The 72,089-nt window shown below is 33.6% G+C and overlaps 3 protein-coding genes across 3 annotated transcripts; all 3 read right to left on the bottom strand.

The window, feature by feature from the left end:
• Positions 1-5,855: 5,855 nt before the first annotated feature.
• Positions 5,856-6,413, bottom strand: LOC131031455 (dirigent protein 23-like). Its single transcript, XM_057962572.2, has one exon. It carries the CDS (start codon positions 6,411-6,413, stop codon positions 5,856-5,858), a length of 558 nt encoding a protein of 185 aa, XP_057818555.2.
• A 20,789-nt stretch (positions 6,414-27,202) lies between these two features.
• Positions 27,203-34,110, bottom strand: LOC131859596 (dirigent protein 23-like). The gene is made up of 2 exons (XM_059213538.1): positions 34,083-34,110; positions 27,203-27,651 (listed from the first exon to the last, which is right to left on the bottom strand). The coding sequence occupies exons 1-2, from the start codon at positions 34,108-34,110 to the stop codon at positions 27,203-27,205; spliced, it is 477 nt and encodes a 158-aa protein (XP_059069521.1).
• A 4,809-nt stretch (positions 34,111-38,919) lies between these two features.
• On the bottom strand, positions 38,920-45,468 carry LOC131858854 (dirigent protein 23-like; the record flags this gene model as incomplete). Its single annotated transcript, XM_059212320.1, has 2 exons — positions 44,917-45,468; positions 38,920-38,931 (listed from the first exon to the last, which is right to left on the bottom strand). Coding segments are annotated over exons 1-2 (564 nt in total), but the record flags the coding sequence as incomplete, so codon positions are not given.
• Positions 45,469-72,089: the final 26,621 nt, after the last annotated feature.

Raw genomic sequence — 72,089 nt, forward strand, 5'->3', positions numbered from 1 at the left:
CTCTGAACCAATATAACCAAGATCCTCGGATATCAACAAAAGCACATCCTCTTAGTTTCTCCCTCTCTCATGGAAGCATCCCCTGCTCACATGGTCCCAATTATGGAAGATATCTTTCTTTATGAGACTCTTATCATCTGGTATGACACTCATATGGCTAGAAGTGATAGATCCAAAAACACCATGGATCTACTGTCATAAGATCAAGCCCTAGGCAGGAATATGATCATCTTGACATTTAGAACAAAATCCCCTTTCAGCGCACTCCCTCTCACTGAGAGAGTTCTCTTGTCTCGATCTTGACTTTTGAACCCTACATGCTATCATTACCAGCACAAATGCCTCTATGGATTTCACAAGTGAACAATTGCACCTCTATAGGTAGATATTTGTTTTATAAAAATGGAAATGCAAAATCTCAGAATCTCCACTAAAGTCTTCTACATATTCCTCCTAAATTTTAATCTCTTCATTACAAACAGAACTTCAAAACTCTATAGCCTGAAAAGAAACATATTGTGATTCTAAAGATATCCTAAATGTAAGGGACAAATTTCTCATAGTAAATTGAAGAAATTTAAACCACAAGATATCCAAATGCAGATGTCGTAAGCAAAAATATACTGACAAAGTTGTTTCACAAATAACACGCATAATGTAATTGCATGAATTAACAAAAAAACTACATATTAAATTCATGAACATTATTCAACCAAAAAGAAAACTTATCTCTTTCCAATCATAATATGAATCCATCTGAATCCCTTTGTGGAAGAGTCTCACCAACATCCCTAATGGAAGCTTGAGGCATACTCCTGGTTGGACATTTCATTGCGTAGTGACCATATTTGTCACATATAAATGATTGGATTTATGAGATGTCCTTCCTTCTTTTGTGTGTAGGAGAACCATTTGATTCTTCATCTTTCTTTCTTTTGGAGTGTCCTTTCTTACCCTTGTTTGAGGAGTATGCAGCAAGAACATGAATATCTTCATTTGTGGAGCTTTGACCAATACCTCTTGTAGCCAATCTTGACTCTTCTTGAATGCAGTTTGTCTTCAATCGATCAAACTTAGGAATTTTAGATCGTGCACTTGTCCCTTGAATGAATGAATCCCAAGAAGAAGGGACACCATTGAGGGCCAACATGGTTAACTCTTTATTTTCAATCGAGTGACCAATGGTGGAGAGTTGGTCTCTCAGTTTTGTTATCCTCATGAAGTATGAGGTGATAGATTCTCCCTTGATCATTTTTACATGATGGAGTTGTTGCTTTAATGCAAGAGCTCTAATAGTGTTATTTATCTCATACATACTTTCTAATGATTTGAACATGTCATAGGTCATTTCCAATTTTTAGATAATTGGTACAATATGATGTTTCACAGAGTCAACCAACATTTTCATTGCTTTGTTGTTCTTTCTCTTCCATTGAAGCTTCTCATCCTCTTCTTTTGGTTTTGGTACAACATCTTTCATGAATTTGTCTAATTCATTTTCCCCCAAGGTAAGCATAACTCTAAACTTCCAAGATACGAAGTTTAATGCTCCTTTAAGTCGATCCTCTAATCTAACACCATTCACCATTTTGATGAGTAGAAGGGAGTTGAAGAATTTGAGGATAAATAGAGGATGGATTTTCCTATATCAATCTGATCTAATCTTTTCTTATGTTGGCTTTGATACCATGTTAAGGTTCAGTGACCAAATTTAGGTAAATCTAATTTCACAATTCTTGAATTATATTGATCACAGTAAATGTGTCAGTCCTTTATGATTTTGATAATTGATAAATTTAATAGGTTGTCAAAGAATCATATGAATGTATTTCTAGATATGATGATATTGTACCCCTGTTGTAAATTTGTCGAATATAATTGATGATGAACCAAGACTCAAATTTACACTGAACTATGATGAAGGAATGTATTTTTTTCTTGTGTATATCGAATGCCTTACAAATGCCATTGTAAGGCATATGTATATCGAGATCAAAGGTTGCATTCATGAGGAACACGTCCCTTGACAATCGTGTCCCTTTATCATTCAATATATACAGATTTGTTATCATAATCCAATACACATCGATAGGTTTAATCAAATCGTAATTGCAATCTATCATTTGTTAGTTATTATTATTTACGATTTGTAGTTTAATTTTCCTTCCAATCTATCATTTGTTAGTTATTATTATTTACGATTTGTAGTTTAATTTTCCTCAATCGATATGCAATGAGCATAGGACAGATATCGAAATGCTTACAAGGTGACACAAAGATTTATAGTTGATCGATTTACAATAACAACTAGATCTAAAATGTATATTACTGATATATAGTTATTACTAACAAATTTCCTACCGAAGATATATATATTTAACAATTATCCCTTTGGATCTTGCATTCATGGGTTTTAAGACTACCTTCTCAAACACATCAATTTTGACATGGATTGAGTACATCATTTTGGTTATCACATTATAAGTGGCATCTGTCATATGTACCTCATATTCTTGCATTCTTCCATTGGCATCAAATTCTTCCTTGATCATTATAGCTACATGTAGAAAAAAATTCATATAAACTTTTTATTAGGAAAGCTAAATATTTTATCAGCGTCATCAACTTTTTTTCAAATGTCTTACGACGTTTTACCAAATTTTCAACCAATTGATTAAAAGAGATGGTCATAAATTGATCTTTCATGTAGATACTCCAAATAATTATAATTAGTTGGAAGAAGTGCTTTGATAAAAGGTATAATATATATCTACTTGTCAACTAATAGCACCAACAATTTATTTTTGACTCAAATTTTAATGACCAAACTTATGATATCACCATTCTATATTCAAGATCAAATAATTTCAACTGCAACCAAATGAACTACAAGTCTAATTGAGAACCATATATGTTTTGTAAATTTTTTAAAAGTATCCCAAACTAACTTTCACCCTTGTATGTGTTTAAACACACCTTCGTAAATGTAAGCCTTTATATCAAAGCTAAGATTTTTGAATTATTATTCTCATACCTATCTTCATCACAAATATTACACCACAAATCATTGAGCGAGAACGTTTAAAAGTATTATATCATTCATATAATTTACCTATTCTTATTAGAATTTCTCCAACCATTATTATAATAAAGAGGCCAAAAACTCTGGTCGATGTAGTGGATGCCGTGGGTAATGTTACTCTTTCATCAAATAAATGTGGCCAAAAGATACTCACTGCACCAACAATAACTTTAATACTTGGCTTTGTTCAAAAGGCATCTAACTTTACTATTAGATGTATTATTGGTTTTTTGTTTTCTTGTTGTTGTTCACGCTATACTTTTCCGCACTACTGTAGCTTGCATGCTTCCCATACGGAGGAGTTTTGTTTTGCTTCGTAGCTGCACTCTTTAACTTACAATATCCTCTTCAATGATCATATAAGAAAAAGAGGGGTAATATCTATCATAACATTTCATAATAATTTTTCCAACTCATCAATAAAAGGTGCTTTCTTTTTATTATAAAACTTTTTATTATGTATTTATTGCTATTATTAATATTATCGATTTCGTTTTTGACTTCTACATGTTTTTTGGGTGGTTATGTCTACTATTATTTGGAAATCTCTCAGCTTTGTATATGTTGTTTTGTAATTCTCCCTTTTAATATATTTTTAGCTTTTTGCCCCCAAAAAAATTAAAAATAATATCAAAGACTCTCTCACAAAGAAACAATGAATAACCATTTAATATTTTTTCAATCTCTAGGGTTACATGTCATCTAAAACTTCTTAGTGTCATCAAACATCATATATTTGAATCATATCAAGTCTTAGCATTAAGTTTTCTCCCACTTGATACTTAATTTAAATTTATTTTATTAATACAATCATTGCCTTAAATGTATCTTTCCACCTTCAATAAATCTATAGTGTAACAAAAACTTCTATAAAATTGCTTCTTCTTTTACTTTTATATCAAAAGAGACTGGGTAGACAAAATATGTAAGCGGTTCAATGGTGCATCTAAATAAGGAGGAACCTTATTTAAGCATTGAATATTTAACATCCTCAATTTTATAACAAAGCCAAATTTCAAGTCTCTAAGGGTTCTCAAAAGAACAAATATCTTAAAAAAATATTTATAGAAATCAACAACTCAGTAGGCTTCTCTTTATCATTGAATAAGTCCACCAATATTCTTAAACCTTCTTCAATATTTGTACAATAGTTTCTTCATTTCAAAATATCATCTCATACCTCCCCTTTAATAAAAAAATTACTTTCAATATATTCTAATAGGTTCGAAAGGAAAATGGGTTCATATTACAAGAGATATAAGAATTTTTTTAAATATGTTCATGTCTCTTTGTTCATAGTATAAATTTGATTACTTTTAGTTCCCCTCAAAGATAACCTTACAAAATCAAGTAATTTCAAAGCATGCAAGATAGCACAACTTACAAATGTTTCTTATTTTTTTCAACTAAACAACTAAAAATTTGAAAAATGCATTCAATCAAGGGTTAATAACTCTTGCTACAACATCATGGGATGCATTATATTCAATAAAATAGACATTCCAATTCAATTTTTTTAACAACACCTACACACAATACTAGAAAAACCACTCTTCAACTTACAATTTCAACATTAATTTCACTAGGTCTTGAATGAGCTTTCTTTTAACTTTCCACTATTAATATCAATTCTTCCATTCCTAGGAAGTGTACTCCCAAGATTCTCATATAGTGTACCAAAAATAGGCCTTCCATGTCTTTTGGAACCTTTTTAAATAATTTGAGTTTGTAAATTTCCACTCCCAAAAATAGGTCAAATTTGAGGAGACATGTCTTTGTATTTGGGCACTTAATTGAGCCCCCCTTTTTTAAACTAAAGAGATAAAAAAATTATGTAATACAATTGTTCTAGGTTGAGAATCAACCATTTTTTACCACCCAGATTGATCATTTAAGGGTCCAAATTTCAATTTGAATTTATTTTATAAAAAGTTTGAGTCTTAAAGTTTTGATATCTCACAATTTGCAAATGATCTTTGGTTAACATTTTAATCATATACTAATTTTAGCATTTTGAACCTCTAGATAATTTTCGAGGTCTATAAATGGTTAAATACAAGCTTACAAAAATTATAAAACCTGTTATTTTCAAACCTCATTGAAAGTTTATTTGCCAAACCATACAAAAGTTAAAATAGATTTATTTTTGATAATGCAAGATAAAAGAAATTAATCAATAACAATTACAAAATAAAACAAACATACTATAAAAACATATTAATTACTAGCCATTACAAAATAGATATATTAATGTTGAGCTTTGCTCTATTATTCTCAAAACAAAATAGACAATCTATTACAAATGTTGATACTACTTTATTTTATATATCTTCCAATTCATTCTTTATTTCTATATTCTAATATATATAAATTGTTATGGACATAAACATTATGTTTTCTTTTAAATAAAAGTTTATGTGGATTTGAGAGCGAGTTATAGTTATGAACCATGCTACTTCTATAAAATGGTCAGTCTTAAACCACACACATTAAATAATATATTAAGCCTAAAGAATGTCAGTCAATTTTGAATATTTAAGACTTTTAAGTATAAAAATGAAAAATTCGAAATCAAAACTTTATGTGAGATTTAAGCTATCTACTAAATCTGTCTTGTATTCCAATAGAAATAAAAGAAACAAAACTCACCCATCTCATAAAAAGAGATCAAAATCAGAGAATTTCCTGCAACATTTAAACACTTACTTTAAAGAGAGCAAATACTTAAATTATTCATGCTCCCCAACAGAATATTGGGCATCAATCAGGATATCTAATACTGGTAATGAAGCACAGTGACATTATAATGGACGATGGCATTCCTAGCCTGGAGGTCGAAGGAATATGTGTGGGCGAGGGCATACCCTCGAGGCAGCCTGAATTTCCCGCTTCCTCCAACAATTGGCATTTCCCTAACATCGTTAAACACAGCGTTGTGCCCCACCACGGCCACTGTGCTTCCATTAAACTCTCCACTCTGAAAGACGAAAGTGACCGCCATGAGCAGTTGAACATCCTCTTGACTGGTCATTGCATACAAACCCTGAGCTCTACCCAACAATTTGGAGGTGGGCTCAGGCCCTTCCGTCAACAGATCGTCGATCACAATTAGGGTTCCGAAGAAAGTGGAGGAAGTATAGTTCGATGGAGCCTGCGCTACCTCAACAGCCGTCACGTTCTGTCCCGAAACTGTATCATGGAAATAGAAATGCAAGTTGCTTACTTTCTCCTTTCCTACTTTCAACTTCGCAGCCGTCTCCGTCGGTTGTGAGGCAAAGATGATAATTGTGAGCACCACTGCGAACACCCCAGAATGTGGATGTACCTCCATCATCCCCAAATGCTGTGGGACTGAAAGATCAGCCACTCTTTCAACAAGTAAATACGCCAACAGCTAGTAACCTCGACATAGAGCATCTTACTTTAGTAGCCGTTGTATTATTCCGTTTTTGTTTTTATTGTTTCTTTTTAATGCTTGTTCACACTATACATGCCCTTGAAGACCATGATTACTAGACAAGCGTTCAATAGTTTTAGAGGTGACAAAATATGACATTCAATAAGATATTTTTTGTACAACTTATATGTTATTAAAGATTTAGAATAGATTAAAAAAATTGAAAGATTGATGATCATTTTTTTTTTTCATGTAAAATAAAGTGTAATAAGTAGAGTTAGAAAACTAAAGATGTTAAACATGTAAAGAATAACCAAACCAAATTCATATGAAGTCACTTAATGAAGAGAAGATGAAGGAGTATAATATGTGGATAAATGTTGTTTTTCTTTCTTTTATCTAAAAATACAATTTTATTCATTTGAATATAATATCACTTCAATTATATCCATGACCATTATGTTCATTCTCTCGACAAAAATGTTTTGTTGGGGTGTACGTAGAATACTGATATAAAGTTGAATCCTATTTTAAGAGAGATATTTCTAAAATAAATTTAATGTAACTCTCCACCATTGTCTATTTAAACAGAACTAATTTGTAATTGAGCTTCATTTTGAATCATGATGCAAAACTTCTATAAATCTACAAAAGTTGTAAATGTCTTTTGCAAGAAGTAATTCCAAGTTATTTGACTATAATAATTAAGGAACATAGAATATTTACATCCTCCAATATAATTTATTGGTGAGCGCCCACACAAATGAAAATGAATGAATTACAATTTTGTTTGTGTTTACTATGTTGAACAAGGGAAAGGATCTATATGTTGTGTCAAAATATTAATGTCATATTTTCAACTATCTCAAGTGAAGTTTGCAAACATACAACACCATTCTCTTGCATGATTTGAATGTTATCATAATTAACATGTCCAAATCTTGAATGTCATAAAGGGCTGGAATAAATATATTTTTAAATAAAATATGAAAAACTACTAGAAATCGTTGAACTACCTTTGAATTTAATAACTTGTCATCTTCACAAAAGATAAACATGACTTCATTATTTGACTACCACTTGTCCATCTTCCTTTAAAATAGAATGAACTTATTATCAAATTAAAACGAGTGACAAAAGTTACATCATAATTGAGAAAGATACAATATATTATTAAGTAAAACATCTTGAAAATTAGGAAAATTTGAGAAAAATAATTCATTGTCAAATAAGCTTGAGACTTGTTTAATATACTTACTAAAGAAGATCATAAGTATCTTCATGAAACTCTTCAAAACAATCACTCTAAAATGTCACATGGTGGGTGTCCTCATATCTAACAACCAACATTATGTCTTGATGCATTAATTGAAGTACAATAAGTAGATTTAATAAGAAAGCATAAATTCATCATAATCTTTGTCAAATGATAATCCAGTTGCTCTAAATGTTGTATCATTATAATGTATTATACGTTTTCAACCATTCGTTTGAAATACAAATGACATATATTATTTTGATTGTCACGATAAAATTTTCATATGTCAATTGTACCTCCTCTACCTATCATATTGTATATAAAAATTATATATTTCTTCTTGTTACTTCTTATGTCATGTGTAGCTCCTCCTCTATCCTTGTATTATATTGTAAACTATAAAATTAATATCTCTATTTATTATTACTTGCTTTTATTTTTTATTGAAAAAGAAAAGGACGTAAAAATAATTAATAATACCCAAATGGCTACAGTTTGTGCACTAGAAAATAAATAAATAAATAAAAATTAAAGTAAAAGTGTGAAAAAAATATTTCTGACGTGCTTTGCTTGGAAATTCTGGTCCTTTCATAAATTTCAAACACAACAATTGCGTCAATCACCACCATTATTTCTCCGAAGAAAGGGACCAAAATTTTGGTTGATCTAGCGGACGCCATTTCCACCTCATCACCTTTTGTCCTGAAACTCTGACAGTTGTGAACACCACTGCAAATGCAACCTACTCACATCACTAACCTTTAACTCTGATATCTGGATTTGTTCTAACCTCGACGTACTACAAAGCATTTAACTTTACTGTTGGTCGTATTCTTAGTTTTTTTTTTTAATAATTGTTGTCTTTTTGATGGTTGTTCACACCAAACTTGCCGACACAGATTACTGTAAGCATTCAAACTTTTTTTAATTTTTAATTTTTGAATTTATTAAAGGGGTAATTTTTTATTTTTTATTTTTGAATTTTAGATCATCTATTGATCATATAGATTGTAAAAGGAATTGCCCAAAAAAAGATGTTGCTGACCCAAGACACTTCTAGACCACTCACTAGCTCTTTGTAGTTGAAAGGGTCCAAGTACTCGATATCATCATTCTTCTACTAGCATAATAGTCTAAAATGATACAAATTTCATGTCAAAAACTATTTTAGGTAAAAACATCAATCCACTCCAAGGTCTAAGGATTGAACTCAAACCTCTCTAGAATGAATTTCCACCTACCACATTTTAAAACTTATGCTACTTTAGGTAATTTTTTCCCCTACTTCCAAAATCATTTATTTGATAGTACTGCAAATCTTACTTAAAAGTTGTTTTAGATCTATAACAAATCTATTATTGTGATCTATAGGTCATCACTAGAAGATTGAAAATGCATACAAAGAGAAATCATTACACTTCTAAGTGTCACATGAGGGCAACAAATTTCTTAGAGAGAGAAACTTATACCATTCAAAAGTACACTTTTAACCATCTCTCATAAACTCTTATTTTCTCTCAGCAATTCCATTCAAGTGGGGGATGTAAGGAACTAATTGTTGATATTGAATACCATATTCTCAATAAAAAACAATTCATAAATAGTTCACTCCAATCTAATCAAAGAATTAGCATGACAAATGGTAGATGATGCTAATGAATATTCTAAACCATAAAATGTGTGTACGAATGAGAACCATAATCTATATTCCTTAAAGCAATTGTCCTCTCTAGATTATAAGAAGGTTGAAAGACCATAAAATTATTTTATGATTACAACAATCAATAAAAAACATATATACAAGGAGGAGTAATTATTACGTACTTTTAGAATGGTCACAAACAAAACAAAACACCAAAACAACAAATAATGTATAATTATGCTAGCATTCCCCTTTTAATACATCATTTTTAAAATCATCAAATTCATCTTATTGCTATTTTGATAAATATCACTTGAACATCATAGGAGGTCACCGAGACCACAAAGACCCTATTGTTGTCTCTCTCTAGCTGATATGTAATCTTTTTTCTGAATTAATATAATGGTAATTACCGCTAATTAACAATTTGCTTAAAACATAAAATAAAATATCACTTAAACATTCAATCTAATAACATTTAAATAAAAGAAATCATATTAATCATTCCTAATAAAAGAATCCTATAGTTTATCTACATACAATTTTTACTTTTCCGAGAGGTGATTAATATGCCCATAACATCTAGAATCATAATGTTGAAGTCCTTGAGATTTTTCTGTCGTAATAACGAAACAAGAACTTATTGGGTATTACTCATAAGCATCTAACTGAATTAAGATTTTGTAGTGATGTATGTATTAATACATTGTTTTTTCTTTTACATCCTCACGAGTCACAACACTTACTTTTCCAATTATTAATTTCACAACACTTACTTTTCCAACTATCAAGTCTGCTGAATCACAATCACAATCACAAAAGGAAACACTAACAATTCCTTCATTCTTTTAAACAATTACTCCAGATATCATTCGATCTGAACAATGAACATGGAAATAAAGAAAACACTATCAATTCCTTCATTCCTTCAAAACAATGAATAGGGAAAGAATTGATACCACAACACGTAATTGACATGCGTTTATTGCCTCTCCTTCCAATTCATCCTGTCATCCGCTATCGAAGAGTTTGTAGAGAAAGGAACAAATAACTACACACTTGGGAATTCCTGAGACCATTTATTGTTGAAGAAAACAATGTTGAATTGATGAATTATTGCTTGTTGAATAAAATTATGCCATTGTCGTAAGGTGTGGAAAGCTTGGAAGATGAAAATGGGTGTGCAGTGCATGCTGTGTTTGTATGGAAGTCATGTTGGGAATGTGAAGTTCAACGATCACAAAATCATTTGCATTCTTTCAACTCTTGGTTTCATTGTAGAATATAATTATATAAAAGACTGTGTACAGTCTATGTATGTTGTAGTAGTATTGATAACGATTAATAGAAGTTTTCCCTGCTTAAGAGTGGACATAGCCTTTATGATGAACCACTACAATTTTTGTGTATGGTGTCTTTCCTGTCTATTTTTTCTTTCTGCAGTTTTGTGTTGTTTATATATTTTCTCTGCCCAATTTATGTTAACAATTAGCATCAAAGCTTAGGTAAAGGTATTGAGTATAAATGGAAGAAGAAGATGAAATTGATTCCATCATGGAAGAATTTCTTGACAATTTAGAATCAGCTGAAGAAGAGGACGCTGAGGCGAGTGAAGATGAATTTGAAGAAGATGAGACATATGATTTTGAAAGTTACCAAGAAGACAAAATTGTGAGGCTAAAGGAGGAGAATTTCTTACTCACAAATCTATTGTATTTTATGGAAGATTCCTGGGCAAGATTTTGGAAGTTGAGACTACGTCAAATTTATGGGAAAAAGAATTTATGGAAAGCTTAAATGAACCAAAAGTAAATATTGGTATTTTTGAAGATATATCGATTGATAGGCATCTTGAGCTTGAAAATCTTGTAATAGTGCTTGAAAATAATCATAATAGTTCAAAGGCCAAATTATTGGCTCTTCAAGAAGATTTACAGAACACTCTCTTGAGAGAATCTAAGCTTCAGGTCAAGTTGAAGAATGTGGGGAAACAATTGAAGGATAAAAAGATTTTCTCAAAGAAATTATCCACACCTATATAGAAGTGGAGCAGAGATTACGTGAGATTTGGATTGTTCATTCTGAGAGGTCCAAGGAAGAAGGCAACAGAAAGTCCATGGGACAAGACCAACATGTTTTGGATAGTGATGTGTCGAGATCTGTGTCACCCCTTGGAGAATGGCGACAAGGGTTTCTGTATGGCCTGTGGACGAGCGCTATGGAAATAAATGCACTACAACAAGCCAGAGAGGTTGCCAAGGGGAACACATTTTATGTGAATTGGGAGCCTGGTGGTTGCCACGGTGATGTTGGCAAGGTTTCCCAAAATAGAGCAACCCTTTTGCATAATTCTCCAAAGAACTTGAAGTTTGAGAATACTGTGTCTGAGGTGCGTGTAAGGGGAGAGTAGAACAAAATGGGTGGAGAGCATAGGAATTCAGTGATTGATGCAAAAATGGACAAAGGAGATGAAGAGCCACAATTAAGAAAGGTCAGAAGTCAAGTTTCTTCATCTTCCTTCTGTGTCTCTCCATCCAATAATGACTCACCCAGTTTGCGCAAATCGAGTTCTTCAAATAGTTGGAGCAACAGATGGCTTAATGTGGGTATTTGTTGGAAGTGGGTAGACTCTGAGAGGGGGGGGGTGAATCAGAGTCTATAAAATTTTGACTTACTATATGATAAGTTATACTTTATGACCAAAACACAAAAATTTCTTCAGAGATATGAATTATACACAAAACCTTTATGCAAGCATTCATTTCAGACTATTCAATATTAACAGATTGAGTAATCCTTTTGTGCTAAACTTCTTGACTTAACATGCAATAATGATCTAACTGAAAAATAAATAAAGTTTCCGACTTGATTTTAAGAACACAATAAAATGTGCAGCAGATAAACACATAATAAACAAGATAACTAAAAGTATCAGAGCTGATCAACTAATGGAACATTTAAAACACATTTGACACATGACACAAGGATTTCTTGAGTGGAAAACCCTCTTGGGGTAGAAAAACCACTCGCCAAATGATTCCTTTTATTATTTCAAAGAGCACCAACCCTGTACATTGTTCAAGGAGCACCAACCCCTGTTCCTCTATAATCTCAAGTTTCAATCAATGGTAGCCTTGAAATTACAGAATATTGTAATCACAAGGTTATCAAAGGTTGGAACGAGAAAAAAAATTGAGCACTATAAAATATTGTTCCAACTATAAAGATATTTTTCAACTTCAAATAGAGAGAGTAAATTTAATCTCAATCTCTGAATATGAAACACATTGTTTTCTATGTGTATATCAATGCATACAAGAATATTTCTTAATAATACTGAAAAATGCTCCTCCTTTTTTTTTTACTATCTACCTTTAAAGAAAATCACACAGATTTCACATCTCCAAGTCTCCATGAGAAACCCTTTTAAGTAGTGTTTTCAAATCTACGTTAGGGTTAAAAACTGAATACAACTTAAAACATATCACATAGTTATACCAACTGTTTTGTTGTTTAGATAAAACAAATGTAAATGCTCTGTATACATTTGAAAGAGGATATTGCAAATAATAAAGATCACTTTTAACAAACACTTCCATTCTGATTTCCAAAATGCGGAAAGAAACGGAATAATCGATCATAACAGAAATGAAAGCAAGCGTGGATAACTGATTCGGAAAACCATCAAAGAATAATTGTAAACTTTCCTCATTTTGTTCTTTGCACTGCCTTTGTGAAATAAATGAAATAGACAATGAAATGTGGAAGATATTACCTGTCATTATTCACCAAGAATCACCTGAAAAAGAACTATAGCAAATCCTTCTGCAAATCCCATAGATCTGCCCATTATCCAGAGAAAATGGCTGAAAAGAAACACCAAATGAAAGTTTGAGTAGAGCTGTTTAACATAGTTAAAACCCACAAGCTAAAACCGAAAACAACCTCCTTAATCATCGGTACAGAAATGCTCATGGTGGCGGCTTAGAAGCTAGGGTTTGTGGCTTCGAAAGGAAAGAAAGAAGTTTAATTACTTTTCTTGGTCTCTATGCAAAGTATTACCAAAACTTTAGCATCCGTAACCATAATGAATTTAATTTCAAGTCCATGACATATCACTTCCCACGTGGATCATAATAATCCAGTGTTTACATTGCAAGTGTTGAGTCAAACAAGTTGTCTATTCACCTTTTATGCCATGCAATCACTTATGATGTCGGGTAAGGTAAAACTAACCATGATCAAAGATGACCGCAAGTTAACCAACATGTTCCCAGTGCCAAGATACCTTAACTCATTTTTGGCATCAAGACAAATTTAAGTCAACAAACTCCCCCTTTGTCCTTGATGGCAAAAACCATACCATCATTGACATGAAAAGAAATAGGCAATATGAAAACTGTAATCATCAAATATGTATCATAGAAAGATCAAGTGCCAAACAACAGATGACACCATATGCTGGCCACAAAACCTATTAATAAGAGTATGCCATAGTAATAGATCACTTTATAACCACTACCCACAATAAAGACTGTCAGATATGCAGTATCAAGAAAGACCATTGTATCAAATACCAATACTGAGTTAAGAAAAACAATGCCAAGATACCAACACCAAAATATCTAATTGTCAAGAACCAAAGCAACCTGTGCAGAATAGCAATATCAATCTACCAAGATAATAAACTACTGCCAATGATACAAGACTGCAATATCAAATGCCAAGATGATACATATACCAATCACAGATCACTGTTCAAGATGCAAATACCTGTATGCAAATACTTGTCCTGTTACTATCAACAAATAATGCAAATACTTGTCCTGTTACTGTCATCAAATACCTGTCATGTTAACAATCACAGATCAATGTCAAGAAGCAAATATTGTCAAGATGCAAATACCTGTATGCAAATACCTATCCTGTCATTGTCAATGACAACAAATATCTAGTCGATGACAACAAATATCTATCACAACAAATATCTAAGATCACTTTTCTCCCCCTTTTTGTCTCAAGGACAAAGGGATAAAGCAGCAAAGTGCTGCTTGTGGAGAGCTATGCTCCCCCTTAATATGTGTAGGAACTGAGAAGAGAAGATTGTGAGAGAACTCCCAACCTATCTCAAAGCCTTTCAAATGTGTCTTTAGATAGAGCCTTTGTAAATATTACAACAACTTGGGCTTGTGAAGGTACAAATATTAACTGAAACTCATTAGCCAACACCTGGTCTCGTAGAAAATGGAGTTTGATGGCAACATGTTTAGTGCGAGAGTGCATAACGGGATTTTTAGAAAGATTAATCGCACTTGTATTGTCGTAATAAATTGAAATAGGTTTAGCTACAGAAATGCCCATATCACTAATTTGATGAGTCATCCATATCAATTGTGTACAACATGTAGTGGCTGCAATGTATTCAGACTCTGCGGTGGACAGAGTGACACAATCTTGCTTTTTACTGTGCCAGGCAACAAGACAATCACCAAGAAAGAAAGCAGCTCCACTAGTGCTTTTACGATCATCTAGATAGCCAGCCCAATCAAAATTAGTGAAACCAACAAGAGTGAAATCATTATTGCAAGGATACCAAAGACCATAATCTAGTGTGCCTTGAATATATCTAAAGATCCATTTTATAGCATTCAAATGAGATTGTTTAGGTGCAGATTGAAAGCGTGAGACTACACATGTTGCAAACATTAAATCTGGTCGAGATGCAGTCAAATATAATAGACTTCCAATCATTGACCTATACTCTGATTGGTTTACTTCAGGTGAGTCATCAAATTTGGTCAACTTACAACCTGTCTCCATTGGAGTGCTGATTGGTTTGCAGTCTGCCATAGTAAATCTTCTAATCATCTCTTTTGCATACTCGGTTTGTGACAAGAAAATACCTTGCTGAAGTTGTATCACTTGAAGACCAAGAAAGAATGTTGGTTCTCCCAACATAGACATTTCAAATTCAGATTCCATGATTTTAGAGAACTTTTTGGATAAGGAAGCATTATTACTGCCTAAAATAATATCATCTACATATATCTCAACCATTAAGATATCATTACCTTCGACTTTAACATATAAGTTACTATCTACAACACCTTTAGTGAATCCATTTTCTATAAGATGATTATCTAGTCTAGAGTACCAAGCTCTTGGAGCCTGTTTAAGGCCATAGAGTGCTTTCTTTAACCTGTATACATAATCAGGTTTATCTGTAACTTCAAAACCTTCTAGCTATTCCATATAAACTTCTTCATCAAGATAACCATTTAGAAAGGCAGTTTTGACATCCATTTGGTAAACTTTAAAGTTTTTATAGCAAGAGTATGCAAGAAAGATTGTGATTGATTCTAATCTAGCTATAGGTGCGAATGTTTCACCAAAGTCTATTCCTTCCTATTGAGCATGACCCTTACAAACAAAATGAGCTTTGTTTCTAACAACCCTTCCAGATTCATCAAGCTTATTTCTAAAGATCCATTTGCCTCCTATCACATTTTTATCATCTGGCCTAGGCACTAACTCCCAAGTTTGATTTTTCTCTATTTGACTGATTTCATCTTTCATTGCATTCAACCAACATTCATCAGAAAAAGCATCAGAAACATGTTTGGGTTCGTAATCAATTACCAAACAATAATGCTCAGCCATTTGAGCCTGTTCAGTTGTTTTTGCCCTTCTTCTAGTCAATATACCTGCATCTATATTGCCAATAACCTGACTTTGAGGATGTCTTTTTGTTATGATTTTTGAAGGTGAGTAATGGGAAATACCTGTCTCTGTATTTGAACTCTCTGTATTTTCTTCATCAGAACTTGATGAATATAATTCAATTTTCTTTTCTATTTCTGCAGGTTTAGGAGCTTGATCAAGCTTTGTTAAAGTATCTTTTTATATAACATTTGGCACCAAAAATATTGAAATATTTAATAGAAGTAGCTTTTCCATACCAGAATTCATAAGGAGTAAAGGTAGATTTTACCCTAATTTGCACATGATTCAAAATGTAAACAGCTGTGTGTACAACTTCTTTCCAATACCTATTGGGCAAATTTGCCTCATTGAACATTGTGCGAGCCATCTCTTTGACCATTCTATTTTTTCTCTCAACCACTCCATTCTATTGAGGTGTACAAGTAGCAGCATATTGTCTTTTAATGCCATGTTTTTCATAGTAATCAATGAAATCCTGTGAAGTAAACTCACCACCCTTATCCGATCTTAAGCATTTTAATTTTAGATCAGATTCTCGTTCAACCATTTTTCTGAAAATCTTAAATCTATCAAATGCTTCAGATTTGTGTTTGAGAAAAGTGACCCATACCATTCTGGTATAGTCATCAACAAAAAGCATAAACTATTTTTCACCATTTATTGATTGTGTCCTTGTAGGACCACATAAGTCTGTGTGTATAAGTTGTAATGGTCTTGTAGAAGAATGTTCTTTAGATTTGAAAAATACTTTTGTTTGCTTACCCTTTAAACACTCTTTACAAACTGAGTTGAATGGTTTTCTCAAAATAGGTAAACCTCTAACATGATGATTTTTACTGATTCTAACCAGATTGTCAAAATTTATATGTCCTAGGCGTTTATGCCATAACCAATTTTATTCTATTTGACCCATAAGACAAATGCCTTCATTATTCTCATAATCAGTAGAATCAAGCAAATTGTAAACATTGCCAATTGTTCTCAGACCAGCAGCAATAATTTTACTAGATTTATTTTTTATAGTACAGTCTTGAGAGCTAAAAGATACACTATAGCCACTATCACAAATTTGACTCACACTCAATAGATTGTGCTTTAATCCTTCAACAAAATACACATCATGAATAGGAGTATCATCATTTAGCAGTAATGTACCTTTACCTCGTACATAAGCTCTGAGTTATCTCCAAATCGTACAAAGCCACCATTAAAATCTTCAAGATGCAGAAATTTATTTCTATCCCCTGTCATATGGTGTGAACATCCACTGTCCAACACCCATAATGATTTCTTATTTGAGAGAAGTGTAGTTTGCAATATCATTGACTGCTCAATACTAGATACAAGCTTAGGTTTCCATACTTTATTTGCACTTGCCTTTGATTTGCACTGCGTAGTAGTATGTCCAAAGATGTTACACTTATTGCACTTCACTGAGTTTGGAAAGCCATAGGCTTGATTGTGTCCAAACATAGGACTTCTTTGTTGCAAAAATTTGCAAGTGTTAAACTTATGACCAAACATATTGCAATAGAAACAATATCCATGAAAGAAACCAAACCTAAAAGATGTTGTTCTATTGTAAGTCTGAAATGATTTCCTGGTTGCAGGCTTGTTGTTCATCTTTGATGATTTAGCTTTATCAAAACGTATACCAGCCAAATCTTTATGCAACATTTGCTTGCTCAAGATGTCATTTAGATGCATTGTACTTTCATGTTGTTCAATCTGTTTTTGAATTTTTATGGACTGTTGTTCTAATGTTTCAATTTTCTTTTCTCTTTCTTCAAGAAGAGACTTCAAGTTTGAGATCACTAAGTTTGCATCATTCAACTCGACTTGTAGAATCTGATTTGAACTTTCATGTGAAGCGACAAGCTTCTTTAACCTTTTAATTTCTTTTAGACCACAAAGCAACTCTCCTTCAAGATCAATTTCTCCTTGATCCAAATCATCAAATTTAATTTTTGTTTTACTAGTTACATCTTCTAACTCTGCCATAAACAGAGTTTCATTACCTTCACAAGGTGAATCATCTGATTCATCTCCAGAGTCTTCTTTAGTAAAGAGACTCTTCTTTTTCTTGAAGGTATTGAATTTCTTTTTAGGATTCCACATTTTCTTTTTGTAAAACTTTTCTGGTTTTTCCTCTTCACTATTTTGATCACTTAGAGGACATTGAGCAGCAAAGTGTCCAGCTTTGCCACAATTAAAACACTTAAAAGGTAATTTACCCTTATATTTCTTTTTCAATTTTCTAACAAGAAGGGCTTCTATAGCATCTGAAAGTTTAGACTCATTGTCAGGTTCTTCTTTCTTCTCTACTTTAAAAGTTGTTTCTTTTGAAGAAGAAGGATTATTACCTATCCTCATCTCATAGGCAGTAAGAATGCTTTGTAGGTTATCTAGTGTCATAATAGAAAAGCTTTTCTTTTCTTCTAAGGTTGAAACCTTAGTTTCAAACTTGGGCAACAAGGTTCTAATCACCTTATTAACAACTTCCTTTTCCTCAACATTTTCACCAAGACCCTTTCTAGAATTTACTATTTCATCAACTCTAAGAAAATAGCTTGCTACTGTTTCATCTTCTTTCATTCTCAAGGATTCAAATTGATTTTTGAGAGTAAGAATTTTAGACTCCTTAACCTTAGCATCCCCTTGATAAATAGTTTCAAGATTTTTCCATATATCATAAGCAGAAGAGCAATGCATGACTTTAACAAAGACATCTTTTGTAAGACCACATAAGAGAGCATGCTTAGCTCTGGCATTTAACTCATATTTGGTTTTATCATCAGGGTCAATAGGAATAGCAGTAGGAACTATATATTTTGTGGTCACAATGTTCCACACATTGAGATCAACTGAAATGAGATAAGTTTCCATCCTAATCTTCCAGAACACATAATCAGCTCCATCAAAAAGAGGAGCTCTTGAAAGTGAAGCACCTTCTTGGGTTTGAGCCATAAAAAGACTTCCAAAAGACCAAGAACAATCCCTAGGACAGACCTATATGGAGGGACCCTATGCTCTGATACCACTTGTTCGAAGTGGGTAGACTTTGAGAGGGGTTGGGGTCAATCAGAGTCCATAAAATTCTGACTTACTATATGATAAGTTATACTTTATGACCAAAACACAAAAATTTCTTCAGAGATATGAATTATACACAAAACCTTTATGCAAGCATTCATTTCAGACTATTCAATATTAACAAATTCAGTAATCCTTTTGTGCTAAACTTCTTGACTTAACATGCAATAATGATCTAACTAAAAAATAAATAAAGTTTCTGACTTGATTTTAAGAACACAATAAAATGTGCAGCAGATAAACACATAATAAACAAGATAACTGAAAGTATTAGAGATGATCAACTAATGGAACATATAAAACACATTTGACACATGACACAAGGATTTCTTGAGTGGAAAACCCTCTTGGGGTAGAAAAACCACTCGCCAAATGATTCCTTTTATTATTTCAAAGAGCACCAACCCTGTACATTGTTCAAGGAGCACCAACCCCTCTTCCTTTATAATCTCAAGTTTCAATCAATGGTGGCCTTGAAATTACAAAATATTGTAATCACAAGGTTATCAATGGTTGGAACGAGAAAAAAATTGAGCAATATAAAATATTGTTCCAACTATAAAGATAATTTTCAACTTCAAACAGAGAGAGTAAATTTAATCTCAATCTCTGAATCTGAAACACATTATTTTCTGTGTGTATATCAATGCATACAAGAATATTTCTGAATAGTACTAAAAAATGCTCCTCCTTTTTTTTAACTATCTACCTTTCAAGAAAATCACACAGATTTCACATCTCCAAGTCTCCATGAGAAACCCTTTTAAGTAGTGTTTTCAAATCTACGTTAGGGTTAAAAACCGAATACAACTTAAAACAGATCACACAGTTATACCAACTGTTTTGTTGTTTCGATAAAACAAATGTAAATGCTTTGTATACATTTGAAAGAGGATATTGCAAATAATAAAGATCACTTTTAACAAACACTTCCATTCTGATTTCCAAAATGCGGAAAGAAACGGAATAACCGATCATAACAGAAATGAAAGCAAGTGTGCATAACTGATTCGGAAAACCATCAAAGAATAACTGTAAACTTTCCTCATTTTGTTCTTTACACTGCCTTTGTGAAATAGACAATGAAATGTGGAAGATATTACTTGTCATTATTCACCAAGAATCACCTGAAAAAGAACTGTAGCAAATCCTTCTGCAAATCCCATAGATCTACCTGTTATCCAGAGAAAACGGCCGAAAAGAAACACCAAATGAAAGTTTGAGTAGAGCTGTTTAACATAGTTAAAACCCACAAGATAAAACCAAAAACAACCTCCTTAATCACCGGTATAGAAATGCTCATGGCGGCAGCTTAGAAGCTAGGGTTTGTGGCTTCGAAAGGAAAGAAAGAAGTTTAATTACTTTTCTTGGTCTCTCTGCAAAGTATTCCCTAAACTTTAGCATCTGTAACCATAATGAATTTAATTTCAAGTCCATGAAATATCACTTCCCACATGGATCATAATAATCCAGCATTTACATTGCAAGTGTTGAGTCAAACAAGCTGTCTATTCATCTTTTATGCCATGCAATCACTTATGATGTCGGGTAAGATAAAACTAACCATGATCAAAGATGACCACAGGTTAACCAACATGTTCCCAATGCCAAGATATCTTAACTCATTTTTGGCATCAAGACAAATTTAAGTCAAGAGTATTGAGAGTTCTTCTTGAAATGGTCAAAGTGATAGTTGTAGTGTCAATTTTGAGAACGTTGGGTGCTCACCGTCGGTCAAACGACGGGCGAGTCCGTGGGTACGGGCTTCAATGGGGCTGTGGCCACCTTTTGCTCGTAATAGTGAGTAGCCCATTTTGGCTGACCAACTAGGCATAAAAAAGAAAGTCCCGAATCAAGCCTAAGCATAATTAGAGCATCGGGTTCTTAGCGCAAAAGTCATGATTTCCAATTCCTTTGTTGTTGTTTTGTTTTATGCCGATTGGGAATGAGCATGGGCAGATTGTTTTGCTATTCTCAGAGTCATTGGTTGAGTTTGATCGTTACATGTTCTCACATGAGGAAAACAATAATATGAATAATTCCAATAGTAAAATTGGTGAAGTTGTGGGACAAAGACATGATTTTGATCCTAATTGTGAATTTATAAGTGAGTTTGACCTTGAGAAAGTCATAGGAGATTTTGTCTTTCACTCTGAGTTGATTTGGAGAAGGTGTACCCGCAATGTATGTGAATAAGGGTTCGCGAAATTAAAATCTTGTAGGTTGGATGCAAAGTGAGTTTTGGAATGGAAGCAGGGATGTCGTTGTGCATGGCTATACTAATTGACTTTCACGGGGGAGATTGTTGGGAATGTAAAGCCCAACGGTCATATGACCATTCGTATCCTCCCAACTCTTGGTTTCATAGCTAAACATGATTGTGTAAATGACTATATGCAGTCCATGTACTAAAATGTATTGATGTATTGATTAATAGATGATTCTTCGTGTTTTCAGTGGATGTAGCTAGTTATGGCAAACCATGTAAATCATTGCATTATGTATTGTTAGATATTTATCTTAATTTCGTTTTATTATGTTTTCTATACTCTTTTATAATTAACAAGTCCTCATATATGTTGGCGGTACATGTACCTGTAAAGTGTAGATGTGGAACATTTTCTCGAGAGATTCGCATATGGCAATTTGTGATAGATGATTTGTGACCATGTTGGAATACGATTCGAGAGGAGGCATCGGTTCCTGTTTCCTGGGGCAAAGTGAGTGCTATGAATTCTTGATCTGCAACGGAGTGGAGTACCCACTTGGTGAAGAAAGTATATTTGCCAACCGATTCATTTGAAAGGAAGCTTAAATGGTTATCCATTTATTCTTTACGATCAAAAATTTATACTAATGAAGAATAAGACAAAATTTGTATATAACATAAAATCACTTTTTTATCACTTCACAAATAGGTTTGCCATTATTAAGTAGAGCTTCATATATAGTACTGACTGGTATAAAAGAAATATTGGCTTATACATAATATATAATTAATCATTCCTCACGGTTGTTCATTGTAATGTAGAAACTTTTTAATATTCAAGCCTATTGATAAATAGTTCACGTCTCTAGTGTGCGCTGGGTCACAAAACTTGGATTCCCATAGAGATGTAAAAGTGAATGCAAGAAACAAAAGGCATCCATCACGTTCTGTCCTGAAACTGTGTCATGGAAATAGAAATGTAAATTGCTTATTTTTTCCTTTTCCTACTTTCAACTTCGAGGCAGCCGTCTCAGTTGGTTGTGAGGCAAAGAAGATAATCATGGCCACCCCTGCAAATGCCCCAGAATGTCTATATGGCTCCGTCATCTCCCAAGGTCTGAAAGATTGGCTACTCTTTCAACAAGTAAATAGGCTAACAGCTACTAACCTCGACATAGAGCATCTAACTTTAATATCCATTGTGTTATTCCCTTTTTGTTTTTATTGTTGCTTTTTAATACTTGTTCACCTATACTTGCCGTTGAAGACCATGATTACTAGATAAGTGTTCAATATTTTTTATGGTTTCATAAAATATTACATCACACGAAATAAGAGATTTCTTATTAGTCTTAATATACAATCTATGAGCTTTCGCAGATTTAAAATAGATTATTTTTTATGATCTTCTGCCCTCGTTCTTTCCTAACTCCTTCTCTAGATTGCTCACCTTCTCCCCCTTAACGGGGAGTCCGTCATGGAGGTTTTCCTGTACGTTAGTCGGGTGCCTCCTCCCTGCTCCTAAAGGTTTCACAATTAAATATGATGTTTTTTGGATTGTTGTGTTTTGGAAGAAGAAAAGTCAGTCCCTTATAGTCCCTAACTTGCAGATTGTTTCATTGGGACAGAAGCTGAGCTCCAACTCAGATTTTCAGGATTTTCAGTAATTGTCCATTTTATTGTTTTGTTTCATTAGATAGGTTTGATTTTTTGTTTAACTTTTTTATTTTTGGTTGCTCTGTATTTGTTAGTTATCTATTTGGTAATCTTCCTTTTTTGTAATGGGTTTTTGGATCTTAGAAAAAATCTGTTTATCTTAATAAAAAAATAAGTGGAGTTAGAAATATACAGATTAATGATATTAGATCTTTATAATCCAGAATTTTTATCAATGTTGTTTCAGGGTTAGATTGTGTACCATTTTTTTGTATCAACATGTTAAACCACATTCTATGATCCATCATCCAAATAAATAAAATATATGAAGGATAACCAAACCAAAACTCATATGGAGTCACCTAGTGAAGGGAAGATGAAGTAGATATATTGTATAAATAAATGCTTGTTTTTGTTGCTTTTATCCAAAAATAAAAATGTATTCCTTTGAAATATAACATCGCTCAAACCATATTCTTGACTATTTTGTTCATTCTCTCAACAAAAGTAAAAGTTGGGGATACCTCAAATAGTGATATGAAGTTTAATCCTATTTTAATGAAGGTAACCCTAGGAAAAATCTAACATAAACTCTTCACCATTGTCTATTTAAAGATAATTAATTTGAAATTGAGATTCATTTTGAATCATAATTCAAAACAGTACACTAATACATTTGGCCTAAAATTCTGATGAAGGTTTCCGACGGAGAAGGTATATTGTGATCAAATTTGATTTTTTTTTGAAAAAATGTTCGATTTCGTTAGAATTCTAATGATAATGCAACATCTGGTTTTGACGGAGAAGGAATTGGCAATGACATTTGGGTTTTTTTAGAAAAAGTGCTTGCATTCGTCGATATTCCGATGACCGTGTGCATTACTTTAAAAAAAAAAAAGACCAAGTCGTTTCATAAATCCCGCCTTTTTGTCTCGTCGACCTTTGCCATTACAAAATCCCACCTCTTCGTCCCGTCGACCTTCAAAATCCTACCTCTTCGTCTTGCCTCTACCATTACAAAATCCTGCCTATGCAGGGAACCTATGGGTTTAATCGTCAGCTATCCTAGCTATCTACTACTAGTGCTCCAGCCGTGGAATGAAGTGATTCCTCCCATGCCGATTCCTATGAAAGAATCTAGATCGATTACATGCTCAAGAAGTCGTGGGTGGGGGTCTAGTAAGTCGAGAAGTTATTGTTGGGCCCCAAATCCCTACTGTTGAGGCTGTGGTGGGGAAGAGAATTGGTGTGAAACCAGCCGGTTCTACAGCTCAAGCTGGAAGTGGAGGGAGTTCGATTCGGTTCTGTGCTTTCCCAATGAATGGGAATTATTGACCTAAAGAAGAAATCAGAGCCACACTGCAAACAATCTGAATTCCTGGACACTCACTATCGAATCTCCATCCATCTTCACTAGCTTCAACCACAACTATTTGCGTAAGTGTCCCTTCCTGGTCGAGCAAATGAGTGCCTACCTAAAGGCCCTCCCAAGGTATCTTAGTTCATTGTCTCGGGGCATATTAGGGGATCACAATGGGGATCACAATAGGGAACATGCAGGTAGGGGCCATCTTCCGATGAACATGAAGAGGGAGGCAGACATAGGTTCCTTGTGGGTTTAATCACTATAGGATGTAGGAATGGTTTAATCACTACAGGAAAAAAGTAGGGTATAATCAACAAATTCATTGTTATACATATTCAAATATTTAGATTCAAAGTTTATTATAGAATTATCAGATTAATTGCCAATAGCAGAGATGGTGAGAGGTTTTTGTAATATGATATGATCGATTTAAAAGAAGAATTTCTTACAAGACCTAAACCATTGAACAATCCTACAATCATGTATTAATTAAACACTGCATTTTAAATAATGAATAATATAGTTAGCCTGAAACATATTAACACTACTTTCCATATTTAAAATATATCCTAATTAAGGAGAGGGATGACCTAAACTTGCGTGATCGAGTGACATTATGTAAAATATATCCTAATTATGGATGCTAGTATATATGGCTGTGACAAAAAATCCCTGTTGCAGAACCGTGAGAGCATTGTGTAGTGATCGAGTGCAATTTTTTGTCGGTGTTTTGGAAGGGAGCATAAGTGTACCATTAGGAAGGTGGTATAAAATGGAAGCTAAGAGGTATAAGGTTATGAGGTGTGGGTTAGGATAAAATAGGGAGGTAAGTGATGAAGGATGTAATGGTGAAAGAGTAAGTTAGGATATGTTAGGGGTTTGGAAGGTAGGAAAGTGAATGGGGGGAGATTAAAGGATGTGAAGAATGGAATGGGGTTAGGTAGGTGAAGTAAAAGTAAGTGTGTATGAGGTTAAGGTTTAGGATAGGATGTAGAAAAGTTGAACCCTATTTTAATACATATAATTCTAAAATAAATTTAATGTAACTTTCCCGCATTGTTTATTTAAAGGAACTAATTTGAGATTGAGATTCATTTTGAATCTTAATCTAAAAATTTTAACTTTCAAAATCTTTAAATGTCTTTTGTAAGAAGTAAATCCAAATTATTTGATTACGATAATCAATGGACAATATAAAATACCTACATCCCCCAATAAAATTTATTGGTAAGGGTCCACACAAATCAAAATGAATGAGTTCAATTTTCTTTGTATTCACCAAGTTAAACAAGCGAAAGGATCTCTATGTTGTGTCAAAATATAAGTTTTATATTTTCAACTACCTTTAATAAAATTTACAAACCTACAACAATATTCTCTTGCATAATTTTAATTACCAATATCAATAACAATAGACAACTCATTAGTTACCAAACTCACCAATCTTACTAAACCTTCTTGAACCTTTGCACTACCATTTCTACTCCCTTTTAGGAATTTTTTTAACTATAAATACATTCTAATATGTAAAAAAAAAGGCCAAGAAATAAGTTCAACTTAAGAGGTGAAATAGAGCTAGATAAATGTATGTGCATCTCTTTCTTCTTACCATAAACTCTTGTTTAATCATAATTTATGTATATGATTCTAATATGTCAAAAAAGACTAGGAAAATAGGTTCAATTTACAATAGGTAAAATAAAACTAGCTAAAGATATGCATGTCTCTTTGTTCTTACCATAAACTCTTATTCAATCACAATCTATGTATATCATGTCCTATTATTCAATAATATTAAACTTTATAAACTATGAGATTCTTGTTTTATTAATTTCTTTTAAGAAGGAACCATTATTTCTATGAATACGGTCAATAATTTAAATTGTAAATTTCATTTACAAAATTTTCTTCCTACTATAATATATGTTAGGAATTATTTTACTTTTTTTTCTAGCCTATCAATTATTGGGTTAAAATTTTAAATATTCCATAAGAATATATTATAATAGCCAAATTCTAAGATTTTATTGAACTTGAGTAAGCACAATAAGTGGATTTTGACATTTTTCTTTTTAAATGATATTTATTAAAGTTAAGCTAAGTTAATGATTAATGTGATTACATTAAAGTTAAGCTAAGTTAATGATTGCAGGTTCAAGCCCCACAAAGTCCTTGTTAAACCCACCTCTGATTTTGCCTTGGTGTCCTCTGGCTCTAGGATTAGCTATTGCAAAAAGGTGTCTTTTTTGGATAAAGTGTTAATTTTATGTCAGGATTGGTAGGATAAAAATTCCCTTATGTAATTGGCCATCTCTTTGTGTCTTTACTAGGTGGTTGCTCTTTTTTGTGGTTTTCGATTTCTTTCTATTTTTGTTGGTTTTCTAGTTATACTGCTGGCTTTTGGATCGCTCTGTTGGGATTTTGTTTTGTTGTAGTGGAAAATTTCTTTTTTGCTGGTTGCACATCCCTCATGTGCTCTTGATGTCGCTTTGCAGATATGTAATAGTATGAACCTATCCCACTTTAATTAATCAAAACATAAAGAATTACTTCAATAATTTGATTCAAGTTTATTAGATATTACACTCACTTGCATGTATCTATGATTGTATATTTTCATATAATTCTATTGTATAACCACTAATATGTTGGATGTAGAAAAACTTGAGTGCAAAAGAACTTCCATCCAAACAGGAACTCAAATCCATTATTCTAAAGAGCAAATACTTACTTTATTCATGCTCCCCAATGGAGAGTAGAGCATGAATAACTAATACTAGTAATGAAGCACAGTGGCATTATAATGGACGATTGCATTGCCAGTGGTGAGGTCGAACGAGTATGTGTGAGCGAGGGCATACCCTCGAGCCAGCCTAAATTTCCCACTTCCTCCCACAATTGGCATCTCCCTGACCTTATTAAACACAGCGTTGTGACCCACCACGGCGAGTGTGCTTCCGTTAAACTCCCCACTCTGAAAAACATAAGTGACCGCCATTAGCAGTTGAATATCCTCTTGACTGGTCATTGCATATAATCCCTGAGCTCTGCCCAACAATTTGGAGGTGAGGTCAGGGCCTTCCGTCAACAGATCGTCAATCACCATTACAGTTCCGAAGAAAGTGGAGGAAGCATTGGTCGATGGAGCGGACGCCACCTGCACAGCCGTCACGTTTTGTCCCGAAACTGTGTCATGGAAATAGAAATTCAAATTGCTTACTTTTTCTTTACCTGCTTTCAACTTCGCTGCCGTCTGAGTTGGTTGCAAGGCAAAGATGATAATGATGAGCACCACTGCAAATCTCGCAGCAGAATGTCGATGCAGCTCCATCATCTCCAAACGCTGTTGGTCTCAAAGATTGGCTACTCCTACAACAAATAAATAGGCTAAAATCTACTAAACTCGAAATATAAATCTCACCTACTGCAGAACATCTAACTTTAATATCTGTCAGTATTATTTGGCTTTCGTTTTTTTATTGTTGTTTTCTACATGGTTGTTTACACTATACTTGCCCTTGAAAACCACTGATTACCGTAAGCTTTCGAGCATTTTAAAATGTTTTGAGAAGTTTCTATAAATTTAGAGTTTTAATGGCCGACAAGCGTAGCGTTGGTGCTTCCGGGGTGGACGAGTTATATTTTGCTCTGTCCTCTTCCTTCTAAATAGCATTTATTTCCTATTATGTTGCTCCTCACTATGTGGCTTTTTCATTATTAGCTTATTTTTGGGGTTTCATTGTCATTCATGGTGGTAGAATTTCATGTGTAATCATACTTGAGTAACAACACAATATCTTAATTGTTCTTGTTTCTATATTGGAGGGAAATAATAGTTTCAAATATTTTTTCTTTCATCAAGATCCACTTTTTCTTTATTGAGTTGTATCTTTTCTAACGGTTTTCCTTCCTTGCATTGAAGTGTTTGTCCTTCATGACGATCTTATCCTTTCTTGGAGGTGTGTATCCTTGATTAGGACCTCTTCTTTTCTTGAAAGTGTATACCTTTTAAATTATCTCTCATTGGTGTTGAAAGTGTGCAATCCTTCATCAAGAATCCCCTCTCCTAACAATTTGGAAGGTTTGTATTCTTGATCTCTTTCCTCTTTTAGTGTTGAAGATGTTATCTTTTCTTGAAGATCTCCTTTCTTTATAAAGGTAGATATCTTTAGATAAAGATCTCTTCCTCCCCCTTTGATAGTCATATATCCTTGATAAGGGTCTCTTTAAACTTTATGCAAGATGTCTCGTTTACAAATATCGCTTCCTTACTAAAAGATTTGTATCCTTTATGAGGATCTCCTTTCTAGCTTGAAATGCATGTACTTTTTTAAAGATATCTTCCTTGTGTTGACACTTTTTTGTCCTTGATGTGGATATCTATCCTCCTTAAGATATCAACATGACAATATGTTGATATCTTAAGGGGAGCACATAAGTCCTCATTTCTTGTATTTATTCATTATTATAGCATTTAGTCTTTTTTCATTTTATCATATATCTTAGTGGAGCTTATTAGTTTGATCTCGGATTCCCTTGACAAGCATATTTTAGGCTTTTTAAGGTGTTGGTCAACTACCTTAGCATGGATTACTAGTTTGATCATTGTTAGCATTTTCAAAAGCCTTGAGAATTTGGTTGTCTAAGATAACACAACTTCTTAGTATGATCATCATTATGGGTTGCCTAGAATAATAGAGTTTTCTAGTGTGATCATTTATTGCACTACATAGATCACACAACATAATACATCTTGATGTCTCGTAGAATTTGTGCCTTTTCATGGATTGCCTTGCACAACATAACTTGCTAGCCTATAGAATCCATGACACATCATGAATCACCTAGCATAACACACCTTGTTGGCCTATTGAGTCAATGGTTTTTCCCAAGGACCTCTAGCATAACATATTTTCCTAGTTCTTGGACCATCACTTCTTATTTCATCAATTAGTGTATGCTTTTGTCTCTTTCTAGAACTCCACCTTTCCTCTTACAATTACATTTTGAGAATGACACTAGCAATTGAGATATTTTTGACATTGTTGTATCCTCAACTAGTTGACTTGGAACCTTTTATTTTCTTTAGTACTAAAATTATTTTCTTTGTGTATATTTGAAGGTTTTTATATGCATTGATAGGATCCTATTCTTGGAGGCTTGATCATCCCTCAAACCTAGTGTCATCCTATCACTATCTTGTCTTTCTCTTAGTTGTTTTATTGGTTCATCTCTACTTTACCATGACTGTGAGCATAAGTTCACACTCTTGCTAAATTTGGGGGTAAAAGTAGCATCATAAACTATAACCCCTTAAAATTACATAGTCCTTTTTGGGCCCTTTCTTTAGTGTTCTTTTTTCTCGATCATTCTAAGCCTATTTTGGCCTTATCTCATCCAAACTATCATAATATGCTCATGAGGTGATCCAATCCTTTGTCTTGAGCCTATGCCCTATGCAACCACCTTTCTTTTGTCCCTTTCTAGATAGACTATGATGCCTAGCACCGTAGTCCTAATGAACTATGGTGCCTAGAACCTTAGTCCCTCCTAAAGGGACCCAGATTTGAACCATTGCAAGTGTCGATTCCCACCATTTGTGTTCAAATCCTGATATTTTGATATGACCATTGGAAGTCAACCTAAATGTGAAGATACCTTGAGAAACCTATATAAGGTGATAATAATATATCATTTATAAATCCAATCTAGTAATTTTATCATTCTAATTCAAGAGTCCTAATTCCTTCATTCAAGAGAAATTTTGAGTACAATGAGCATCAAGCTATGGCAACTTATCTTCAAGTATGATTTCATGATGGATTTTTTTATGTTTTGTCATGTTATATCATCAACTCTTGGAGTACTTGTATAGATAGCATTGCATTACCACCATAATCAATCCTAAGGTATAATATTGTCAATTCAATATTTCATTTGTTATTTACACTCTACCCTACCAAGGCTCTTTCTCAACATCATATTTTTTGTGGAGTTGCAAGAACCAACATGAGTTTTGACTTACACAAACCTCTATATAACACAATATTTTATCTCCATTTGTGTGTAGGCTATAGAATCAATTTCCAAAAGTGATAGAATTGTGCACAACCAAATGAGGCATGCAGTTCTAGATTTTGAACAAAAAAATCCTATGACTAATCTAGTGAGTTGCATAGTTTGATTTTTTTTGGCTTAATTTAATAGGAAGTGATCCACAAAACCTCTTGATCCGAGATCCAAAGTCTCAGTTGACAAAGACACATCTAGGATTAGGGCGCCTATCTCAATAGTCCAACATTTCTAGGCTCCTTTAGCTACATGTTCCTTTTCCATCTCATTTCTATATATATACTTTTGAGTTGGCTTATAGTTCTATATTTGTCTATTTATATTGATTATTATCCATTTTGTAGCATTTTGCCTAGTTATTACGTATTCATGTCATCAAATCAAATAAAACATGAAAAGAGGAAATAATCATACACAGCATCCGCCTCTCCTCTGGGACCGGAGTTGGAACTTATTGGATGATTCCTCCAACAAATGATATTCATTCGGGGTCTTAGTTTATTTCTCTAGGCTAAGAACCCTTTTAAATATATTTCACTTCCATACACAAAAGTTCAACAATTTAAAAGGAAGCTTAATTTTTTTAGTAAATTGTTTAATCATAGTTTATTGCATATCCACATATAAATTTCCTCTCCAAAATTCTTGTATGGTCTACTTCATCTTTTTTTCCTCACTAGTTAGAAGTTTCCTTTCCATTGGGAACTAGGAATTGGAGCTTCCATTAACAGCTTTTAACTCCTTAGAAACTCTACATTTCCTTCTTTTTTGGTAGTTTTGAATTCCTTAGAAACATTGCATTTCCTTATTTGTCATGGATCCCTATCTCCTTAGAAATATCAATTTTTTGTTCAAGTTAAAGCTTCTCTTAAGGGTTCCAATCTCATCAAGAATCAAAATACTTTATCAAAATTCATACACACATATATGAACTCTTAAAACTGAATAATAAATCTTTTGAAGCACTAAGTCTTGGAATGTGTCAATGAGGCTATTAGGAATTGGAATTGTAGGGGCTCCCAAGGATATTGGAGCTCCTTTGTGAGCTCTAACTCGTAAAGATAACAAATATGATAATTCTTTACTGATGATTTCACCCATAATTGCAATTTTCAATGGTTCTTGTAATTATTGAAACTACCTTGAGTTCTAATTAGTTCCTAGCTAGGGCCAAAGTTCCAACTACTTATAAATTTGCCAATTTTTTCCCATTTTCCACCAAACTCTATACAAACATACCATTTTGGTTCTTCTTTAAGGTGAAATATAACTTTGCATATAACTAAGTGATGAATAATTTTTGTTGATTGCTACAAGAACTAGAATTGTTGAGATTTCCAAGAACATCATGAACATTTGATTAGTTCTTAATTGTTCTTGAACCCCCAATCATCCATAACATTTCAATTTGAACCCCAAATACACACCAAATTTTAGTTGTATGTACCCATTAAAATCCTTAAAAATATTAAATGCTTGCCCAAATTTTAATCAAAATCGCCATCTTGCAATATTTTACTATAATCAACAACAATATAATAAATGTAAGGAAAACTTGAAATGAAAAAAAGGAAATTTTTTTGGGTGACACAAGATTTCTCATGAACCTGAATGCTCCTATATCACTCAATGATATGTATAAGGGCCAAGTGTATATTGGATATAATTGTTGATTGTTGTTATATATTATAATTTATCTAATGTAGTAACCTATTTAGGATACCTCAACAAATACCTCTAAAGTTTAGTTTACACTAAATTTTAATAAGGTCTTATTTAGCTTAGAAATTGGTAAAAAAAATTCCTACCTATTCATTTGGTTGAGGCTTTTCCCTAAGTTTGAAACCCCTAATTCTCAAGAAATTTTCTCTTCTATATATTTAAGGAACTACAATTTTGAGAACCAACAACTTTGATATTTTTACCCAAGAATCATGGCATGATGCATTCATTGAAATATATTATACAAAATTTGATGTGGAAAGCATAGATTTAACTTTATCATTTTCACATAAAAATCGATCTATTCCTAACACTTTATCATTATAATGGGTCATATATTTTTGTTTATTAAAATAATTTTCTATATTATTCCATGGGATCTTTCACTCATGGATTGTATAACTACCTTTTCAACCACATTTGTTTCTATATAAATAGAGCATATCATTTTGGATGTCATATCGGAAGTTTCATCTTCCATATATATCTCATATTCTTATATTCTTCCATTGGTGTTGACCTCTTTCTTGATCACTATGACCACCTATAGAAGAAAATTTCATATTAAGAGGTTGGTCCTTTTATTAAGAAAGATATATTTTTACCAATTTTATCAATTGTTTTGTTAATGGTTTCTTAACACTTAACCAAATTTTTGACAAATTAATTAAAAGTAATAGTATGCAATTGATTACTTGCATGTAGAGATTCCAAATAAATTCAATCAATTGAAAGAAGTTCCTCTATAAAGATCATAAGATAGATATTAACTTTTTCACTAACAACACCGATGCCTTATTTCATTTTTTTTCAAAAGTTGAACTCATAATATAATCATTCTTCTATTCAAAGTTTAATAACCTCAACTACAATTAAATGAACTACAAATGTAAAAGAGAATAATATAGATCTTGTAATGTTTTAATTATGTCCCAAGTTACTTTACACCTTTCTATGTCTTGAAATATCTTTTAACATAAGTTATTGTCAACATTAAGAATTTAGAATTCTTATACTGCTATACTTCACTTTCTTTAATAATAGTTGGTATTGTAGACTAGGTATCTCCATCACAAATATTTTACCACAAATCATTCAATATAAGAATGTTCTGAGAAAACTTAAACCATTCTATCAATTAATCTTTTCTTATTTGACTTTTCTAACCATTATTATAATAACTTACATCTAAATTATAAAACATAGACAACTGTTTTTATTTAATTTCTGTTGCTTTAGATTTTATTGACAAAGAAAGGGAGGTAAAACCCAAAAACAAGAGTTAAAATCTCTGTGACTACGTTTCGTGCAACAGCAAACTCCATTAATTATCCTTCAACAGGTCGTCAATCACCATCATCACTCACTGCTCCGAATAAAATGGATGCAGGCCTATCATCTCCAACAGCTGTGGGTAATGTTAGTCTTTCATCAAGTACATATGGCCAAAACCTTCTCATTTCACCAACAATAACTACAACATTTAGCTTTGTTGCAAAAGCATCTAACTTTACTATTACATGTATTATTAGTTTTTTTGTTTTTTTATTGTTGTTCATACTGGACTTTGCCGACAACCGATAACAAAAAGTTTTTCAATTATTTTGTGAATTTACTGCGGCAGCTTGTATAAATATCAAATTATAATAGCCGCACTGACCAGTTTTGTTTTTGCCTCGTAGCTGCACTCTTTAACTCACAATCTCATCGTCAATGATCATACGTTATAAACTGGTAGCAGAATTGGAAAGTATTATCAAAAGTGTGCAGAGAGAAATATTTAATTTTATAATTTAATTTTATAATGTCGAGAGGCGTAACATTACAATGGCACCCACCCAATTTTTTTTATGGGTGCCAACCTCTTAATTGCCTCCATGACCCCGCCATGTCGACTGGGCTCAGTGCCTCCGTCACCCGAGCTCCAATTGCTCCATCTGACTCTCTCTCCACACTACTTCTTCGCCACGATCTTCGCTACACCAACTGCCGGACAACCCCAGCCTCGCTTCTGCCACCACCTGCCTTTGTCAAGTTCTGCGCCCCTTCTCCTCCTCCACTTGAGAATCCTTCAAGCCTCGCTTTATATTGTACTCTTGCATTTTGTTGCTATGGGTTCTCCTGAATTTGCACTTTTAACTACATATAATTATGCATCATGGAAAATTAAAGTATAGAGTAAACTAATAGAAAACGAACTCATTCATTACATAAATGGAACAATAACAGCACCAGTAGATCCTAAAGCCGGTTCTAAAGCTCAATTGGAATGGCTCACTAAAAATTCTATGGCTCTTGAAATTTTCAGAAAGTATGTATCAGATGACCTCATTTTTCACATTGAGAAGTGCATTACAGTTAAAGAGGCTTGGGTTATCTATGTCAAATTGTACGATCAAGTTGATGAGATTAGGGGCTGTAATCTTGATAGTGAACTCACAACATTATATCCCAAGGATTTTGATACAATCCAAAATTATGTCACAAAAGAAATTAAGCTAAGAGAAAAGCTTAAGGATTGTGGCATTGACAAGAAAGATGCTCAATTGGGTTACAATTTGTTGGACAAGCTTCCATTAAAGTGTGCAGCCTGTGTTTCTAGCTTTCACACCCATCGGTTGATTTCTGGTGCCTCATTCACTCCAACATCATTTGATGCATTCACAGAGATGTTGATACTTGATCAATCAAAGTTGATTAAGATGGGGATTCTCAAGTCTTCAAAGTCCATAGTTTTGGTGGCTAAATAAGGGAATCAAAACAATCAAGGAAAAGGCAAGAACCAAAAGTAGTCTAAGCCAAAGCCACAAAAAGATAGAGCACAATCATCCTCTACACAACATGGAAATTCTACATCTTCACCTAAGGGGAAATCATATAAGGAGAATCCTTTTTTGTGCATATTGCAAGAAGTCAAGACATGATGAACTCCATTGTTACAAGAAGGATATTGATGAACTGAAACATCTTCTTGATAAGAATAGAATCAGTTTTCCTTCTAGATTGTCTATTTCATCTTCTTCTTCCAAAGAATAGGAATTTGATTAAGGATCACACTTTTGGGACAAGCAAAGGACAAGCTCTTTGTGCTACTACCAGTCATGAGTTGGAGAGTTGACTTCTAAATTCAGAAGCTTCTCATCATATGGCATCTTCGCAATCTATGTTCTTTTCATTTGAGCCTTGCAACATGCCACCGATTTTGATGGGCAATCATACATATATGAATGTGGTTGGGAAAGGATTTGTTGTCATTGGGGATAACTCCTTCAATGGTGTGTTGTGTGTACCTCATTTGCCAAAGAATTTTCTTTCCATCTATCAGATCACTCATGCAGTAACAAGGAAGACTATGGAGTTCACACCTGATTCAGTTATCATTAGAGACTTAGAGAGTAGAGCTATCATTGCAACTGGGGTGATGGATCATGCATCTCGGTTGTACTCCTTTTAAGATTTTGGTCCTTTTAATGAGGTTGATTTTTCACATGATGATCACACTTATTGTGTGGATTCTGATATCAATGAGAACTTTAGTTACTTTAACTTGGGTGTTTGCTCCAGTTCTTGAGCCTTGCATTTCATCTCTTCCTATTGATATCACATCTACTATTGCACCTAATGATGCAGATGTTGCTACAATTTTGGCTTCATGTGATTTAGTGCAATAGGATATACCTTGTCTACCAGATATAGTTTCTTTGGGATGATTACTTAATAGACATTATAGGTTTGTTTGTGGAGTCTTACATTTCAGATTTGGGAGACATCATTGATGATATTCATCTTCTCTTTGATGGAGTTGATCCTCCTTCAATTGTTGCAAGGGAACACTCCAACCCTCTTGTTCATTCTCTACATGATCATTCTTTTGAGGTTGACATGATTGTGGATACTTATGTACAACAATTGGAGGATGTCTCTTTATCCTTAAAGGAGACACTTGAGTCTTTGGATCATGTTCTCCATTCATCTTCACTAGATCTTGGATTCTCCTTTTCAGCAATGTGGGCTAGTACACCTGATTTGGGAAGGGCAACTTTCAGCAGCAACATGGGGACACTTGAGCAGTTTTTAGAGACTCTATACATCTTGAGTTTTTTTTTCTACATTTTTCCTTCATGATTGGGGAGTCTTCATGGATACATCTTTAGCTTTGTTTCTTCCTAAGGGGAGGAACAAACAAAATGCATATATATCTGTGACTCAAAAATGTCCTTATAAACAAAGAGATTATTATTAGGAATTAGCATTTGTATAAGGAATGATCAAAAAATTGAATTGTTGCATTATTTTTTTCATTAACAAAGTTTTCTTCCAACCATGAGAGTATTTAGGAATCATTTTAATTGTTTTTCTAACCTATCAATTGTCAGGTTAAAACATCAAATAATCCATAAGACTAAAATTTATAGTATACTAAATAAACAGATTATATTGTAAGAAACAAACACGATAGGAATAGATGGTTTATATTAATTTATCAACATAATTGCTATAAACATTTGGCTTCTGGTTTATGTCATGGTTTTTGTAAGTTCGCTTCTTCTTGGTCCCAATATCTTACTATATTTCTAAATGATTCTAGTGTTTGTGTTTCAAAGGATTCTGAGTCACCATCTGATGCAAGACAAAAGCTCTCTCCTGCACTCAAACTCTCAAGCACAAAACACAAAACACTTGCAGAGACTCTCTGCATTCAAATCAACACATTGCAACAAGGAACTAAAACTACATTTTCAACGAATTTGAAAACATACCATTCACAATCTTGGCCCTCTCATTTGGCCTTTCTTGCAATTATGTGGCTCTCCCCTCTTCACACAGAGGCTTATTCCAGTTCTTCTAGCATCTCCACGCTACCTCTTCTATTCTCCTCTGCACATACTACTTCATTCTCCCAATGCAACTGCGCACACACACCTTCTAGGTTGCTACCACACCTTATACAGCCACTCACCCACTGCAATCTTAGATGAATCACAACCTTCCCTTGGTTGATTCCTTCTCTATGTAGGCCACTTCTCACTCTTGGCCCAATTCCCACACACACTTGACTTCTCAACTCTCCTCTTAAGAAGCCATACCCTAGTCTCTCTTTATATTTTATTGATTTGGTTTGATGTTCACTTCTTCCGCGCAACCATCCTTGCACAAATCTTTGCTTCTGTACTCTTTGACCACACACTACAAACTACAATACCTTTCTTGGTCGCAGCCCCTTCCATACTTCGTTTCTCTCCCCCTATATATTACATTCATGATCTGCAATTATAGTATTTCATGGCTTTGACAATTCCCCCTTCGTTCTACATTCCTCTCGAGGCCTTTCACATTCATCGATACTGTCTTTTCAAATTACTTGGAGAGTGAATCTGTATCTTTAACCTCCTCGAATACCTGTCTTTTCATTTCAGTTTCTATTGTTCTTTGTGTTGGGCCTTTTGACTTGGCGTTTCGACTTTGATGCCTTCCCATCACACTTGTTGTCATTCTCCTCCTGTTTCGAAGCTCCCATTTCGCAGGAATTTGGAGGATGTTAACAAAGGTTGGGAAACTTGGTTTTACGTCTGCCGATTGCTTGAAAGTGTTTGAAGCCTAATCAACAAATCTACTTGTGTATTCCACCTAAGCACATCTTTTTATGAGCCATTTTGTATATTGACCAAAGCATTATAATATCTGACAAAAAAATCCCCTCTCTGTTCTACGTTAGAATATGTCCAAATTCTATTTCAAAGTTCCTATTTTTGGCACGGGCTGGGAGGGTGTTTGGGGGGTTGAGGAATTTGGTTATACACCTGCCAATCCTATTTGCTAGAAAGCTTTAAAGCCTTATCAACAAATTTAATTTGTGCATATCGTGCAATTCCCTTAAGGCATTCCGTCAAACAGTTTTCGTGCCTGTCTATGCTTCCACCTTTTGCAAACATGTCTTCCAGGGCAGTCGCTGTTGGAAGTTACTATTGGAAGTGAAGTCCAATGGACTCTTTCCCTTTACCATCAAAAACTCTTGGCTCTTCAACTTCTATTTGTAAGCTCTTTAAGAGTTGGTTGCATATCATTTTTGCAGAGTGAATTCTGGAGTTTCTTGCAACTGTGTGTGTACAAACTAGACTTGGTTATTAATACCTTTATTCCCCTGCTTTAAGTGTGGACGTAGGCAATTGCCGAACCACGATGAATCTGTGTGTCTCATTTGTCTATGTTGTGAATTCATAATTCTATTTTCTCTACTCTTTTAATTCGTTTCTTAATCCTAACAATTGGTATCAAAGCGAGGTTAGATCGTTGTTAACATTTCGGTGGTTGAAATTCCACAATCATTGAAGAAGCAAAGATAGATAAATTCTCTAGTCAGAGCTTTAGGTTATGGAAGGTGCAGATGGAGAGACCTTTCACTTGTGCGTGAAGGGAAAGCAAGGAAGCCAACTGAGATGGCTGATGAAGAATGCGAAAAATTAGACAAGAAGACAAGAGCAACAATTTTTCTCTCATTGTCCAAAAATGTTCTCTTCAATGTCATGGGTGAAGCAACATCAAAAGATGTATGGGATAGACTTACGACCATGTATGAAATGGCGTCGGCCGCCAATAAAGTGTTTGTCATGAAGCAGTTGTACAAGCTGAAGATGAAGGAAGGTTGCGCTATGGAAAGTCACATGAATGAACTTAATACATTGATTAGTCAAGCAACTTTGGTGGAGATGACACAAGATGATGAGAGCAAGGTTGTTCTTTTATTATGCTCTTTGCCCATCAGCTGGGATGGCATTGTAACAGAAGTTAACACATCAATATCCAGTAAAAATAAGTTGGTTTTTAATGATGTAGCAGCTACTCTTCTTAGCGAGGATTTGAAAAGAAAGAATGATTAACCTTCATCCGGTGAAGCCTCAACGGTGGTCAGCACCGAAATAGAGGTAGAAGCCATAATAGAGGTGGAAATAATTATCATAGATGTTCGAAATCAGCAAGGAGATCGAAGTCTAGAAACAAAAATGGTGATTGTTGGTTTTGTGGCAAAGTTGTTCATGTAAAGAAGGATTGCAGAAACTTCAAAAGGGCACAAGAGAGAGTGCGAGACAACGAAGCAAATACAGTCTACAATAAATATTATAGTGTACTAATCATTTCAACAACCGACACTAATCCGGATTCATGGGTGCTTGATTCCAGTGCCTCCCATCATGATACATCATGTCTTGAAGCGTTCATTAACTACCATGAAGGTCAGTTTGGAAATGTTTTCTTAGGAGATAACAAAGCTTGTGAAATTACAGGCAAAGGTGATGTGTTTCTGCCATTAGAAGGTGGTAAAACATGGCTGCTCAAAGATGTTTGCCATGTCCCAAAATTGAAGTGGAATTTGATATCCGTTGGACAACTCTTTGATCAAGGTCTTAAATTAAATTTTCTTCCAGATACATGGAAGGTAACTCATGGTACCATGTTGATTGCAAATGGTAATAAAGTGGGTAGTCTATACATATTTAAAACTCATGGTGAAGTGGGAGCTGCAATGGTGATTGAAAACAGCAAAGCGGATCTTTGGCATCAAAGACCTGGGCATTTTAGCAAGAAAGGACTCCATGCTATGCACACAAGAAAGCAGCTTTCAAGCCTCAAACTTGTTGACTTAGCCTTTTGTGAACATTGCCTTTATGGAAAACAAAAGAGAGTCAGTCTTTTGAAAGGTGGGTGTGACACAAAGACAACACCGCTGGAGCTTGTATACTCGGATATTCTTGGGCTTACCGAGGTAACCTCCATTAGAGGAGATAACTATTTTGTCACCTTTCTCGATGATTGTACAAAAAAAGTATGGATTTATATGCTTTCTAAGAAATCTGAAGTCTTTTCAAATTTTCAAATTTTCAAGGCTCTAGTTGAAAATCAGATTAGGCATACGATTAAGTGTTTACAAACAGATAATGGTGGAGAATTTTGTTCACATGAATTTGATGATTTTTGTGCTGATAATGGGATTAGAAGAATTAAGGTTGTTCCTTTCACTCCTCAAGAAAATGGTGTAGCCGAGAGGATGAATAAGACAATTCTTGAAAAGGCACAATGTATGTTGTCAAATGCAGGTTTAGGCAAGGAATTTTGGGCAGAAGCTTGTAACACGACAGTGTATTTGATAAACCAAAGTCCCTCATCTAAATTGGATTTTGGTATTCTGGAAGAGGAATGACAAGGGAAGAGGATTTCATACTTGCATCTTCATGTGTTTGGATGTGAAGCCTTCTCGCATATACCCAAGGAGAAGCGAACCAAATTGGATCCAAAGTCGCTGAAATGTATTTTTGTGGGGTATGGTGAAGAGCAATTTGGTTTCAAATTGTGCGATTTGGTTCACAGAAAGATTATTCACAGCGGAGATGTAATTTTTCATGATACTTCCTTCCCCGTGCTACAAGATTCCAATAAACCAAAAAAAGAATATGTCCCTATGTCTCTGTTTCAAAATTCTGCTCCCAGTGCTCTGCCTCATCAAATGGGAGCCCCTATGTTGTCTACCATGGTTGAATACAATTCTCAGACAGAGAATGATGAAGAGAGTGCTTATAATGACTGCTCACCGTTTAATTCTAAAATTGGGGGTCTGCAGAACAGAGCACATCCTCCACGAGCTAGCACTCATGTTGCAGAAGATTTGGAGGAACAACCATACAGTGAGCACTTTGGCTCACATCATCATCATTTTGTTGGGCACTCTCCATGCTGGTCTACATCTCCACCACATCCTGCAGTAGTCAGGACCCATACTCCCCACAACATGTTGTGAAGCCTTCACACCACACATCACACCCACCTCTACCTACACGACAGCCTTCATCACCACACTCCTCACGTGACGTCCTCCATGGGGTCTCTGCATGTGTCTTTCCCTTTGCGATAACACAATCATTGATTCATCCTCCCGTGCAGACCGTGGAGGATGATTCCACTAATCCCCACTCTCTGCACACTCAACAAACTCCTGCAGTGGAAGATGTTTTTGCGGGCTCATCCTCCCACGATCTTCCTGCACCTAATGTGGATAAAAATCCACAAGCCACGAATTGCCTTGCAAACAGGGAAATTACGAGTGGGAATCACTCATTAAATAGGAGTGATATCGAATTGCAAAGAACACATAAATCAAATGTTTCCACTACTCCACCAGAGAGTCAATTGAGAAATTCTACCAGACAGAGGCGACCTCCTGCAAATTTCTTTGACTATGACTTATTGTTTTGTGAAGAAGCTGAGCCTACCTTGCTAATTTCTGATCAAACAGAGCCTACAACATACAAAGAAGCTTGTAAAATTACAGATTGTGATAAATGGCACACTGAAATGTGCAAAGAAATGGATGCACTATTGCAAAATCAGACATGGGATTTGGTGCCACTTTCGCCTGATAGAAAGGCATTAAGAAATAAGTGGGTGTGTAAATTAAAAGATGAAGCCACTGGTCGCAAAAGATTTCAAGCAAGACTAGTTGTCAAGGGATATGCTCAGCAGCAAGACCTCGATTTCAAAGAAATTTTCTCGCCAATAGTCAAAATGACTACCATCCGAGCAGTATTGGGATTGGTTGCAGCCTGGGATCTTGAGCTTGAGCGGCTGGATGTGAAGATGACATTTCTCCATGGCGATCTTGATGAGGAACTGTTTATACATCAACCTGAAGGGTTTATTAAAAAGGGCCAGGAACACCTCTATTGCAGATTGAAATGTAGTTTGTATGGGCTTAAGAAAGCCCCCCACCAGTGGTATCTTAAATTTGATAAATTCATGATTGATCACAAGTTTACTCGCAGTGAGTCTGATCCTTGTATCTATTTTTAAAAGCTTCCTAATGGCGAATTTGTCATACTTCTCCTTAATGTGGATGATATTCTAGTGGTCCGCACAAGCATGAAGATCGTGAGTGAACTTAAAACTCACTTAGCAAAGGAATTTGCCATGAAAGATTTAGGGGCAACAAAGAAGATTCTAGGGATGACTATTTTTCGAGATAGGAAAAAGAGAGAACTCAAACTATCTCAGCAAGACTACATTAAAAAAATATTGGATAGATTTGGTATGGCAGATGCTAAGTCTATTTGCGTACCCTTAGCCTCTCATTTTTCAGCTGTCTTCTCAATTGTGTCCAAAAACACAAGAAGATAAGGAGTTTATGGATAAACTTCCATACAAATCTGCAATTGGCAGTCTCATGTACGCTATGGTGTCTACTCATCCAGACAATGCTCATGTTGTGGGAGTGGTGAGCAGATTAATGGCTAATCTGGGAAAATCACATTGGGAGGCGGTCAAGTATATCTTGTGGTATCTCAAGGGTACTTTTGATTTTTGCTTATGGTTTGGGAAGGGCAAGGCACTTTTGCAAGGGTTTACTGATTCTGATTTTGCCGGAGATTTAGACAAAAGAAAGTTTACTTCAGGTTATGCTTTCACATTTGTCGGGGCAATGATTAGTTGAGCTTCAAAATTATAAAATACATTTTCTCAATCAACTGCAGAGGTTGAATACATAGCTCTTTCTAAGGGAGCAAAGGAGATGGTATGGTTGCAACTCTTGTTCAACGAGTTGGGTTTGAAGCAATCAGATTTTGCTTTGTTTTGTGATAATAGCAGTGTCAATTTTATGACTAAACATCAGACATCTCAGCCTTGTTCAAAACATGTTGATGTTCGCAGTCATTATGTTCGCCATATGGCCGAAGAAGGCAAGTTTCATGTAGGTAAAATTCACACCGACAAGAATCTAGCTGATGTGCTCACTAAAGTCGTTAAGTGGGAGAAGTTTGATTTCTGCCGAGCTTCTCTCAGCCTTTCCAATAACTGATAGCAGGACTGAGTGGGGGAATCTACTTGTTGCAGCAATTAGTTGGCCTTCAGTGGGAGATTGTTGGAAGTGAAGTCCAATGGACTCCTTCCTTTTACCACCAAAAACTCTTAGCTCTTCTACTTCTATAATTTGTAAGCTCTTTAAGAGTTGGTTGCATATCATTTTTGTAGAGTGAATTCTGGAGTTGCTTGCAGCTGTGTGTCTACAAACTAGACTTGGTTACTAATACATTGATTCCCCTGCTTTAAGTGTGGATGTAGGCAATTGTCGAACCACGATAAATCTGTGTGTCTCATTTGTCTATGTTGTGAATTCATAATTTTGTTTTCTCTGCTCTTTTAATTCGTTTCTTAATCCTAACAGTCACAACTTCAACATCCGACAAAAAGAATGGATGGATGTCCATGCCCGGTTCCAAAGCGCCTAGTTAGTAGAGGCAAAGAGAATACTTCGCAACAGTTATGGAGACTCACTTTACACCAGTTAATTTCATTTCTTTGAACAGTTCATAGGCTTTGTCACATTACACTTCACATTTGATTCTATCATCGTCATGGAGAGGTTTAGAGTTTCGTCAAATCATAATGAAATGCTGATAGGCTGATAAGAGATGTCAATGTAAACTGAAGCTGCAAATCAAAACAAAATTGGAAAAACAATCAAACTGAAAACAATTTAATTTTTATTTTTTTAAATTGGTGACAATTGTTTGTTAGCCCGAATGCTCCTGCACCACCATCTCCTACTTTAGTCCCCTCTGAACCCAACGTTGCGCCTTTTGATCAGGTTGTTAACAAGTTTTATGCTCTTCATGTTGTTTCCCTTGTTATTGATTGTTCGCCTAATTCTGAATACTCCTGTCAAAGTTATCTTTCAACATATTGTTCTGCCTCAATATTTTTCTATAGGCCCACCTTCTCTTGTTGGTGTTGTACCCTTAGTTGGGGTTACTGAAGGTGTTTCTTCTTACCCGTCATTTATAAAAAGATATAAGTCTTGTTAAATATTCACTTATCTTAATCCAAAACATATATAATATTGTATTTTAATTCTATGTATGATTACTTTCTTATCAAATGAATGGATAAACAATGATTAAACAATGATTAAAAACCAAAGGTAACCAACATTACAACTTAAAATCAGAAAGAATTTATTGCATTATTGCATAGCTATTAATGTGTTGGATGTAGAAGAGCTTGAGTGGGAAAGTACACTCTCACGAAAAAAAGATAATGGAAAAACCTATAAACAAATAGCAATTCCAAAATAAATATATATATATATTTTCAGATCTACAATATGATACTCAATACAAAATGAAAAATCTATTAGAAACTGATCACTACTCTATTGTATATACTTCAAATCTTACAAATTTGATAGATAAAATAACATTATTATTAATGTTAAGCTGTACAGTATTATAATCCAAACAAAATGAAAAATCTACTACAAATATTGATACTACTCTATTCTATATATCTTCCAATTCATTCTTTATTTCTGTACTCTAATATGTTTGTAAAACTTGTTATGGACATAGAAATTATACCTTTTTTTAAATGAAATTTCAATGTGGATCTGAAAGCGATCTGCAATTATGAGCCACACTACCCCTAAAAAAGTTTGCTCTTATCCTCAATAGTGTGCGTTGGGTCACAAAACTTGGATTCCCATACAGATATAAAAGCGAATGCAAGAAACAAAAGACATCCATCACATAAAATAAGATCAAAATCACGTAATTTCCTGCAGTACAGAAACTGATTATTTTAAAGAGAGCAAATACTCACTTTATTCATGTTTCCCAACAGATGATTGAGCATCAATCTGGATAACAAATAATAGTAATGAAGCACAGTGACATTGTAATGGACGACTGCATTGTCTGTGGTGAGGTCGAAGGAGTATGTCTGGGCGAGGGCATACCCTCGAGCAAACCTGAATTTTCCACTTCCTCCCACAATTGGCATTTCCCTAACCTCGTTAAACACAGCGTTGTGCCCCACCACGCTAAGTGTGCTTCCCTTAAACTCTCCACTCTGAAAAACGTAAGTGACCGCCATTAGCAGTTGAATATCTTGTTGACTGATCATTGCATACAAACCCTGAGCTCTGCCCGACAATTTGGAGGTTGGCTCAGGGCCTTCCGTCAAGGGGTCATCCATCACCATCACCGTTCCAAAGAAAGTGGGCGAATTTTTGGTAGATGCAGCAGACGCCGCTTCCACAACCGTCACGTTCTGTCCCACAACTGTGTCATGGAAATAGAACTGCAAATTGCTTACTTTTTCCTTTCCTACTTTCAACTTCGTTGCCCACTCAGTCGGTTGCAGGGCAAAGAAGATAATTGTGACCACCACTGCAAATGCCCCAAAATGTCGATTCAGCTCTATCATCTCCAAACGCTATTGGTCAGAAAGATTGGTTAGTCTTTCAACAAGTAAATAGGCCAAAAGCTAGTAAAGTCGACATATAAATCTTAGCTAATATAGAGCATCTAACTTTAACATCCATTGTATACCCTTTTTGTTTTTATTGTTGCTTTTTAATGCTTGTTTTCATATAGAATATGCTAGAAATGTGTTGCTCATGTAGGAAAAAGAAAATTGTCGAGTTATTTTCACCAAATTATAAAAATAAATATATATTTAATGTATGAGTTCATTTTATATGGAGAGTTGTTATGTAATGGTATTATTTGAGTTTAAATATAATAAATTATATCTATAATTCAAATAAAAATGAAAAAATTTGCTTATTTATCATTATTAAATGGCTTAAAAATTAAGAATATTCAAAAAGATCAACAATATTAATTAACTAATTAACTTTCACTAATATGAATAAGATATCGATGAAAAAATAAAAATAATTTAGAGATATCATAGCAATATCTTGAGGCATTCCTTAAGAAAATTCATAGTTCCTAGCCTAGGATATTGCAAGTGGTAATATCAATCCCTTCCCTTTTTCTATTCAACTTTCAAATTCATGAAAAATGACCAAAAGCCCAAGTAATTAGAATCACCAATAACACTCTAAAAATATATTATAATTTTTTTAAAAAAATTAATAAACATGCAACTTATATAAGTCAAAAAATATGGCCAGAAGTCATCTTAAAATTAAATAAAATGTTGCAAAATACATAAATATCAAAAAAATACAACTTGGAATCACTAAATTAGTGTAGATCCAAAAATAAATAGATTTAAATTTCCATCAACAACAATTTAAACAACTTGAACTTTCATCATGCAATATTAGATCTAGAAACCTTCAAGTATGTCAAAACAATCCCTATCTTGAAACTTTTACTCATTTAAGATCCCAACAAGAAACAACAACAATTTAAAAGTACCTAATCCAAACAAATATTAAGAATTACAATTTAAAAATAGTCTTCCATAAATCAACAACTTAGATTTTTATTTATTGTAAAACTTAAAAAGCCATATATTACAAATGCATCTAAATCTATTAAAACATCCAATACATCAACCAATTCTAAAACTAATTATGAATACTACGAATTAATCTTCTAAATGTTGACTATTAATTATCATTATATAATTAACAATTTATCATCATATCATGTATTATCATTATTATCATTGTATCGTTATCATAATTATAATTTACTATAATTATTAATTAGTTATTATAATTATTCATTAATTATTTAATTAATTTGAGTTAAATATTAATTTAAATAAATTAATAATAATTTGACATTATCATCACAAGTTAACTCATTCTTATAATTAGTATCTTCTCCTTATCATTTTTTTTTTTCAATAAAAGTGGATTATTCCACTAAACTTTTTTATTAATATTTTTTTATTTTTTACACAGGAATCAAAGAGCATACTAGAGGAAAGAACCTTGAGAAGAAAACCTCTGGTCACAGCTCATAAAATAAGCCTATAGTATCTAACGGATCAATATATACACCCCACCCAAAACCACATACAAAATGCAGTCACAACACATATAATATCAATTTTGCATAGAGCTCATATGACAATTTGCTTAAAAAAAAACCCATCGGATAATTTTCAAATGTAGACTCCATAGCTGCTATCAATGGAAGAAGACAAAATTTTCCGAAGTCCTGTGCCAAGTCCCATGAGTAACAAAAACCTTCCTGCCAAAAAAAAAAGTATCAAAAAACCTTTGGAAAAACACTATTATATCAAATACCCTGACCTCGAACACTTCTCCAGACAACGAACATGAATACTTGAAATGAAAGGGGAAATCGTGAATAATTATCATCATAAAATTTTACATCGACGTTACTCAAGAAAATCATATGACTATTGCTGCAAACCTTCCCATACCCTAGAAGGAATTTCCTCAAAACCCACCTCTTCTCCTTATCATTATTAATTAATGAATTAATCAAATTAATTATTAACCTATGAGCAGATTGAGATATTAAAACTTTAGTTGTCTTTGTGATATTTTTTATTTTTATTTTTTGTATTTCAATTTTTCAATCCATTTGCTAATGGTTTGCTATTTAAATAATAAAATATCAAAACTCTATATAAAATAGATTGGAATATCATGAAACCACACTATTCTTAAGGGGTTATTCCAAGAGCTTCCAAGTCACCAAAAGATTAACGCCATAATCTCTATGTGACCTTTTCCAATCTCCATTTGTCTTTTCCCAAAATTATTTCTATTTTATTGTACCTAAAAGATTCATTATATATAATATATTCCCACTAATAACCAAGATTAACATAAGGCCAAAAATACTCTTTCTCCCATAAGTCAACTAAGCTACAACTAGCTCTAATACCATAGGGTAGATTATACATGCATATTGAAACTTGACCTTGGATTGGTCTCAAACCACTTTATCTTGCCACTACATCAATCTCAATGCAATTCAATAGGTACATAGGTCATGTCAATGTCACAACAATATACTTATAAGATATCTTCACTTGCTATGTGAACAACCTCACCACTAGATGCAAGAGATCATGACCAAGATTGAACAAGAATTGAAATGGTGGCCTCAACGCCAAACAAAATTTTCACCTCAACCAACCATGTTAGGCCTATCTAATTTAATTCATCGTCTTCTCTACACACAAGAACAAAAAATAGATCTATTTCTTGATCAAATTGTTCCCTCTCCCCAAATTAGTGAAAATTATAAACATAGAAAAGACATATTTGAATGCATGTAATGCTTTCAAATTAAATTAGACAAAACAAAAAATGTGAACATAAAGAAATGGTATAACCCATAATTAAATTACAAAAGATGAACCCTAAAAATAGGGTGGGGTAAAAGCACAAAATTGTGTCATGTTTTAGGCCAACTTATCAGCACAAGTGAATTTAAGTAATTCTAACTAAAAAATAATTTTAGTCAAACATATGGTCTATATAGATTCATTATAGCTAAGTTATATATGGCCCATAACTTTTCCAATTGGAAGTGTCTACTAAATGTATATTTTATACCACTTTGAGTCTAATTATCAAAAAAATAAAAGAAATTAAAAAAACTCGATATTTCAACAACTCCTACTCTTATACATAATATTTTTATTGAAATGTAAAAATACCCTTTTATAGATCTATAAGTGAATTTTCTAAAATATATATCTTCTAATATTTTAATTAGTTTTTATATTTTATTTTTTATTTTTATTGAAAGTGGGTCATCAACACTAAAATATAAGGTTGATTATCTTGTCAAGGAAAAATACTAATATTTATTTAAATTCATTTTTTTTAAATATGATGCAGTAGAGAAAAGAATCTATGTTAAGATAATACAATTCTTTTCTAATTTGGATAAACAATGAAGAAAAAATGTGGTGGGAATTGGAAAGAGTTGTATTTCAGCTTACGCAACTTTTCAAATTTATTGAAAAATATATATTTATAAAAAATAGTAAAAAATATATCCATGCACTAAAGTTTCAAGTTATCCATATACACACAAATATTGAAAAAAAAAAGGTAAAATTTACTAAATAAAGTGTGGTGGCTTATGTAACTTCAATTTTGCATTTTATCAGCAACTAAATTATAGTGTTTACTTTATAAAAAACTACATACAAATACTTTTTAAAAATTTTGTAAAAATTACAAACATAAAATAGATAAAATAATATAAATTTTATTAGTTTTCATCATTTCAAAATTTAGAACATATATTTCACTTTCTATTGATTTAATTTATAAATTTGAATTAGCATTGGCCATTTCCTTTATAAAAGTGTGACACAACTTTGTACTTTTACTTGGTGAAGATGATATCCCTTCCCTCTAATAGTACGGATTTGATTCATGGTAGGAGGAGATAAGGATGAGATCTAGGAAATCAAATCATCTAATTGGCCATAGTCGGTTCCCCTCTCCACTAGGAGGAAGATCTCCCTCATCAGCAATATGTATTCAATTGGGTTGTGGGTAAAGATGTGATCATCATCTTGGCAAGGGTAAGCAATAGATATTGGTCTCTCTGATTTAGAGCTAGAGCTAGCACCTCATATTTATAATGCATGTCAAAGAAAATGCTTCATAAAATCAAGATGAAGCCATCTAAGAATAGGTAATGTAACTTCACTAACCTAAGATTGGTGGCATGAAAAACTCGGTGCAACTATATAAGTATAAGAGGAAACACACCTAAGAAAACTTATCTCCCTAAAAGATTATCTAGAAGAAAGAATATTCTATACTAATAGTTTATAATAAGTTTCATTACAAAAGTTAGTTTAGAGGTCAAAACTGTATTTCCATCAAAAAATAATAATTTGTTTGAGACTTATTTTAATCTTTTATTTCTAAGGTACATTTTTTTTTGTAAGAGTTGATAATATTCAATTTCAAATAATAGTAACATATTTTCTAAATAATGTCCTTTTATATTTGTCAACATCTTTCTTATGTCACTACAATATCATTATGACTATATTTTATTTCTATGCATAATTACTTTCTTAACAAATGTGTAGGTAAATCATAACCAAAAATCAAGAGCAACCAATATTTCAACTGAACTTAGATTAAATACAGTCCAATCAGAGCCAATTTTGTTTTATTTTATTAAAGTCAATAAAATTTACATCATTGTTGCATAGCTGCTAGAGTGTTAGATAAAGAAGAGCTTGGTTAGAAAAACTAAGAATACAAGATTGCACCTTCACATAAACAAGTAGCGATTTCAAAACAGATATACTAATATTGGATGGTCAACCGTAAACCCCACACACTAAGCAAGATATTAAGTCTAGAAGTCAAAACTTAATGTGTGTGATTTAAGCAGTCCATATTAGACTACTACAAATACTAATCACTACTCTATTTTTTGTACTTAAACTCTTGTAAGTTTAATACATAAACCATTATATCTTCTACTTCATTTCTTATTTTATACTCTAATATATTACTTTAGGGTATAATTTGTTATCAACATCAACATTACACCTCCTCTTAAAATGAAATTTTAACTTGATGTGAAAACGATATGCAATAATGGGCCACATCACCCTGCTGTTATTCTCAACTGTGTGTTTTGGTTCACAAAGCTTGGATTTCAATACACATTACAAAAGTGAATAGAAACAAAAAGCATCCATCACATAAAACACGCTCAATGTCACTCAGTTTCCTGCAACACACAACTCCATTATTTTAAACAGACCAAATACTTACATCATTCATCCTCCCCAAAGGAGGATAGAGCATCAATCAAGCTAACTAATACTAGTAATGAAGCACAGTGAGATTATAGTGGACGATTGCATTGCCCGTGTTAGGATTGAAGGAGTATGTGCGGGCGATGGCATACCCTCGAGCCAGCCTGAATTTCCCACTTCCTCCCACAATTGGTATCTCCCTAACCTTGACAAACACAGGGCTGTGGGCCACCACGGCAAGTGTGCTTCCATTAAGTTTTCCACACTGAAAAACGTAGGTGACCGCCATTACGAGTTGAAGATCCTCTTGACTGGACAGGGCGTACAGACCCTGAGCTCTGCCCAACAATTTGGAGGTGGGATCAGGACCTTCCGTCAAATGGTCGTCAATCACCACAACTGATCCGAAGTAAGTGCGCGAAGTATTGGTCGATGGAGCGCGCGCTACCTCCACGGCCGTCACGTTCTGTCCCGAAACTCTCTCGTGGAAATAGAATTGCAACTTGCTTATTTTTTCCTTTCCTATTTTCAACTTTGCTGCCGTTTCAGTCGGTTGTGAGGCAAAGATGATAATGGTGAGCACCAGTGCAAATGCCCCACAATGTCCATGCACCTCCATCATCTGCAAATGCTGCGAGTCTCGAAGATTTGCTACTTTTTCAGCAAATATATAGGCCAGAAGCTACTACTCACTTCAGGAAAAAAATAATTTAATATTTATACGTCGACGTATGAATCTCGCTTAATACAAAGCACCTACTTTAATATCCGTTGTATTGTTCCACTTTTGTTTTTATTGTTGCTTTTTAGTGCTTCTTTATACTGCATTTGAAGACCATATTATTGTGATATAAAGGATAACCTTTTTAAAATTATTGTGTTTATTACTATATTTGCTTTTGAAGGCCATTATGTACTAGATATAAGGAAATACCTTTTTAAAATTATTGTGTCTATTGCATTTTTATTATTTCAAATTGAGGAATTGCACGCTAATGTTTTTTTTTGTGTGTGAAATAGACAAATTTGATACTTTTTTGTATAATAGATAAATTTGGAAGGAAAAAATATATCAAATTTGATGCTTTTTTGTGTAATAGACAAATTTGGAAGAAAAAAAATGTATCAAATTTGATGTTTTTTTGTGTAATAGACAAATTTGATGCATTGTTGTGTAATAGACAAATTTGGAAGGAAAAAACTATATCAAATTTGATGCTTTTTTGTGTAATAGACAAATTTGGAAGGAAAAAATATATCAAATTTGATGCTTTTTTGTGTAATAGACAAATTTGGAAGAAAAAAAATATATCAGAATTGATGCTTTTTTGTGTAATAGACAAAATTTGGAAGGAAAAAAATATATCAAATTTGATGCTTTTTTGTGTAATAGACAAATTTGGAAGGAAAAATATATATCAAAGTGTTAAATTAATATTTAACATTAATAATAATTTAGGAGGATTTATAAATTATATTATCTCAACTAATAAAAGATTTATTATTAGTATTATTATATATATGACTTTGAAAGATTCAGAATAGCTTTTTAAAAAATCAATTTTTGACTTTCATAATCAAACTTATTAGTACTTGCCGTTAGGCAATATTATTGTAATGGATTTTTTTTTCTCTGCTTAAATGGTTATTAAAAAAAATTAATTAGACCAATTGTAAACAAGTATTTTTTAATTTTTTTAAACTTTGTTACTTTTCTTAAAGTCTACATGCATATTTTTTAAGTTTACAAATTAGAAAAATTATTTTTCTTATCAACCATTGGACAATATTGTTTTACTTGTTATAGACGGATTTTTCGGAAGCTTGCTAATTCCGTGGACACTTCAATTTTTTATGCTGCCACTAATATTTTATTAAGGTTTATTGTTGTTTAAGTTTTTTAATTATAAATTTTATTTGGTTTTTTAATATACAAATAATAATTTCAAACCCTTAACTAAGAGTTTCTATATTTTTTTTTATTTATTAAAAATACCATCCTCTATTTTATAAAGACCCACAGTTCCAAGTAGTACTTGCAAATAAGACTATTTCAAACCCATTTTGGTAAATAATTTTTTAATTATAATTCAATTATTATAATAATATCATCATAAGATTAATATCAATATTTACATTATATTGTTAAATAATAAATATATTAATAATTATATTTATTTAAAAAATTATTATTAATTTTTATAAATATTAAAATAATATGTTAATTAAATTATAATCTACATTACATATTAATTATTATGAAATTAAAAATAAAAATTAATTATTTGATATAGTGAACGATAATTAATTTTTCAACACAAATTTCTTAAAATAATATAATATTTTTTTTATCTCTATATTTATGAAAATTCAAATTATATAAATAAAATTAATTATAAATTTTCAATTTTCAATTCTTTTTCATTATTCAACTAAAAATCATATTTATATTAAAAAATATTTCTTATTAATAATATTATGTAATTATAATTGATAATTTCATCTATATATTCATTTGTTAATAATCAATTGAAATTGACATATTTTTTATTTATATAATATATATTATATGTTAATAAATTTATTATATAATTATATTTATTATTTATTATTGAGAAATATTCTTATATATTAAATATTACATTAATGAATAATTAATTAAATTTATTTATTTTATTATTAATGCTAAATTATAATTTTTTAATTTTTAAATATTAATGTTAATAATTATCATATTATATCAATGTTATATCATAATATTAAATCAATTCTATAATAACTAACTAGATTTATTTAGTTATGATTAATGCTAATTTTCTTATATTTTTTATATTAATATATAAAATTTATATTCACAATTATTCTATTATATCAATATTATAAGGCAAGTACTCGCCACTACGTGGCACTTGTTTATTTTCTTCTTGAGATTCAATGGATAATAAGTGCCTATAAATATAAAGATCTCAAATAGATGAAGGATAATCAAACCAAAATTCATATGAAAACATCTAGTGAAGAGAAGATTGAGGAAATCTATTGTGTGGATATTTTTTATTTTCGCTAAAAACACAATTTTATTTCTTTGTAATATAACATTGCTCAAACTATATTTCATCACAAATGTGTTCATTCTCTCAACAAAACCATTTTGTTATGGGTGCCTAAAATAGTGAAATGATGTTGACTCCTATTTTTCAATAGAGATAATCCTTTAAAAAAAATTGTCAATTCCTCACAATTGTCTATTTAAAGAATGTTGATTTTAGGTTGAGCTTCATTTTGAATCATAATGTGAAACTTCTTAAAAGAATTTAAAGCTATTGTTCAACAAGAAGTAAATATAGGTTATTTGACTATGATCATCAATGACCAAAATAAAATATGTATACATCCCAACAGAATTTGTTTTGGTTTAAGGACCCACACATATCAAAATGAATGAGTTATATGTTTTTTTACTGAAAATGTAAAAGAAATTAAAAAAATTTAAAAAAATCACATGACTACATTTTTGTGCAGCAGAAAAAATAAATAAAAAATTTAGGTCAAAGTGTGAGAATAAATATTTCTGGTGTGCCATGTTTGGGAAATCCGCTCCAATCGTAAATTTTAAACACAAAACACAAAGCCGTCTTTTTGTCTTCAGTTTCTTAAGAGAGATCTCAACCAGCCCATTGAATGGGAAGAGAGATATTGATTGTTATATGGTTTTGATTTTATATACCCAAAACTTTTATACTGCTTGCACTACCGTCAACACATATATATATTTATAGATACTTAAATATATATTTAATATATGGATTTTTGCTAACGTCGACCTGCTGCAGAGCATCTAACTTTACCGTTGGTTGTATTTCTTCTTAATGGTTGTTCACATTAAACTTGCCGACGCGGATTAGTGCAAGCATTCAAACTTTTTTAAATGTTGTTGTGAATTTAGTGGGGCAACTTGGATGCTTCGCAGACGGTCGAGTTTTGTTTTGCTTCGTAGTACTCTTCACTTAAACCTCATCTTCAATGATCATATGTTATATACTAGCAGTTGCACGCTTTATTTTCGTGCAACGGGAAGTCGATGGGTGGTCAAGTATGCAAGGTTAAGGGTATGGGTAGCAATTTGGTAACATATAATAAAAAGCTTTTGAACTTTACGAAAATAAAATATATAAAAATAATTAGTATTAACAAAAAAAAATTCAAAAATGAATACAAATATCAATTTTCAATTGCAATTATATTATATTTATTGACAAAATAACATTGATAAAAAAATGTAAAACACTAAAAAGTATCATCCACAATTAGATGGTTTCTGAATAGGTATGCACTACAGTTGCACAACTCACAGTTAGATTTGTTAGTCTTCAAAATTCATATGCTGTTGAAAATGGATGAACAGTGTGATCTGCAAAGAGATTTGTTAAATTGACATAATATCATTTAACAACCCAAAAGCGAGATGTTCACAAGTGAATTTATATATAGCATTCATTATTATGCAGATTTTTATAGGTAATGTGATATCAGAACTTCCAATATCTGGAAAGAGTAATTAGTTGTCAAGATTTAGTAGCATATGGTTGTACATTTAAGAAAAACATGTCTAAAGAGTCTTATATTTTGGCATATATATAAGCAATCATAAATAAATATCATATTTCTAAATTGTATGCATATTAATCAACAGTGAGCACTCATAAACAAGATTTGGCCAACAAAAATGAAGAATTGTTCTTTAGCAGCAATGGTTTTTAATGAGATCTTCAAACTACAGTTCCAGCATTAGTGGGATTTTGTATGTACATATTTCATAAAGGTTGAGATTTAGTGACTTACTGTCACCAATACTTCTACTATATCTCAAAATCTAATTCATTGTTGAGAAGATAGCAATTAAATTTCAAGTATGTACATCTTCCCTGCTTAATATAGATTCAAATGATATGCATAGAAAGTATCAGTGCACAATAGATTTATAAGAACATAGTTTTCTCTTGGTGATGGTAATCACTTGATGAATTTATTGGAAAAATTTCAAACAGTACAAGTGTTATTGATTGTTGGTAGACTACAAAAATCTTAACATAATAACTTGTTTGTCTATATCAAAGCGTGCAATGTCTATCTGGCATGCATAAGCCAAGCAATGCTGAGAAATCCAAAGAACTACCCATTGCAAATGAACAGATTTTGCAGTCTATTTGTTTGAAAAATGGTTTGGGTTATAAGCATCTCAATTTGTTTGAAAAATGGTGTTGGTTAGACTTTTTTTTAAGAAATCTTGGTTGTGGTTTGATTGTGAGAATGATGACTTTCAATGAGTGTGAGGCCAACACATTCTCTAGAACCCAACAAATATAATTTGCTTGATAATTTTGGAAATTGTGATTTAGAATACCAATGAATAGTTGGGTTTGGTAACATTGGAATCCTTTCATTGAATTGTTGATCTATTATCTAAATCTCGATGAATAGTTTCATCAACATAAATTCCATTCCTTATCTACCAAATTGGGTGTCAACCCAAAAGCTTTGTTATGCTTCAGCTAATCACTCAATACAATGCTAAAGTCTGAAAATGTAAAAGGAGCCAATAGCGTGAAAACTTGTGAAGGAAACATAAGTTATTGTTTAGGCTAGAAGAAATTAGTAACAAATGTGTGGAAAGGCAAGAAAGAAAATATAGTTTGAAATAGAAACAGACCAAAGAAATATAGCTCCGCAGTAGGGAAAGATGATCTCCAATGTGGATGGGAGAAATACAGAAAATCATGACAGAGGTAAAATAAAAACAGTGCTGGTAAAAAAATCAGTGAAAGAGAGAAGCGTATTAGACAATCCTTAATTATTAAGGATTTGGTACCCCCTTAAAATAAGGGGGTTTCCATCATTACATGTTATCTACAAGTGATCTCTAAGAGTACTATTGGTGATACTTGACAAATCCTACACATACACAACAACATTTAGCAAAGCCTTAAAAAGCACAATTTTGCATGATGACCGAGATTGTAAGGTTGTGCAACTATAATATAATTGTCATGGGTCTTTGTGTCAGGAAATAATCACAATTGGTTCTCAAATTGAAACACAAAATGTCCACACAAGGTTTTCTACCAGATAGGGTTATATTTGCATCTTTGTTGCATGGTTCATGTGACAAGAATAGACTAAGCAACATGAATAATTCTATGTAAAAAAAACATAATTTTTTCTTTCAAAGAATTTCTTGTATACAATAACAAACAAAAATAAAAAACTAAATAACTAATTCAAATTTACCAAAATTTACAAAAAAAAATAAAAACAAATGCACAAAGAAAACGATATAATGAATTTGTTAAGATAAATCAAATAGCACCTGTAGGAGACATGGAGATGTTACCAAATTGGGAATTATTGATGTGGTTGTGGAAGATTTGGGTGAAACTCTAACGAGCAATTGCCTTTAAACGATTTCATACTTTTTACATTTGAGAAAGGCATGGGGATTTTATGCAGGATTAACAAACAAGTTAGATACTTCTATTCTTTGTTGTTGTGCATCTATTTCTGGTTGCAGGGTTTAGGTGAAAATAGAATTACCTAAAACCTGTCATATATTTTGATGTCATATATTTCATTTATATTATATTTTTTTATTTTTAATATATTTTAGTTATATTATATTTAATATAAAATGAACAAACATAAATATTAAATGTTGATATATAATATATCTTTATATAATGTAATATAATATAAAATTGAATATTTAATATAATTTTTTATATATTTAATTTAATATATTAAATTTTAAATTATATTATAGAATTCATAAATAATTATATATTCTCCATTTAATTATGTATTATAATTTAAATTGTATTTTTTCTATACTTTATAGTATAATTAACTTTGTATACTTATAATTCAAAATTCAAAAGTTCATAAAATTTATTATAATATAACCTTTATGTACTTTAAAGTTTATTCACTTTTGAATTATAATAAACTTTGTTTCACTTTGAAGTGAAAGCTTATTCATTTATTAAATTTATTCACTTTTAAATTATAATAAATTTTATTCACTTATAAGTGAAAATTTATAAGTGTATAAAATTTATCTACTTTTGAATAAACTTTATATGTGAAACTTTATTCACTTTTGAATTGTAAGTAATAGTTTTTCACTTTTTTCTTTTTTATATTAAATATCGAGAGACCAAAATAAGGATAGTTTATACAAAAATAGGGATGGGAGGCAAAGCCTCAGCCATTAACCAGTGGGATTATCCGACTAAACAAAGACAGTCTCCTACAAAAAAAAAGAGTTACGAGAGAGAGTATATACAGTGAACCATATACATCAACTAGAGGCTACTGGACACCTATTGTAGAATCTCATCCTAGTTTTCCATCCATGTTGTCCATCCTTGTGGCCCTTCCATCCTCACCACCTTCTTCCGCTCTAGGACCTGGGTAAAAATTTTGAGCTTATCAAAGTAGGGACCTTTGTTGTCCCTAGGTTCCTTGATCAATTTCTGTAGAGCCTCATCAAATGCAGTCTGGCTCTCCCCAATTCTAGCCCATTCAAAGGCACCCTTCATCTCATATATGAACATGGTTGCCTGGCCATCCCTGAGGAAACGCGATAGCTTCTTCCTCTCAACATTCATCAAAAAACATACCTACATAGCAATTTTATAATGTGTGAGTTTCTTAAAAAACCCAATAAGAGTCCTATCAATACCTTGGAATTTTTCCTCATTTCTAAGCTTCCAAATAAACCAAAGTATGAAAGAAGAGAGAATTTTCCAAAACAAGCTGGCATCCTTCTTGAGGCCATGAATGAATCCAACAATAATATCAAGAGTACAAACATGTTCAATAATGGAAATTCCAAACATCAGCCAGACCTCTCTAGCAAAAATGCAGTCAAAAAAGATGTGTCACATAGTCTCAGGCTTCCTACATACAGAGCATAGGTCGAAGGAAGCAATGTTATTCCTAATAGGCAGTCTATCCAACATCAGTTGCCACATGAAGCATTTGATTTTAGGGGGGATGGGGGACTTCCATAGTTTCTCAAATGTTTTATGCCAAGCAAATGTATTAAGGTCAACATACCAGAGGGAGTTAATATGATCGATCACCATGGTATCATGAGTGAATAGTTTGTAGATAGACTTGGCTTTGACCTTGGAGAGGAGGGATCCATCCTTCCATTAGAACAAGAGGTATCTATGAACATCTACATCAGTGTTCCTAGGAAGATCTAGACAAGCCCAAGAGTTTTTAATCATATTGTAGGTTCTCTTATGCGAGGTAGGGAGGCCAAACTTATTGCTAAGGTCCTCCCAGCTGATGAGATTATCATGTTCCACGATGTCCATGAGGTATTTAATGCCTTTATTATACCAATTCCTAGCAGAGCAGCCTTGGGTTAAAGCGAGGGGTTTAGAGTTATGGTAGAGATTCCACCATATTGACCTTTCCCCATGCAAAGTATTATTACAGTCAATATTAGAGTTGGTAATAAGTTTACGCACATGCTCCCAAGCTTTCTAGATGGATTTAAACACCTAAGTGTCTTGAACAGACACAGAGAATCCGCCTGCTATCAGAACACTAAAGGGGGGGGCTTTCCAAGATTTGGCAGACTTGGGGATGCCATTTTGTATGTTATTTCTGACAAGGATCTTCCAAGGTTCTTGTCCTTCCAGGGCATGAAATATCCACTTGGCAGCCAGGGAAACTCCTTGCATTCTGAGATCCTTAAGTCCCAGCCCACCAAGTTTCTTATCTATGTGGCACTAGAGCCATTTGACTGCATGGGCCTTTCTTTTACCCTTACCATCAGACCAAAGGAAGCGCCTGATAGATTTTTGGATCTCATAAACTTGGTAGTTACTGAACATCCAGATAGAGGACTAGTACAAACTATAGGAGGAGAGGATTTTTTGGCAGACTTGGATCCTACCAATCAAGGATAGAATCCTATTGTCCCATTTATTAAGTTTTTTGTCAATCTTTTCTTTGACCCAAATCCACATATCCTTGAGAGAGGGAGAGACAGAAAAAGGGATACCGAGGTACTTGACTATTTTATTGGGTCCTCCCCATGAGTATCCAACCTGCTGAATCCAATTTGGGGGTTCCTCGTTCCACCCAAGCAAGATAGACTTGGAATTGGAGATACGAGCACCAGAGGCTCTGCCAAAGGTTGCAATCTTTTGATTGAGGGAGTCAATGTTATGCCTAGAGAGCTCCAGGAAGAGCGCAGTGTCATCAGTAAATTGTATGTTGAGAAATTCAGAGTCATCTGTCATCTTAATGCCATGAAATTTAGGGGATAGCGCATCATCTCTTAGGAGGTAAAAGAGGGCATCTGAGGCAATGACAAACATAGTAGGGGTGAGGGGGCAACCCTGTCTAATGGATCTAGAAAGAGGAATAGACTAGGAAAGTGATCCATTAACTTCAACCAGGATGGAGGCATCTTTGAGGAGAATTTGGACATATTTATAGAACTCGCTAGGGAAACTAAAGGCATTGAGCATCATGAGGATGAAGTCCCATTCCACCCTGTCGTAGGCCTTCTCAAAGTCTACAAGGAACATGGCAGTATCTTGATTTGAAGTTTTGGCCCATTCCATAGATTCCCAACTAGTGACAAGGTTCTCCAATATATACCTTCCTTTAATGAATCTTGTTTGGGTAGAGCAGATGAACTTGGGAAGGATCTTCTCAAGGCAAAAGGCTAGGGCTTTGGCCAGGATTTTATAAGAAATGTTGAGGAGAGTAATTGGCCTCCAGTTTTTTATGAGGGCTTTGTCCCCATCTTTTGGGATAAGTTTGACAATGCCCCTATTGATGGACTCCCCAAGGGTACCACTATCAAATGCTTTGGTGTATATGTCATAAAGGTCTTTGGTGACCCATTCAATATTGGTTTTGTAAAACTCAGCAGGAAGTCCATTGGGGCTTGGGGCCTTATCATCCTTGAGGGCTTTAATGGCACCAGCAATTTCTATCATAGAGATTTTGATCTTGAGAGAAAGAGCTTCAGCCTCAGAGATTCTTTTTGGGATAATGTTACTACACCTATTTCTAGCCTCTTTTGAGGCTTCACTATCTTCTGAGGTAAAGAGGGTTTTATAAAACATTTCAAAAGCATCTTTGATCTCATTGATGTTCAGGAGTTCCTTATCCTCAACTATGATTCTATCAATTTTTTCTCTATTTTTTTTTTGTTTAAGGAGATTGAAGAAGACTTTAGAGCCTTTATCTCTAAATTTGAGCCATTGATTACATGCTCTGATGAGGGCACCCTTGATTTTGACCTGTTGATGTTTCCTAAGAATGTCTCTAGCCTGAGCTACCTGTTCTGCTAGGACAGAGGAGGAAGGATGTAATTATATTTCATGCTCCAAGGAGTGGAGCCGATTAGTGAGAGTTTTTTCCACAAGCCTGAAATCCTTGGCTTTCTTCTGGCCTATAGTTTGGAATATTTTTTGCCAAGAGGAGACATTTATGTTCCATCTGAGGGTGTGGGATTGGGGATGTTGAGAGTGCATGTTAAAGAGTCCAACCATTTTAATGGCAGTTAGGGCATCCTTGTCGTTTATCAGGGAAGTATTAAGGATAAACTTCTTATTGAGAGGATTGTTGTTAGGGATGGAGTTCCTAGTATTGATGACAGCAATGATAGGGAAATGGTCAGATAAGGTTACTGGCAGAACAGCCACCGAGTTCCCCAAGTGGTTAGGGGAGAAGGAGAATAAATTTTTATTAACATAGAACCTGTCTAATCTGGAGTAAATTCGGTTGGGGCCTTGTTGAAAGTTGCACCAAGTGTACCATAAGGCAGAGGATTCGGATTTGCTGCCCTCAAGGGGGTCAAATAGCTACATGTGTTGTTTAAATCTATCCCAGTGAGGTTTCTCTTGGAACTTCCATTCAAAAGGGATACCCTCAGCCTTATCATCTTGGTTTTCAATCATGTTAAAGTCTCCAGTCATGGCCCAGGGGATACTTGGAAGGGCTACCAGCCAATTCCAGAGGGACACTCTTTCCCTATGATCATTAGGTGCATATATAGAACATACCCCAAAATAGGAGCCTCTGATATCCAGGGAGGCCCAAGTCACTCTGTTACAAGGGGAGATGCCCCTATCCTTAATGTGTTTCCCACTTAGGGTTAATGAGGAGACCAAATCCACCCTTTCCCTTAGGATGAATGGTGTATATTTTGATCGTATCTCTCCAAATAAAATCAAGTGCATTGTCAAGGGAGAACTCAACAGATTTAAGCTCTTGAAGCATCAAGAAATCTAGATGTTTATGACAATTCAGAAACCTCTTAATAACAAACTTTCTATCAGGTGTCTCCAAGCCTCTAATATTCCATGAGATGTATTTCATGAGAAAAGGGGATTAAGAGGGACTGTTTGGGAGACCATGTTGATCTCCAACCTTTTTCTTATTTTTGGAGCCAAAAGACCTGCCTTTCTTTTTAGCCATGGAGGAACTTTTAATGAGGTCATCCTCTTCCTCACTAAGCTCAGTTAGCTCAGTTTTACCATATGCAGTTTCTACAATGTTCGACCCAGGTGCTTGGGAGCCTGGAAAGCCAAGGAGCATTAAGCTAGACTTAATGTCCTCTAGTCCCTTATTAGCATAAATGACTTCAATAATATGGTTGTCCTCTATTTAATTTAGCAGAGATGCAATCACGGGGTTGGAGGTGTTAACATCAAGGGTAGCCTTTGCAAATAATGTGGATTTAGATCGTTTGGGGGTCCTAGACCTGAGCACCATTTTTGCAGGGTTATCACTCATGCTAGCATCACCAGCACCGCGATCAAGCTTCTCTAAATTTTTAACCATATTTTTAACCAAGGAGGTGGTCGGAGTTTGTGAAGATTTTAGTATGTCATCATTCATAGTGATGGGGTATTTGATACTGGTAGTCAATTGATTAGAAGTTTGATCACCAGCTCAGATTTGATTTAAGGTGAGTTGTTGGGCATTCTTTCATCTCCGCTTTCTTGATGTGACTGTTTGAAAACAATCAGAAGGCAAATCCTCAGAAATTTTGGAGGGAACAGAAGTAGGGTTGAGGGGTTCGGTAGTGGTGTCAACAATCATTGGATTTAATTCAACAGGGATGAGGCTAGGAGCCGAGCTTAGGGAGGGATCATCTTTAGGGTTGCTATTGTTTCCAATAGAATGAAGGTTTCTTGGGTTAGGGATCAACTTCTTATCGGAGTTAGGGTTTTTAGATGTTCCTGCTAGGTTAGTGTTATTTTTTTGTTTCCTACAGTTGATGATTGGGCAGTTCTTCCGAAGATGCCCTTCTTTTTTGTACAAAAAATAGGCATTCAGTCCTCCAAGTATTTCAACAGGGCAAACAAATGTTTCATCACCAATGTTAAGGTTTAGCAGAGGAGGGACGTTGACCCCAGTTTTAATAGATATAAGTATTCTTGCATCAAGGTTAGGGACTAAACGCGTTGTTTCATCAACCTGAATTATTCTCCCAAATGTTTCCAATACCTATGGAAGAAAATGCCATAGGAAGGGAGGGACATCCTTAAGGATGACCCATCTAGGGCTTGAGAGCGCAAGAACTTCCTCACTGACGGCCTCTGAAGGCCAGGCTAGCGCACGAAAGGAGGTGTTCCCAACAGTCCAGTATTGTCTTTTAAGAATTTCAACCTGGGATTCATGATTATTAAAAAAGATAATATATAGACCTTTCTGGACTTGCCTACAGGATGAAATCTTAAGCCCTAACTTCAAACTCCAAAGATTATGAAACCAATCATCTAGGAATTTCCTAGGCGAGCATTTCTCAATATTAACACAAGCTAAAAAAATTGCAGTATCACTTAACCTAGTTTTTTCAGAAACAATTTCTTTCAACATTTCATCGTTTGGTGAAATGCATAAAGAATTCAAGGGCATGGTAGGGCACTTACCTTCCTCACCAGGTCATTCACCTCTAGGAGTCTTAAAAAATCTCGCACTAGGGTGGACTCCATGGGCAGACGGAGAAACGGTCTCGGCAAAGGTTTTCTTTCAGTTTGAGTGAGCCTGCTTAGAAGGTTTAGCAGTCTCGACAAATGTTTTTGTTTGGCTTGAATGAGCTTGCTCGGCGGGTTGAGGATAATTAATGGCAACACCATCAGACTCAGGCTCCATTGGGAGCTACGGAGGAGTCACGCGAGTGACCAGAGGTGTGATTAATGGTTAGGTTAACGTGTAGAAAAAATACATTAAGCGTCGAGTAGAAAGTAAATGCAAAACAGTAATAAGGGCATGGAGAGAAGATGCAAACCACGTGGAGGAGATTAACTCCTCCACAGCCTCATAGAGTTGGCCATGTCAGACAACGCTGGTGATGTTGGAGAGCACACAATCTGCAACAAATGCTCCAAAAAAATCACTCCATAAATCGCTCCATAATTCGTGGTCCGAAATTTTGTAGTCTAGAATTCACCCTAGAATGATATTGTTTGGCTAAAGCTATCTCTGGAGTATCATTTAGCATACATTCGTTGTTAGTTCGATTCTATGTCTTGAGTTTATTACTGCTAAATAACTGTCATGCGACTCAAGAATCCCATTTTTCAGTTTATGAAACCCACGATTTTTAGCAGGGACTAAGAAATCCATAGTTTTTCACTTTGGAATTATAATATTAAGTATATAAAAGTTATATTATAATAAACTTTATACACTTTTGAATTATAAGTGTATAAATTAAAAGTGCATAAATTTTTATTATTTATAAAGTTTGTAAACATACCTAATAATAAATTTTATAAAGTTTTATAACTTTATATATTAAATATGAAACTTTAAATTATAATATTTAAATTATATTATGATGTTAAACTTTAAAGTATATTAAAGTTTAATATAGTTTGTTAAATTTTACATTTTAAATTAACATCATGTTTAATATTTTATATTTAACTCTATTCTTTAAATTAAAATTAAATATATATTTAATATTAAAATAAATGACAATAAAATGACAACCAACATGTTAATAATTTAAATTTTAAAATAATATTCAATGTTTCAACATAAATATTAAATATAAAGATATATTGAAAATGAGTTATATATGAATCAATGCTTGCATTCATTTGGTGTTGATTGGTGAATGCAATTACCTTTCTATGCTTTCTGGTGAAAAGTATAATATTGGTTGTGTGTAATTTGGAGTTGATTGAATATCTACTAAAGGGAGTTGTACATTAATTCAGAGGTTAATCAATATGATGATTTTTCCAACTGTCTGGTGAAATTTGTCTTTCATTTCTTGAGATAGAGTATAAAAATTAAATAAATAGTGAGAGACAAATCTATTTACCAACAAATTTTTGGCAACTCTGCTGGGGAGAACGAGAAAAATTGGTTTTAAAAATAAAGTTGTTGTTATGTTGATGCTTTGTTCTTTATAAATGGTGCGGCCTCACGAAGGGATTTTACCTATTTTACAACCAAATTTAAATCGGGTGCAAGAAGAGAAAAGTAACATTATCTCTGAGTTAGATACTCTAGCCTGAAGACATAGAAGAAGTCGAGCTGAATATGATAGAATAAGTGCTTTCCTCAACAAAATAGAAAGACAAGCAGATCATCCTGTGTTAGTTTTTGAGAGGGTGATTATTCCTAGAATTTTATTTATTCGAGTTCCTGATAATCAATTACAGGATCCCAGACGCTTGTTACCCTGATCGTCCCACACTGGACTCTAAGCCTTATAATAGATCCCAAAGAAGGGAGGGGGTTTTTGACCCTGTCTTTGAAGAGTTGGAAAACTTAAATTTTCAATCTACCTTCTCACCTCAAAGAAGGGAAAGAAGTAGACCTCCTTCTCTATTACCATCATCACCTGTGTCCTCAGTTTGTCAAGCTTTGACCCTGCACGGTGTTGCCTTGCCGAATATATTCAACCCGACCCCTCTCAATATCATACTCCCAATGGCAGAAAATAATCCTTGGGGGGCTACTGTAGGCTCGTTGAACTTAGGTTTGAATCTTAACCCCTTGCCAAAAGGTGCTAGGGATCATTTGCCAAAATTTAGTGGAGATGGAATGATCACCATTGATGAGCACCTGAATGCCTTCAGTGTAGCCTATGGGGTAATAGCGGTTCAACATGAGGATGTTGCTGTTAGGTTGTTTGTCGAGACACTAACAAGGGTAGCAGCCGATTGGTTTTATCACTTACTGAATAGTGTGATGACAACCTGGAAAGATCTGAAGACAAGATTTGAAGAAAGATTTAAAGTAGCTGAGGATGAACATTCCCTCTTAGCCCAATTATCCCAGTTAAAAAAAGAAATTCCTGAATCTATAAGGGACTTTGTGGCGAGATTTGATAAGATCTTGCACAGGATTTTAGTTAATGAAAATCCCTCAGATGACAATCTTAAGTATTTCTTCATTAATTCTATGCCTTCTGAAATAGGTTTCCTGATTTGTAGGCAAAGGGTTGCAGATTTAAATGTTGTTAAAACTCTTGCAGTTGAATTAGAAGATGATTTAATCACAATGGGTAAATGGAAAAGAGAAGTACAGACACCTAGTGCTCAACATTCAACTTCTTCTAATACTGTCATCCAACGGTTAATGAATAATGTGATTTCCCTAAAGAGACAGGCTCCTAAAGCAAGTACTTCATATTCTCAACCATACCAAGACATTCCTAGAAATATCCTAACCAATAGGGAGGAAATGGAGGAAGACAATTACAATTACCTCCTACGCAACAAAGACTTGCTATTGAAGCGCCACCTCTTAAGACAAACACATGTTTGTTTCATTTAACTGATGAACATGACGGTTCTTCATGTCCAGAGATGGTTCCTTTTTCTCAAATGATCAGTAAAGGAGAAACAATCTTAGAAGCCAATGAAGGAGGTTCCCAAAGTATGCCTGGCGACTCTGAAATTCATTATATGGAATATGTCTCTGACTCAGAAAGGGGAGGAAACATGTTGGTCTCTTTGGAATATTCCTCATATGCAATTATTACTAGAGCTCAACAAAATTTGAAGTCTCAAGATGTTGTAACACCCATCCATAGCACTATTAAAGGTAAGGAAATTTTGACTCGTCATGGAGGTGTTTCAAAAGTTTTTCAAGAAGTTGCTTCTTCAAGTTCTGATTCATTTAATAATTCTTTTGATATCATTGAATTTTGCAAGTCATCCTGTGTTTAGATCACTCCGGCTGAGTATATGAAGTTGAACCCTAAGGAGTTAGATAGACTAGTTGAATTCATCAAGGGAAACGATGCTCATGCTTTTGCAAGTGAAACCCAAATGTCGGTGATTTGTAACTTATTAGGACACCATATGACCCCATATGACTTATTAGGACACCATATGACCCCTAATGACACCATATGGTGTCATTATGGGTCATATGGTGTCTTAATGGGTTGTAGAACACCATATGACCCCTTAGGACATGATACGATCCCTAAAGACACCATATGACCCCTAACGATACCATATTGTGTCTTGAGGGGTCATACAGTGTCACAAGTGGTAATGTCATGTACTAGGATATTAAAGGGGTCATATGGCATCCTAGAGGGTCATAGAACACCATATGACCCCTTAGAACACCATATGACCCATTAGGACACCATATGGTGTTGGTAGGGTTCATGTGGTATTGTTAGGGATCATATAGTGTCCTAAGGGGTCATATGGTATTTTATGACCCATTAGGATGCCATATGACCCCTTAGGACACGATATGACTCCTAACGACACCATATGGTGTTGTTAGGGGTCTTATGGTGTCCTAAGGGGTCATATGGTGCCATAAGGGGTTATATGGTGTTCTATGACCCCTTAGGACATCATATGACCCCTAAGACCACCATATGGTGTCATGAGAGGTCATATGGTGTCGTTGGGGGTCATATGGTGTCGTTAAGGGTCATATTGTGTCCTAACAAGTCATATGGTGTTCTATGACCTCTTAGGACACCATATGACCCCTACCGACACCATATGGTGTCCTAATGGGTCATATGGTGTCCTTATGGGTCATATAGTGTCCTTAGGGGTCATATGGTGTTCTTTGACCACTTAAGACATCATATGACCCCTTAGGACATGTCATATGGTGTCGTTAGGGGTCATATGGTGTCCTAAGGGGTCATATGGTATTCTATGACGCATTATGATACTTTATAACCCCTAACGACACCATATGGTTTCGTTAGGGATCATATGGTGTCCTAGGGGATCATACAGTATCCTAAAGGGTTATATGGTGTTCTATGACCCCTTAGAACACCATCTGACCCCTTAGGACACCATATGACCCCTAAGTACACTATATGGTGTCCTAAGGGGTCATATGGTGTTCTATAATCCCTTAGGACACCATATGATCCCTAACAATGCCATATGGTGTCATAGGGGTCATCTAATGTCATTAGGGTTCATATGGTGTCCTAAGGAGTCATATGGTGTTCTATGACCCCTTAGGACACCATATGGTGTCATGAGGGGTCATATGGTATCACATGGGGTCATATGGTGTCCTAAGAGGACATAGAACACCATATGACCCCTTAGGACACCATATGGTGTTTTAGGGCTCATATGGTGTCTTGAGGGCTCATATGGTGTCCCAAGGGGTCACAAAACACCATATGATCCCTTAGGACACCATATGTTGTCATTAGGGGTCATATGGTGTCCTAAGGGGTCATAGAACACCATATAACCCCTTAGGACACCATATGGTGTTGTTAGGGATTATATGGTGTTTTATAGGGTCATATGGTGTCCTGGGGGATCGTAGAACACCATATGACCCCTTAGGACACCATATGATCCCTTAGGAAATCATATGACCCCTTAGGACACCATATGGTGATGTTAGGGGTCATATAGTGTCCTAAGTGGTCATTAAATACCATATGACATGTCCTAAGGGGTCATATGGTATGTCAAGGGGTCATAGAGCACCATATGACCCCTAAGGACACCATATGACCCCTACGGACACCATATGACCCCTTAGGACATAATATGACCCCTAACGACACCATATGACCCCTAACGACACTGTATGACCCCCCAAGACACCATATGGTGGTCTTAGGGGTCATATGGTGTCCTAAGGGGTCATAGAAGACCATATGACCCCTTATGACACCATATGACCCCTAACGAGACCATAAGACTCCTAACAACTTTGTTTAAAAGACTAGTTGGAAGTCTATTGTATCTTACAACTACAAGGAAATGTATCATGTATGGTGATAGCTTGTTTTGAAGGTTTATGGATTCCCCTCAAGAATCTTATTGACAAGTTGGGAAAATGATACTAAGATATGTTGCAGGAACAAGGGGATTTGGAATTCTATATATTCCAAAACTAATGAATTTTTATTTGTTATACTCACAGTGATTTTATAGGTAATGTTGATGATAAGAAGAGTGCTTCTAGATATGTCTTTCATTGTGGCACATATGAAATCTCATGGGAATCAAAGAAGCAACCAATTGTGTCACTTTCATCAGTCGAAGCTGAGTATGTAGTAACCGCATCAGCATCATGCCAAGCAATCTAGATGTGGAGAATATTGAAGGATCTATTGTAAACACAAGAGGAGTCAACACCAATATTTTGCGATAATAAATCAATGATAACATTATCAAAGAACCATTTTTTTCACCAAAGAAGCAAGTACATTGATACGAGATATCAGTTCATTAGAGAATTGGTCAACAATGGAGAAATCTATCTTGAATTTTGCAGATTTGAAGATCAGTTGGCAAACATTTTTACAAAGGCATTGCCTAAAGAGAATTCTGAGTATCTAAGAGAAAATATAGGAATGATTGATGCTCAATATTTTAGTGGAAGAAATTAAGGAGGAATGTTAGCTTGGGAATATTAATTTATCCTTCTCCACATTGAAACTAAACTACAGTTCAACAATAGCCATTAGAGTTTGTTTGTTACATTTGCTAAAACTAAGGAAGAAGGTTTCCTATGATTGCAAATCTATCCTCCGCATTTTTCAGTCTTCTCTCCACGTCTCTCATTTTCTTTAGTATTAGTTTCCTAATTGAATTTTACCTTCTCATCTTAGCTGAGAGTAATCCTATGAAATCCTCTATATATAGAGAGGTAATGTAATATGACTTTGTAATGAATAAAAAAGTTATGTTTATTATTTGTCTTCTGTAGCAGTACACTTATCTATTCTATTTCTCCTCCTTTGCACTTTCAAATCCTAATAGTGATTATAACTCTAAATCAAATAAGAATTCTAATCCAAAATTCACTATCTTTTCCTTTCAAGTCCAATTAAAGTTCATCCAAGATGAGGAAGGAGTCTAGTGACACTTGAAATTTTGTGTAAAATTTGGATATGATGAATTCTTGTATTGGAAGAGGTTATATGCCTTGAAAGAAGTTATGTAACAACACCTAATTTATATCTCCAAATCTTCTTCTATGTGTAAATAGAAATCCCTTTATTATTGGGCTTTGCAGGCAACAATGTCTAGTTGGGTGTTCGATTTAACTGCTTCACACCATATGAATCACTCTCCTAATATTCTTCCTTCAATTTTTTATAATATAGTTTCAAAACATTTAGTTATAATATATAAGCTTCATAGTTTTTAGCTTTTAGATAAGACAATAAGTAGTTGACAAATAGTTGCATTAATGATGTTCTCTTTATTCCTAAGATTTTCACTAATTTGCTCTCTATTAATTAATTTTTTTATTTGAGTGATGGGAAGTCAATAGATATTTCTCCACATTATGTGGTCATTAGAGGGTTATAGGATCCAAAGATTGTGGTTACTTTAGGAAATCTAGATCAGGGTTCCCATTCATACACATTTTATAATTAAAAATCCTCATTAGGATCACATCTCATTGGTTATGCTAATTCTTTGAATAGACTTTGACATGAACTATCTAGGAATTATGAGATTTTGTAGATAATATGGAATCATCAACAATCAGTTTAGCACACCCTCCACTAGAATTGAAATATTGAGCAAAAAATTAAGAGGTGTTATAGATCTAAAACAACTATAAAAATTTAAGAGTTGTAATATGACACAATAAATGATTTTTGATGTGGAAGAAATAATTTTCTAAAGTAGCACAAATTTTCAAATGTGTAAGGTGCATTTTCATTCCAAATTGGTTGGAGTTTATCCTATAGACCTTGGAGTGCATGTACACTATTACCTAACATATTTTTTACATGAAATTTGTGTCATTTTAGACAATGCCAATGGAAGAATGATGATATAAAGTAATAAAAACTTTTAAAGTGCAAAAGAGTTAGTAAGTGGGTCTAGAAGTGTCTTGGGATAGCCTTGTTATAGTTTTGTATCAACTCCATTTTTAGGCAATACCTTTTATAATTCATGTGATCAATAGATGCTCTAAAACTATTCCTTTGCTCACTTAGTTAGTTTTTGGGTCTTTTTCAAAATAAAGAGGTTTAATTTTTCTCAATTCATGCTCTCATGGACCAAGTCAAATCATAATCAAGCCACATGTGTATCTTATCCTTTTTCAGAGTTGTAATTCGAATGATAACTTTGGAATCGTAATGTGATATTTAAGGGTTTTATAAATTTTAAACTCAACAATTTTGAACATGGCTAAACTTAACTACAACAATACTTATTTTATGTGAGAGATTTTTATTGATAAGATGGAACATGTTTTATGAAATCTCTCTCTCTCTCTCTCTCTCTCTCTCTCTCTCTCTCTCTCTCTCTCTCTCTCTCTCTCACTCACACACACACACACACAAATATGCATAAATACATACATATGCATACATACATGCATACATACATGCATACATACATATAAACATATATTTGTATATATATATACACACATATATGAAACATTTAGTAATTTAGAATTTCAACTATCATAACATAATGCAACTTAATTTGTATAAAAGTTATGATTGTGATTATAAACAAGTTTAAAACTTTTAAATCTATTTGAAAAGAGTTGAAACACTTAGCGATATATATATTATATTGAAAAGTTCTAACAATATGTATATTATAAAAATACATTTTTTTAATTTTTCATTATAATATATTTTAAAAATTAATGAAAACTTAAAAAAGTACTATCAATTATTTAAATACAAATTTTATAATAAATATTTTTTATTAATAGTACTTATATTATAATAATTTAAAAGATAATATTAGAGATACTAATTTTTTTTTTGAAATAATCAATTTCTTGAATAAAAAACAAGAACACACTAATCAATAAGAAGAAAAAGAAGG

This window comes from Cryptomeria japonica, chromosome 10 (assembly GCF_030272615.1).
Source record: "Cryptomeria japonica chromosome 10, Sugi_1.0, whole genome shotgun sequence".
Classification (NCBI taxonomy): domain Eukaryota; kingdom Viridiplantae; phylum Streptophyta; class Pinopsida; order Cupressales; family Cupressaceae; genus Cryptomeria; species Cryptomeria japonica.

Excerpts from the sequence above, each read along its gene's own strand:
- LOC131031455 (XM_057962572.2), bottom strand. The coding sequence starts at position 6,413 with ATGGAGGTACATCCACATTCTGGGGTGTTCGCAGTGGTGCTCACAATT.
- LOC131859596 (XM_059213538.1), bottom strand. The coding sequence starts at position 34,110 with ATGGCGGGGTCATGGAGGCAATTAAGAG. Across the intron at positions 27,652-34,082 it reads GTCATGGAGGCAATTAAGAG|AAAAAGTAAGCAATTTGAAT; the intron begins GTTGGCACCCAT and ends AAGCAGGTAAAG.